This window comes from Symphalangus syndactylus, chromosome 12, assembly GCF_028878055.3.
Source record: "Symphalangus syndactylus isolate Jambi chromosome 12, NHGRI_mSymSyn1-v2.1_pri, whole genome shotgun sequence".
NCBI lineage: Eukaryota > Metazoa > Chordata > Mammalia > Primates > Hylobatidae > Symphalangus > Symphalangus syndactylus.
In genome coordinates this window covers 139,891,048-139,961,029 of record NC_072441.2, presented here as the reverse complement: position 1 = coordinate 139,961,029, position 69,982 = coordinate 139,891,048, and the positions used below count along the sequence as shown (strand labels likewise).

At 49.2% G+C, this 69,982-nt stretch overlaps 2 protein-coding genes and 1 long non-coding RNA gene across 9 annotated transcripts; 2 read left to right on the top strand and 1 right to left on the bottom strand.

The window, feature by feature from the left end:
* Positions 1-4,727: 4,727 nt before the first annotated feature.
* LOC129469031 (uncharacterized) lies at positions 4,728-11,534 on the top strand. Its single transcript, XR_008652894.1, has 3 exons — positions 4,728-4,813; positions 9,074-9,227; positions 11,454-11,534. It is a non-coding gene; the product is annotated as an uncharacterized lncRNA (long non-coding RNA).
* A 29,712-nt stretch (positions 11,535-41,246) lies between these two features.
* AIRIM (AFG2 interacting ribosome maturation factor) lies at positions 41,247-50,242 on the bottom strand. 7 transcript variants are annotated; one of them, XM_055255021.2, is made up of 5 exons: positions 49,887-50,242; positions 49,269-49,546; positions 45,948-46,127; positions 42,983-43,101; positions 41,247-42,824 (listed from the first exon to the last, which is right to left on the bottom strand). In XM_055255021.2, the coding sequence occupies exons 1-5, from the start codon at positions 50,199-50,201 to the stop codon at positions 42,787-42,789; spliced, it is 930 nt and encodes a 309-aa protein (XP_055110996.1). In that variant the 5' UTR covers positions 50,202-50,242; the 3' UTR covers positions 41,247-42,786. The 7 variants fall into 7 exon arrangements, with proteins under 7 accessions (XP_055110996.1, XP_055110993.1, XP_055110994.1 ...); XM_055255018.2 differs by having other exon boundaries at positions 42,983-43,105; positions 49,269-49,549; positions 49,887-50,238; XM_055255019.2 differs by having other exon boundaries at positions 42,983-43,105; positions 49,887-50,237.
* A 158-nt stretch (positions 50,243-50,400) lies between these two features.
* CDCA8 (cell division cycle associated 8) lies at positions 50,401-69,692 on the top strand. The gene is made up of 11 exons (XM_055255261.2): positions 50,401-52,263; positions 52,361-52,469; positions 52,591-52,719; positions 55,613-55,653; positions 58,607-58,679; positions 60,132-60,217; positions 61,763-61,827; positions 63,262-63,357; positions 65,441-65,567; positions 66,967-67,053; positions 68,312-69,692. Exons 2-11 carry the CDS (start codon positions 52,376-52,378, stop codon positions 68,354-68,356), a joined length of 843 nt encoding a protein of 280 aa, XP_055111236.1. The 5' UTR covers positions 50,401-52,263; positions 52,361-52,375; the 3' UTR covers positions 68,357-69,692.
* Positions 69,693-69,982: the final 290 nt, after the last annotated feature.

The window sequence follows — 69,982 nt, the reverse complement described above, 5'->3', positions numbered from 1 at the left end:
ACAGTTCTCACTCTCCCTGCATGATCCACAGCTAAGGTCACCAAAAACCTCCTTATCACCGCATTCTGTGGTTCCTTTGTCTTCCTCCTTCTCTATCCCTCTGCAATTCTTGACACCTCCACCTTCTTGGAATGCTTCTCTCCACTGTCCTGGTTCCTGTTTCCCTATATATCTGTCCACCTCCCCTCCTAGCCCTTAACTGTGGACAAACCCAGGGTGATTCCCGGCCATCTGCCTTTCTTGTCAACCATGAACTAATATAGCTAAAAAGCACAATGGCCAATAGTAAGAAAAGTAAGTGTCAAGTTGGCTAGGCCATGGGAAAAACATTATGCTTTTTGTTTCTCTGCAAGTATTTTTTCAATGGGATTAATACTGAAATCAGTAGACTTTGAGTAAAGCAGATTACCTTCCATAATATGGGTGGGCCTTAGCCAATCAGATGAAGGCCATAAGAGGAAAAGACTGAACTCCTCTGAGCAAGAAGAAATTCTGCCTTTGGACTTGAACTGCAACACCAGCTCTTCCTTGGGTCTCCAACCTGCCAGCCTATCCTTGCAGATTTTGGATTTGCCAGCCTTTACACTCATGCGAGCCAATTCCTTAACATTCAATCTCTCTTTCTCATTGGCTCTGTTTCTCTGGAGAACCCTGACTAATAGAGCAGGTGCTAAATAAATCTTAACGTAAAAAATCCCAAACTCTTTCCTTAGTGAAATCTTTCCCACAGATCCAAGTATGTTGGGTCCGAGAGTCAGGACACCCAAGTTCTAGTTCCAGGTCTGCCACGTGCTGGCTGGATGATCTTATCCAACTCCCCCGAAGTCTGTAAACCTGCTTCTCCCTCAGTCTTTCCCATCTCCATAAACAGCACCTCCAGCCATCCAGATAATCAGATTAAAACCCCAAGAAGTAATTCTTCTAGATTGCTATCTTTCCTTTATTCGCCATGCCTGATCATCAGCAAATTGTTTCACTTCCACCTCCAGAGTGGATCCATGTGTCAGACTCCATCACCTGGTCCAAGCACCACTGTCGCCTGCCTGGGTGATGCCTCAGACTCATTGCTTATCTCCCAGCTTCCCTTTTGCCCCCACAATCATCCACAGCAGCCAGGGTGAATTTTTAGAAATATAGATCAGATCATAGCACTTGTACTGGTTTCCTTTTGCTGCTGTAACAAATTATAACTTAGTGGCTCCGAATAACACAGGCTTATTATTTTACAGTTCTAGAGGCCAGAAGTCTAAAATAGGTTGTTAGGGCTGCATTCCTTCCAGATACCTTGGTAAGATGTTTCCTTGCATTTTCCACCTTCTAGAAGCCACTTGCATTCCCTTGTTCACAGGCCCTTACCTGCATTCCTTTGACCTCCACTTCTATCATCACATCTCCTCTGACTCTGACCCTCTTGCGCCCCTGTTATAAGGACCCTTGTGCTTCCACAGTGCCCACCCAGATAAGCCAAGATATTCCCCCCATCTGAAGCCTTAATAACATCTGCAAATCTCTTTGCCATGTGAGGTAACATATTCACAGGTTTGGGGGATTAGAATGGAGACATCTTTGGAGGGCTGTCTACCACAGCACTCTTAAATCCTTCCAGTGTTTCCTCATTGCTCTTAGAATTAAAGCCAGACATCTCACCTGGCTTATAAAACCCTCAGGAACCTATTCTTGCTACCCCATTCTGCTCACCTTGGCCTCCTTGCTGTTCCTTGAGTGCACCAAACCCAATCCTGCCCAAAAGTCTTTCTTTTGCTTTTCCTTCTGCTCTGAGTGCCCCTCCCAGATCTGCATGTGGCCTGCCTGCTCCTTTTTGTCTTTAGGTCTCAGGTCAAGGGTCACTCCTCAGAGAGGCTTTCTGTTGTTTAAAGTAGCTCTAGTAGATCATTTCATATTGTTTCCTTCATAGCGCCTTATCTCTGCTTGATGTTTTCTTGTTCACTGTAGATTGAGCATCCCTTATCCAGAATGCTTGGGACTAGAAGTGTTCCTGATTTCAGATTTGTATGGATTTTGGAATATTTGCATTTTGCCGGTTCAGAATTCCAAATCCAGAAATTGAAAATCCAAAATGCTCCATTGAGCATTTCCTTTGAACACCATGTCTGTGCTCAAAAAGTTTTGAATTTTGCAGCATTTTGGATTTCAGATTTTTGAATTTGTGATGCTCAACCTAAATTTGTTTATTGTCTGCCTGCTGCATAGGAATGCAGGCATCTTCAAAGCTGGGACCTTTTCTCTCCTGAATCCCCAGCACTGGAACTCAGCCAGTATTTGCTGCTATGTCAATGAGCCCCAGTTTTCTTGTTTTCTCAATGGGTATAATAATACCTTTTTTCTCATCAGGTTTCTTTGAGGAGCAAATGAAATAATAATAGCTACAGTTTTTAGTTGCCAATGATGAGTTAAGCACTGCGCTAGGAATTTTATGCTTAAGATGTGTTGCTCGTGTCTTAGTTCAAGGCCATGTGGTTGCAAGGAACAGAAACCCTCTCAAGCCAGCTCAAGGAAAAGGAGGTGTATTGGGAGGTTATAACAGACAATCTGGTAAACATCCAAGGAGAGGGTAAAATGTGGGAGAGACAGGCTGCTCATCACCTGCATCACTCCTTCCAAGGGCAGCACGGTCCCTTATCACTACTTCTCTCTGTGCAGCTGGGCTTGCTCTCTGAAGACTAGCTGCTTCTGCTTCCACATGGTCACTCATGGCTCAAAATGGCCTCAACTCTCTGTGAGCTTATGGCGTAGCTGCTTCGTAGCTACTATCTCTCAGAGTCCTAAACCCCATTCCAGGGAGAGAGAGTCCAGTTGCCCTGGACTGAACACCTTGTCGACCCCTGGTGCCGTCACCTGTGGACAAGATGACGAGGTCATGAGCCCTGTGTGGCTGTCTGGGCACATGCCCTCAGAAGAGACTGTGGATGGGACACGATCTCAAAGAAAGAACCATGACTGAGCAGGCACCCCAAAACATGCCCGCGGCAGTGCAAAGCACTGAGCACACGCTCCAGCTCTCAACTGACATGAGTTCCGTCTTTTCCAACCACCTTTTCATCTACTAGCTCAGAGTCCTCTGGCTCCCTGATAAGTACATCTCCAGCTTGGTTCTTATCTTCACACCAGTCAATACTTTAAGTTGCCTGTGGCATATTTCCAACACGTGTATCCTGTTATTTCTTCAAATTCAACCCAGGAAAAGCTGGATTACTCTTCCTCCAGAAGCTGGCTCCTCTCTGTCAAGTTCCTGCCTCTGACACAACCTGACTCTTCCAGGCAGCCCCACGCTGAGCCCTCGGATCTGCCATTGGCCATCTCAGGGCCTTGGGAAGAGGTCTTTGCCTCCCTGTCATCTGCCTCCACTGTTGGTCTCCATGTTAACACATGGCACAGCAGAGCAAGACAGCTGAGGTACTTTGGAGTCAGACAAACCTGGGTTTGATCCCAGCTCTGCCTCTTAATCTTGTTTTGTTTTTTTTGTTTGTTTTTGTTTGTTTTGAGACTGGGTCTCACTCTGTCACACAGACTGGAGTTTGGAGTCACCATCATGGCTCACTGCAGCCTTGATTTTCTGGGCTCAAATGATCCTCCCACCTTGGCCTCCCAAGGAGCTGGGTCTACCGACACACGCCACCACATCTGGCTAATTTTTGTATTTTTTTTGTGTGTGTGTGTGAAGACAGGATCTCATATTGCCTAGGCTGGTCTCGAACTCCTGAGCTCAAGCAATCCTCCCTCCTCAGCCTCCCAAAGTGCTATGATTACAGCCTGTGAGACACTGTGCCCTGCTCCTTTTAATTTTGTGATCTTGACAAGTCTGTCTCTTTCTTTCTTTCTTTTTTTTTTTTTTTTATGGAGACAGGGTCTTGCTCTGTAGCCCAGGCTGGGGTACAGTGGCGTGATCTTGGCTCACTGCAACCTCCACCTCCCAGGTTCAAGCGATTCTCCTGCCTCAGCTTCCCGAGTAGCTGGGACTATAGGCATGCACCACCACGCCCGGTTAATTTTTTTGTGTGTATTTTTAGTAGACACAGGGTTTTGCCACATTGGCCAGGCTGTTCTCAAACTCCTGATCTCAGGTTATCCACCTGCCTCGGCCTCCCAAAGTGCTGAGATTATAGGCGTGAGCCACTACGCCTGGCCAAATCTCTTGAACTTGATAAGTTAAGTGTCCTCATATGTCCAATGGTGATAATTATAGTTTCTGCCTTACAGGGTAGTCGTAAAAACTGATAAAATGCACGTAAAGCCTTCAGATCCACATTTTCTCAGTGATTGATTAGTTTCCAGCAATGCGCCAAGAAAACAAAGATAAGTAAGATATGGTCCCTGGTTTTAATAAACCTAAAGTTTCTTGACAAGTCTGTGTCAAACATGGTAATACCTTTCTTACTCCCTGCCTGACGAGGCCCTTCTGACAATCCATTATTAAAATTAATGCTTAATTGTATTATATAACATTAATTATATGTAAGTATATATTATATATAATATGTAAGTGTATATTATATATAATATATAATTATATATAACATGTAAGTGTATATTATATATAATATATAATTATATATAACTAGTCTCCAGTTATAAGAAAATTTGTGATTTTTTAGAAAACGTAGGGGAGGGTTAGAATCATCCTAATGCCTCCATTGTGATAGAATTCATTCCTTCCAGATATGCTGCTTGGCAACAATTATATCACACGTCACGTACGTCTGGATCAAGTGTTACTTCGCAAGTATTCAGCTATGGCATTAAAGATCCTTTCAAGAACCCTTTTGAATGGCTTCTCTAGGTGACACAGCAAATGGTGAGTAGCGACACACATTTATCCTCTCCTCCATTATTAGAGACGTGGGTGGGTTTTTCTCTCAGCGATAAATAATGCAAAATAAACTTTATTATTCCGGGTTCACTTTTTATTTATTTACTTTATTATTATTGTTATTTTAGACAGAGTCTTGCTCTGTCACCCAGGCTGGAGTGCAGTGGCACGATGTCAGCTCACTGCAACCTCCACCTCCCGGGTTCAAGCCATTCTCCTGCCTCAGTCTCCCAAGTAGCTGGAATTTCAGGCGCCCACCACCATACCTGGCTAATTTTTGTATTTTTAGTAGAGACGGAGTTTTACCATGTTGGCCCAGCTGGTCTCAAACTCCTGACCTCAGGTGATCCCCCCCGCCTCAGCCTCCCACAGTGCTGGCATTACAGGCATGAGTCACCACACCTGGCCAAGGATTCACTTTAGTCCTGGTCTTTTATACCTGTTGTTTTACTTTGTGCTCATGACAATGCTGTGAGCATTGGGGTACATTATTATCCCCATTGTACAGACAAGGGGATAGAGGGCTTGGCCAATTAAGCAGCTCCCCTGAGGTGGCCCAGACTCCAGTGGCAGCCTCTGGGTTTGGATCTGTGTGAACTGTTTTTTTTTTTTTTTTGACACGGAGTCTCGCTCCATCTCCCAGGCTGGAGTGCAGTGGCTCGATCTCGGCTAACTGCAAGCTCTGCCTCCCGGGTTCACTCCATTCTCCTGCCTCAGCCTCCAGTAGCTCGGACTACAGGCGCCCGCCACCACGCCCAGCTAATTTTTTGTATTTTTAGTAGAGACGGGGTTTCACCGTGTTAGCCAGGATGGTCTCGATCTCCTGTCCTCGTGATCTGCCTGCCTTGGCCTCCCAAAGTGCTGGGATTACAGGCGTGAGCCACCGTGCCTGGCCTGTGTGAACTGTTAATACCACCCGGCTCAGCCTTGTCCATGGTTAGTGCTGTAAACCCGACTTCTTTTTGCAGTGCTGCTGTGAGTACTTTCAAGACTTTTTGTCCACACTGCAAACATGCTCTGCAGCCTCCGGAACAGTGTCCAGCATGTAGTATGTGCCTGAAAAATATCAAACTAATGACTGAAAACGGTGGCAGTATACGAGCTTGCCTTTTTCACTATGATAGTACCTACACTGGGGATTCTCGATAAAGAAAAAAGACAGAAATGTTACTGTTAATTTGCACTTCCGCTGGGTGTGGTGGCTCACGCCTGTAATCCCAGCACTTTGGGAGGCCAAGGTAGGGGGATCACTTGAGGCCCGAAGTTCAAGACCAGCCTGGCCAACATGGCAAAACTCTGTCTCTACTAAAAATACAAAAGCTGGCCAGGTGTGGTGGTGGGTGCCTGAAATCCCAGCTACTCAGGAGGCTGAGGCAGGAGAATCACTTGAACCTGAGAGGTGGAGGTTGCAGTGAGCCGAGATTGTGCCACTGTACTCCAGCCTGGGCAACAGAGTGAGACTCTGTCTCAATAATAATAATAACAATAATAATAAAATAATTTGCACTTCTTTGATTATCGACGAGATGAAATATGTTTTACAAATACCCACCACTACATATTTATAATTTCTGGCTTATGGATTTTGCTATCCATATTATCTGCCCTCATTGTCTATATCATGAGACCCCATTAATGTACTGGGGTCTCTGCGGGATTTTTACCCCTTAAGTTGTGTAAGATTGTTATATGGCAAGAATATTAACTATTTGCTTGTCATGTTAATTGTAACTATTTCCTCCAACCTGTTGTTTGCTTTTTATCTGAGATTACATTATTCCATCCCACAGGATTCCTGAGTGTGTATCCATTCTCCTGGGTAAACCACAAGTCTCAAAAAGTAGGCAGCAGGCTGGACCTGGTGGCACACTCATGGAATCCCAGCGCTTTGGGAGGCCAAGGCAGGAAGTTGCTTGAGGCCAGGAGTGCAAAACCAACATGGCGAGACTCCATCTGTGTAAGGAATAAAATAAATTATCCAGGTGTGTGGTGTGTACCTGTTGTTCCAGTTACTTGGGAGGCTGAGGTGGGAGGGTCACTTGAACCCAGGAGGTGGAAGATCCACAGCCTGGGTGACAAAGCAAGACCCTGTCTCAAGAAAAAAAAAAAAGTAGGTAGCAACTGTATCTCGGACTTTTCCTCTCTCAGATCTTTGTCAGGGGTCTGACCACAAAGTTGTGTTTTTTTGGTTTTTTGTTTTTTCTTTTTTTTTTTTGAGATGGAGTTTTGCTCTTGTTGCCCAGGCTGGAGTGCAATGGCACAATCTTGGCTCATTGCAACCTCTGCCTCATGGGTTCAAGCAATTCTCCTGCCTCAGCCTCCCGAGTAGCTGGGATTATAAGCATGCGCCACCACGCCCAGCTAATTTTGTATTTTTAGCAGAGACAGGGTTTCACCATGTTGGTTAGGCTGATCTCGAACTCTCGACCTCAGGTGATCCACCCGCCTTGGCCTCCCAAAGTGCTGGGATTACAGGCATGAGCCACCACACCCAGCTGTTTTGTTTTGATTTTTGAGACAGGGTCTCGCTTTGTCGCCAGGCTGGAATGCAGTGGTGTGATCACAGCTCACTGCAGCCTCGACCTTCCAGGCTCAAGCCATCCTCCCACCTCAGCCTCTCAAGTAGCTGGGACTACGGGCTCATAGTCCACCAGACCCGGCTAATTTTACATTTTTTGTAGAGACAGGGTTTTGCCATGTTGCCCAGGCTGGTCTCGAACTCCTGGACTCAAGCAGTCCTCCTGCCTTGGCCTCTCAAAGTTCTGGGACTATGGGCATGAGCCACCGCACCCAGCCACAAAGTAGATTTCTAATAAAGTTTTCTCCAGGCTCACACAACAAAAGTGCACTTGATGGACACTGTCACTTCTTTTGAGCAAAGGCTCCCCAAGATAGAAGGTATCACCATTTCCACTTTGCTGATGAGAAAACAAAGGCACATAGAGGCTAAGTGACTTGCCCGTGAGCACACTGATTGTAGTGGTCAAGCCTGGATTTATATCCTGTGCTTCCTCCATCATGTGGAGTTGCTGGGGGCAAAGCCCAGGTCAGTGACAGGCAGCTGGTACAAGTCCCAAGTCCCTTTTCCTTGCTGGGTTAGACTCATGGCCTTGGCTAAGCTGTTGTTCTGCCCAGTGTCTAAGACAGAGAGAGAGAGAGAATAAGTATGTCTATGTGTTGCATAGGATGAGGGGAAGCAGTTGGACTGAGACTGCATCGTGGAAGGCCTTGGATGCTGAGCCAGAGTCAGACTTCATTCTACAGAATATGTAGAATAAGCATACTCAGATTCTCTACCACATCCCCTCCCCTTCCCAGAAAACAAGAACCAACCCCACCCTGACTGTGGAGCCCATAACTGGGAAACCCGAGGCCCTGAGCACTTGAGGTGGCAGAGCTGGAAGGGCCTTGAGAAACACCTGACCATCAGCTCTCGTCTACCTCACCGAGGAGGGACCCAGGCTCAGTGAGGGGTGGTGACTCAGCCAAGGTCACACTACAACTTAGGGATTAGAACCCCGGTGTCCAATGCCCAGCTGACAAGCCTATCTTCTAATCACCCAGCCCCTCTAAACACAACCAGGGTATCTGTGAGCTAGCGTGAAGCACTTATTCACTCACCCACTTATTTCATTTATTCAATTAATATTTCTTCCTTTTTTATCATCTCTGAGAAGCTGTGGCTGTTCAATCAATATTTATCGAGCACACTAAGGCACAAGAACACATGACAGTTTCTATGTGTGACCATGGGACTTGTGTAGTCAATGAGCCTCCAAGATATGATACTCCCATGCCAGGACAGCTGCACACACACACACACACACACACACACAGAGTAGCTGTGATCTTCTGGGCCTGCTCAAGAGTGCAGTGGTCAGAGCAAGGGCTTTACAACCAGACAGGCCCAGCTCTGCCACTTACTTGGCTGTGTGACGCTGAGCAAGTCACTTAACCTCTCTGAGTCTCAGCTGAAAATCATGTAACATGGTGATAATAATTATACCTGCCTCATAGAGTTATGATGAGAATAACAGGTACAAATTCATTTATTCCGCATATATTTGCTGAGTTCTTACCATGTGCTAGGCACTAAGGTTACAACAGTGAACAAAACAGAATAATCTCTGCCCTCATGGAGTTTATATTCTGGTACATACATGCTAACTTGTGGCCCCGATGCAATGCCTGCCACACAGTAGGTGCTCAATAAATGGTTATTTCTCACCTTTTCCTCCCACCCAGCAGTATGTTGTGGGTGAGAAGCCAGGCGGGAGCCTCCTTCTTCTCTCCCGCTTCCATCTGCCGTTCTCGACTCCAGCCCCAGTACCTTGCAGAAGCCTCTGGCTCCTCCTTCAAGAGTAGGAAGAGGGTGGGCAAACAGCTGAAAACACTGCAGGTGAGCAACAGGTAAAAGCATAGTAGTAGCAATGCTGCCCTTGGCCTTGGGGATTTTATAGGAAAACTGAAGGAGGCTGGTAAAGCAAGAGGGTGGTGTCTGGGATCCTGCCCCTCCTTGTCCAGGCAAGGCTTCCTCTCACTGAGGTGGGGGCCTAAAGGGGAGCGTTTGCCAAAGAAGGGAATTCCTGAGGTGCAGTCTGCCCTGGACTGGGGACAGGTTACCTGGCTCCAGGATCGAGTCAACCAGCCTTCACTGAGCACCTATCACCAGGCCCTTTGGAGGCCATGAGGTAAACGGGTCTTCTCCGTAAAGCCTATACCCTGCCCACTTTGCAGGGGAGCACATCCAAGCTGGGAGGGGCTACATGCTTTGCAGCAAATCCCAGAGCAGGTCAGCAGCTGAGAGGAGCTGAGCCCAAGTCTGTTCTGTCTGACTCTAAGGCCAGCAACGACTCTAAGACAGAGGAGAGAAGGAGGAGGAGGCCCCAGTTGGCCCAAGGCCCCAAGGCCCCAGCAGTGGGAGGGAGGGGGCTGTGGAAGAGGGGAGCCTCCACAAGTGGGTCTCGGATTCAGGCCCCCAACACACAAAAGCTGAGCTGGCTGTGGCGGGGAAGGGGGTTTCCCAGTTGCTCTGGGGCTATTGAAATCTAACACAAGGACAATACTTCCTCCACCTGCTTTGGGGGTCTGGGTTGGGGGAGCAGGGACTATGACTCCCAGACAGCTGGAGGGGCAGCTTGGGGGAAGTGGGAGGACGCACGGTGGACCCCACAGACCCCTCCTCCTGCCTTCTGTTTCTGAGTGTGCCTCAGCCTCCCAGCAGTGCCTCAGCCTCACAGCAGTCCGCTACGATGCCCATACTGGAGGGCCAGGGGGCCTGGTGGAGAGGTCAGTTGAGCCTGCCTGGAAGGCCCCAGGCTGGAGAGGTCCTGGGCTGGTCTGACCAAAGCCACCTGTGGCTGGTGGAACTGGAGGAGGTGGGAGAGCAGTGAGAGAGGTGCTCTTGTTTCCAGGCTCATGGCCCAGATCTGGGGATTGGGGTCATAGACAGGAGGTGTCAATCAATGCACTCTAGATTGAGGAGTCATCACCCTGACCATTCACCCCCCAATTGCCACCCCCCCCAGAACCTCCCCTTCCACCTGCTACTCCACAGTTCCTCCAGAAGTGGGGTGACGAGAGTGCACATGGCAGTGCATTAGGAGAGGGGTTTACCATCGGCGCCTCTCCAGCCCAGGCCCCCAGAGTCGGGGGGCGCTGGTCCGCACTGCAACAATGTACCCGGTCTGCCTAGGAGCCAGGGAGAGGTTGACTTCCTCCCCCAGCCCCAACTCAGCAAGTCCAGCCTGGTCCCCATGAACTCAGGTCTCCCTCCACCCCTCCAATCCCCGGTCCCTCAGCTGGGTGTTCCATGTGCGGAGCTGGGTGTGCATCTGTGAATGAGCTGAGAGGAGCGTGCAAGTGCAAGCGAGTGTATATGTCTGCAAGTGTGCAGGTGAGTGTGTGCGTTAAGGAGTGTCCATGTACATTTGTTTGCCCGCATGCCTGTGTTAGACCAGGTTGCTGAGCACCCACGCATATGCAGCTTGTACATCTGTGTGTGAGGGTCAAGAATCACAGAACCTCAGGGTCCCTGGGACCCTGGAATCTTTCAGTCCCCACTGTAGGTGCAAATACGTATGTGGGTGTGTGTCTGTACATAGGGGAGGGGGAAAATGCCACCAGGAGCCGTGATGGACATTCTCAGAGTGCCAGCTCACTGCCAGGCCAGGCACCTAACACACAAGATTTTAACCAGCACAACAGCCCTGGGAGGTAGGGAAGGTGACAGCCCACTTTATAGTGTCTCAACTGGAATGCAAGACATGGTCCAGGCCCCCCACCATAGGAACCCTCACCATGACCTAGTAATGGGGTGTGAGGCCCCGAGAGGGGACAGGTGTAGGCGTGAGTGTGCACACCAGGCTGCGTGGGGGAAGCGAGGGTGGAGAGTGGGCATAGCAGAGTCTCGGCACACACCTGGGCGCTGTGTGGAGCACGGCATGTGGTTGCAGTGAAAGTGAGTGAGGCTGTGAGTGTGGATGAGGACAGGGGAGCGTGCTGCGAGGGTCTGGGGGAGGGAGAGAGAGCGAGGGGAGGTGCGAGTCTGTGTGCATCTGAGTGAGGGTGTGGGAAACGCATCGAGTTTTTTCCTTTTTTCTTTCTCTTCTCTGCCTTCAACCAGGAACAGATGTCTGAGCAGTCTGACGAATTGGAAACATCTGAAACAACTGTCCGAGCTGAAGTATAATAAATAGACCTTTCATCACATTCCCTAGAAGGGGGTCGTTGGGGACAGGCTCCAGGGGGCATTTAGAGGGGTTGGGGGTTGAGAGTGGCCTGAAGATGGGTGAGTGGAAGGACAGATAGACTGGTCTCCGCTTTCCTGGGAAGGGTAGACTGCCCTGGGAGGAAGGGAAGACAGACCTGCACTCAGCACCCCGTAGCATCCATAGGCCTTCGTTTTCCTATCTGTGTAGTGGGCTTGGTGTTCAGTCTGTGTAGCGGGCCTGGTCTGGGACCTGGCCCCCTAAGGAAGAAGCATTTTTTTCTTTTCTTTTTTTTTTTTTTTTTGAGATGGAATCTCCTTCTGTTGCCCAGGCTGAAGTGCAATGGCATGATCTCAGCTCACTGCAACCTCCACCTCCCAAGTTCAAGCAATTCTCCTGCCTCAGACTCTCGAGTAGCTGGGGCTACAGGTGCGTGCCACCACGCCCGGCTTATTTTTGTATTTTTAGGGATGGGGTTTCACCATGTTGGCCAGGCTGGTCTCGAACTCCTGACTTCAGGAGATCTGCCCGCCTCAGCCCCCCAAAGTGCTGGGATTACAGGCGTGAGCCACCGCGCCAGGCCAGGAAGAAGCATTTTTAACTTGGAAACAGGCTGACAGTTAACCAGACAATGGACCTGAGGGTCAGAAACCAGGCTCTTGCCCCCTGCCCCTGCCTCTCCTTGGGCCTGGGCTCTGCACTACCCGCCCCACCCCACCCCCCACACCTCCCAATGCACACATGCGGCCTCCTAGATCCCCAGAGCTTACGTGCCTTAAACTTTCCAAAGCAAGATGCACTGTTCGCCCCCCTCCCCCAGATGTGTTGGTTTGAAGGGTCTGGTGAGACTATTACAGCTGGTGCTGGTGGAAGCAGGCAGGGGCCTGGGGAAGGGAGCTCAGTAGTGTTGGACAGAGCGTGTTCTGCCAGGCCTCGCTGCCACCCTCATCACGTCCCAGGCCCACATCTGCCACTGCTGCAGAGGCACATTCCTAAGAACTACCCAGGAAGTGGAGGCCCAGAGGCCTTATTCTCACAGGAGCCAGATGCAGTGCCCAGGGACCCCAGAGAGGGAGAGATGGGCAGAGGTGAGCCCAGGGAGCCAGGGTCCCTAGTCCAGGCCCCCAAGAGGCTGGTGTGGGAGGAGGGCAGACCACAGTGCTCAGGCTGGACGAAGGTCTTCCGGAAACTTGGGCTCCAGGGATTTTGATCTCAGAGACCCCAGGGGCTGTGCTTCAAAGGAAAGAGCCTTGGGAGCCTGTACCCAGCCTGCTAGTTCTTGCCTGGGTCTTTTCTGTTCAGTGGTTCTCTATAGTAGCAGCAGAGAAAACATTCCCCTGAACCCCCAAAGCAAGATGAGAGAAGGTAGACGGTCCTGACTTTACTACACATCTAGGAGCTACGTGACCTTGGCCACCTCTGTAAGCTGCTGAGCATCACCTCTGTGAAACTGGTGTACATTAGCTCCCATCTTACCAGGTTGCTACAAAGATGCCACGTGATGAAATGCAGAAGCTGGTAAGCAATTGATGCTCCAGTCAACAAATATTGACCGGTCTGGTATCATGGCTGAGCTTATAATCCCAGCACTGTAGGAGGCTGTGGCGGGAGGATCGCTTGAGCCCAGGAGTTCCACAAGGCCAAAGCCTGTCTCTACCAAAAATACAAAAATTAGCCGGGCGTGGCGGTGTACACCTGCAGCTCCAGTTACTTGGGAGGCTGAGGTGGGAGAATGGTTTCAGCCCGGGAGGCAGAGGTTGCAGTGAGGTGAGATCATGTCATTACACTCCAACCTGGGCAACAGAGCCAGACCCTGTCTCAAAACAAACAAATAAAAACAAAAACAAATATTGACTGACAGTTTGGCATGGCCAGGCCATGGGCTAGACCCTGGATTGATTATGACCTCAAAGCCTTTGTGCACGCTGTGCCTTCTGCCTGGAGCCCCTTCCTCCCCATCCTCACCTGGTTACTTCTACTCATCCCTGCAGGTCTCACCTTGAAAGTTCGTGCCTCAGGAAGCCTTTCCCCAACCCACTGCCTGGGCTAGGACCTCTTGCCTTGTGCTCCCCTAAAAATCCTGCCTTCTCCCATTACAATAGTCATGACACATTATCTTGGCCACTTGGTCAAAGATGTCTCCCCACCCTGTAACCGAGGCCCTAAGACTTTGAGCTTGTTGAGGGCAGCACTGTGTCTACCTTATTCTCTGCCATGTACCCAGTGCCTATCAAATTTTTGGCACAGGGCTGGTTAAGTTTTTAAAGCTAATATATGCGTGGCATTAATTTGGGGCCAGGAGGTGGTTTGTCTTTTTCTTTTTCTTTTTTTTTTTTAGAAACAGGGTCTTGCTCTGTCACCCAGGCTGGAGTGCAGTGCAGTGGCATGATTCTTGGCTCACTGCAGTATTGAACTCCGAGGAACAAGCCACCCTCCCACCTCAGCCTCCTGAGTAGCTGTGACTACAGGTGCACACCACCACGCCAGCTAATTTTAAAATTTTTTTGTAGAAATGGGGTCTCACTATGTTGCCCAGGCTGGTCTCAAATTCCTTGGTTCAATTAATCCTCCTTTGATCTCTCAAAGTGATGGGATTACAGGTGTGAGTCAACTGCACCTGGTGAAGGTGGTATTCTATGAGATTTACACATAATAATTCATTCCATCCTAAAAATCCTATGAGGGGCCGGGTGCAGTGGCTCACGCCTGTAATCCCAGCACTTTGGGAGGCCGAGGCGGGCAGATCACCTGAGGTCAGGAGTTCGAGACCAGCCTGGCCAACATGGTGAAACCCTATCTCTACTAAGAATACAAAAATTAGCCGGGCGTGGTGGCACATGCCTGTAGTCCCAGCTACTCGGGGGGCTGAGGCAGGAGAATCACTTGAACCTGGGAGGTGGAGGTTGCAGCGAGCCGAGATCATGCTGCTGCAACTCTAGCCTGGCGACAAGAGTGAAACTCCTTCTCAAAAAAAAAAAAAAAAAAAAAAGAATCCTATGAAAAAAGTACTATTATCCATATTTCAGAGAAGACGGTTAGGCCTCAGGTTATTTAGCTGATAACGGATGAATGAATGGCATAAAATAAGCTTGCCGCCTAGTGAGGGAGACAGGTAGTTGTTAGAATAGAGATAGACAAGTTGCAGCCCAGCAGCTCTGGGAGCCAGAGGAAGGCTCTAACCTAGGTTGAGTGAGAGGTAGACTAACGGAGACTGAACGGCCTAGAGCTCAGGCCCCAGGCCCCAGCAGCTGGTAGATCCTGTTCTGGCTCCTCCTCAAGGTGCTCCTTCTGGTCCCTCTAGCCAGGAACAGGGTGGGGCCTCTCCTCTTCACATTACCCTGGTTCCTGCCCTCTTTCCTCCCTCAAAACCCAGGACCCCTCCCCGCCACCAACCAAAAGCCATCCTGCCCAGCCTAGGGGGTTCAGATCAGCCTTCCTGGGGCTCAGATTCCCTAAGCTGCCCTGGCCGTGGTCTCTACCCCTGCATCTTCCCTGTCTGCTGAAGACATCATGGGGTCAGAGCGCCTGGGCTTCTTGCTCCTTTTGCTTAAGTAAACAAGTAAACCAAAGGTTCTCAGCTTGGATGGGAGGAGATGTCCTCCCTAATCCAAGCCAATGCTTCTCTTTGGCAAGACCCCTGCCCCCCACCCCTGAGAGTCTTCCTGCCCTCTCACCCCTTCCCAGAGCCCCTTCCCTTTGAGAGTCAGCCTTGGACTCCAGAACCTGAGACTTCAAGTCACCAGAGGTGGTTCCCAAAGGACCAGATCAACAAGATCCATCTGACAAAAGTCAAATGCCATGAGGACTTCTAGAGGTTGGAGCCAGGACTAGGCTAGGTCTCTTCCTGGGTGATGTCGCAGCAGCTGGGGAGGCCTGGAGGGAGGGCCTGCCAGGCAGGGGCTGGGCATGGTGCTCTTTCAAGGTTCCTCCCAGCCGGGAACCTGAGGGCTCTTCACGCTTGAGCATGCACTGAGATTGAGGACGCGCACGAGTGTGTCTGAAGTGGTGTGCCCCAGCCGTGTGGACTGTGAACAGGTGTCAGATTGTGTGTGTGCCAGCTGTGGGTTGACATATACGTGCCTGAGTATGTACCCACGAAAGTGTGCTTGAGTGTGTAAGAGACTCTATTTTTATTTTTTTTGAGGCAGAGACTCACTCTGTCACCCAGTGCAGTGGTGTGATCTCGGCTCACTGCAACCTCCGTCTCCTGGGTTTAAGCAATTCTCCTGCCTCAGCCTTCTGAGTAGCTGGGATTACAGGGGCGCACCGCCACACCTGGCTAATTTTTGTATTTTAAGTAGAGACGGGGTTGCATCATGTTGGCCAGGCTGGTCTCAAACTCCCGACCTCAGACCATCCTCCCACCTCGGCCTCCCCAAAGTGCTGGGATTACAGGCGTGAGCCACCATGCCCGGCTGTAAGAGACTCTGAAGTGCCTCCCTAGGGTGGCTGTCTCATGTGTCCATGTGTGTTGGTACCTGGGGGGCACACGTGTGTGAGTGTGTGTGTGAGTGTGTGTGTGCATGTCAGTAACTGGAGGGAGGGTCTCACGTGGGTCTCTGTGTGCCTACAGGGTTGTGGCGGGGCGTGTTTGTGTGCAGTGAGATGTGACCGGGAGCCCGGCAGCCTGACACTCACACCCTGCCCGTCCCTGGCAGCCCTGCCTTGCAGGGCTCAGACTCTCAGACAGCATTTTGGAAGGTTTGAGAAGGGGCATCCTGGCCCCTTGCAGTCACCCAGACAGACACACTGGGTGGGGAGGAAACCGGAAACCGGAGCCTTTGGAAGCTCCCATGGACCCAACTCGGTTACACGCTCATTACTCAATTTCCCCTCTGTAAGCCCAACGCTGCTGGCACAGGGTGGGGTGCAGCATGCACCCCCTCCACCGCAGCTCTGCAGCCCACCCATGGGGTGTGGGGAAGGCTGAGGGAGGACCCCCAGCCCTCAGGGACCCCAGTGTGAGGGGAGACACGACCCTGCTTTGGGGGAGGCCTAATAAGAAGGGTGGTCCTAGAGGATTCCAGAGGTGGACAGTTAGTCCATCCCGTGAAGCAGATAACGTCAGCATGGCCTCATCTCACTTGTCTCAGCCCCGATCAGCCCCTCGTCTCAAGGAATCCTCTCCCCTCGGGCTGGCACTCGGTGCGGGTGAGGGCACAGCCATCTCCCGTGGCTGAGAGCCACCCAGGAAGCAGGAGAGGCCTGACTGCTCTCCCCCTCCAGGAGTTGTGAGGTGCAGAGATGCGCAGTTCCTCACATCCCCAAACCTTCACCATTAGAGGTCCAGTTTGCAAAACCCAACGCCAGCCTAATGAGAAGCACATTGTCTCCCAGAAGACGCTGGGAGGAGAGGAGAGGGCAGCTCCCGCACCCTGCCATCCCAGGGAGGGCCTCCAAGCTACAGGGAAGAAGGCCAGCTGGCCCTTCTGCCCACTCCTTCTGGCATCCCCCGCCCTCCCTTGCTCTGTCTTCCCTTACCACAGGGTCCCCAGCCTTCGCCTTCCCTCCTGGGGGGTCATTTGGGAGCCAGATGTGGAGTTCCAGCCTCTGGGAGGGAGGAGCACAGAAGGAGAGAGAGGGAGAGTGGCCTTTGGAATCAAACAGATGTAGACATTGGAATGCGGGCTCCACCACTTGCTCACAAACTCTGATCTTGGGCAAGTTTCCGAAACTTTCTGGGCCTTTGTGCCAATACACCCACCTCCAAGGATGGCCTGAGGATGACAGCAGATCCCTAAGGCCACACCTGGGAAGCAGTGCCTGGCACATCAAAGGTGCTCCATGCTTGGAGGTGCTACGGGGATGTCAAGGAGGGAAAAGACATGGGGGAGTTTCCTAGCCAATGCTGAGGAGGAACAGCAAAGGCGAAGGAGCAGGCCGTGTGGGTGGAGGCGAGAGACGGGTGCTGTGTGCAGGAAGCCTGCGGGAATTCCAGCTCTCCCCCTGGTGCTCCCTAGGGCTTGGGGCAGGCAGAGCCAAAAAGAAGCTGCAGGGTGGGGGCCAACTGCCCAGGCTCAGCTCCCAGCTCCTCACTTACTGGGTGTGACCTCGGACAAGACAGTCACAGTCCCCTCTCCAAGCCAGGCTTGCCTCCTTTGCAAAATGGAGAGGATAATAGTACTTACTGCTACCCCAAAGTTGTGGCGTAAGAAGGAAATGGCAATAGTGTGCTTCCATCTGCGCCTGCCTTGCAGCAAGTCTGCAAAGAAATTTCTCCTCTCCTTCTCGCTCCTTAACCCATGTAAGATGACCTATTTACTGACCCAATTACATTACACACAGTTTCCTATTCAACTCTTAAAATACCCTATGAACAAACCAGAGGTCCATCAGTGGGTGAAGAGATAGCACACGGCTATCCGCACTGTGGAATACCAATCTGCAGTGAAAAAGGATGAAGCGGGCCACACTTGGAGGAATCTCAAAGCATTCTGAGAGAAGCCAGACACAAAAGACCATATCCTGCATGATTTATTTTAATGAAATGTCCAGAAAAGACAAATCTATAGAGAAAGAAAATAGGGCTGGGCACGGTGGCTCACACTTGTAATCCCCGCACTTTGGGAGGACAAGACAGGTGGATCACTTGAGGTCAGGAGTTTGAGACCAGCCTGGCCAACATGGTGAAACCCCATCTCTACTAAAAATACAAAAAAAGAAAAAAAAATTAGCCGGGTGTGGTGGCACATGTCTGTAATCCCAGCTACTCGGGAGCCTGAGGCAGGAGAATCGCTTGAACCTGGGAGGCGGAGGTTGCAGTGAGCTGAGATTGCACCATTGCATTCCAGCCTGGGCGCCAGAGTGAGACTCTGTCTCAAAAACAAAAGCAAAAACAAAAAAAGGTAAGTGGTGGCTCAGGATGGAAATGGGGAGTGATTGCAAATGGGCATGGAAGACATTTTGGGGGTGATGGAAAGGTTCTAGAATTGGGTCGTGATGATGGTTGCACAACTGTACACATTTACTGAAGATCATTGAATTGTGCACTTAAAGTGGGTACATTTTACGTGTGAATTTTATACCTGAAGAAAGTTATCTAAGAAAAAAAAGCTATGAGATCAACATATATTAGCCCTTTGCCCTTAAAAACTTCATAGTAGGAGCCGGGCGCGGTGGCTCACGCCTGTAATCCCAGCACTTTGGGAGGCTGAGGCGGGTGGATCACGAGGTCAGGAGATCAAGACCACGGTGAAACCCCATCTCTACTAAAAATACAAAAAAATTAGCCGGGCGTGGTGGCGGGCGCCTGTAGTCCCAGCTACTCGGAGAGGCTGAGGCAGGAGAATGGCGTGAACCCGGGAGGCGGAGCTTGCAGTGAGCCGAGATTGCGCCACTGCACTCCAGCCTGGGTGACAGAGCAAGACTCCGTCTCAAAAAAAAAAAAAAAAAAAAAAAAAAAAAAAAAAAAACTTCATAGTAGGTTTCGGGAATTCAGTGCCATGTTTGTTTGCCTCCAAAGCTCATGGTCAGTTTCTTTAGTTTGAGAGATAAAAGGAAAAACAACAACAACATGAGGTGAACGTTCTTTTTTTTTTTTTTTTTGAGACAGGGTCTCACTCTGTTGCCCAGGCTGGAGTGCAGTGGCACAATCACAGCTCACTGCAGCCTCGACCTCCCGGGCCCAAGCCATCCTCCCACCTCCACCTCAGCCTCTCAAGCAGCTGGGACTACAGACGCACGCCGCCACGCTCGGCTAACTTTAATTTAATTTAATTTTTTGAGACAGAGTCTCACTCTGTCTCCCAAGCTGGAGTGCAGTGGCACAATCTCAACTCACTGCAACTTCTGCCTCCCAGGTTCAAGTGATTCTCCTGCCTCAGTTCCCCGAGTAGCTGGGACCACAGGCGCATGCCACCACACCTGGCTAATTTTTGTATTTTTAGTAGAGACGGAGTTTCACCATGTTGGCCAGGCTGGTTCGAACTCTTGACCTCAAGTGATTTGCCCGCCTCAGCCTCCCAAAGTGCTGGGATTCCAGGCGTGAGCACCTGGTCAAGGTGAACATTCTAGGACTCCAGTTTGTTTTCCACTTAGTAGCCACAAATTGGCTCACAGAAGTGAGGTGATGAATAAGGAAAAGGAGCCTGGACCCCAGAAACAGTCATCTCCAAGGGAGAGGTCCTGCAACTCAGAGTCCTGTTCTGCTCACGGGCAGTGGCGACTTCCCAGGCACCACTGAGCTCTCTCTGTCCCTTCTGCCTTCTGTCTCTCTGTCTCTGCTTCTGATACTACAAAGTAAGGATTATTATTCCATTTTGCAGACGAGAAACTGAGGCTCAAGTAGATGAAGTAGTTTGCCCAAGCCCACATGACTGGGTACCAGGTGTGACTTTAAATGCAGTTGAAAGTCCCCAAACGATAGACTGGATTAAGAAAATGTGGCACATATACACCATGGAATACTATGCAGCCATAAAAAATGATGAGTTCGTGTCCTTTGTAGGGACATGGATGAAACTGGAAAACATCATTCTCAGTAAACTATCGCAAGGACAAAAAACCAAACACCGCATGTTCCCACTCATAAGTGGGAATTGAACAATGAGAACTCATGGACACAGGAAGGGGAACATCACGCTCCGGGGATTGTTGTGGGGTGGGGGGAGGGGGGAGGGACAGCATTAGGAGATACACCTAATGCTAAATGACGAGTTAATGGGTGCAGGAAATCAACATGGCACATGGATACATATGTAACAAACCTGCACATTGTGCACATGTACCCTAAAACCCTAAGGTATAATAAAAAAAAAAAAAAAATTTAAAAAAAAAAAAAAAAAAAAAAGAAAGTCCCCAAACCTGTTTTTCCCACCATGCCAAGCTGCCCTGGGCCTCTCCTCCATTCCTCTCGGCCTCTCTGTGTCTACCTCCTTCTGTATCTGTCTTCCCAGCTCCGTCTTCTATCTGTCTGTCTTTCTTTGTCTCTCTTTGCTTGCCTCTGTCTCTCAGCCTGTCTGTCTCTCCCTCTGTGTCTCTGTCTCTGGCTCATTTATTTTTTAATAACCACAATAATGAGAAAAGCTCCTTCCCGACCCTCCTGGGGAGGGAGACAAAAGGAGGGGAGCCCGGGGAAGAAGGGGAGGGATAACCTCCCCTCTTGCTCCTGAGAAATTTAATAAAGGGCCTGAGAAAGTGCTGGGCTCCACGGCCAGCCAGTACCCTGGGAAAGGGGGCGGCCCCCTCCCCCACCACAGACACCAGCTCCGCACGAGCCTGGGGTCAGGGAGGGAGTGTCTCGGTGCTGGGCCCCCCTTCTTCAGCTCACAGGCTTTATCTCTCCCCTCCCTGCTGGTGGGAGCAGTTCCCCCGGCTAATCCGTCCCTGAATATGGTCCATACCAGACTCCCTCCCCTTGACCCAGACCTGCGGCTTTCCCAGGAGAGCAGCCCAGAGGCTCCGAGGGGAGAATCAATCACAGAATCATAGCCTCTGGACTCACAGGAGGTCAGGCGGTGCAGCCGCCTGCCTCTGCTGTGTCCAGGCCAGCTCCCCATGAGGCCGTGCCCAGCCCCCTACCAACATCAGTAGAGAGGGGGCTGGGCCTTCCCATTCCCATCCTGGCTTTCAAAGGCACCTGATGCCAAAGTGCCCAGTTGGCTTCTGGCCAGAGACAGCCGAGGATCCCAGGAGGAAGAAGGTTACCAAGCCTCCCGCCTCTGCCTCCTTGAGGGCCAGCATTGGCCAAGACTTAGAAAGCAAGTCATAGCATCCTTCAGTCCAGCCCCGGCCTCACCTCTCCCTCCACGGGTCGTTCATTCGGGCAGGGACTTAGCAGGTCAGAGTGGAAGAATGCCCTGGTCCAACCTCTGGGAGAACCAAGGGGATGAAAGCTGCTGGTTGATAGGTGAGAGGGGGGGTTCCCAGGGGGCCGAGAAAGGAGACCTGGCTGCTGCCAGGCTGCTGAAATGGACCCACAGAGAGGAGTCGTAGGGTTGGGAAGATGAGGCCAACTCCGCAGACGAACACTGAGGCCAAGTCCCACGGTGCAGGGAGGCCAGTCCAGCTCTCCACCCAGGAATGCGCTCTGGACTCCTTTCTGCCCAGAGAGACTGTGGGCCCTGGGGCTGCCCAGGCGCAGTCATCCTGCTGTTCCCAGGTGTCCGGACAGCCTTTCCCATGCTGGGAAACCACACTCTGGCAGAGCTGACAGCATCTCCCACCTGGCCCGGAACCAGAGGGAGGGGCTGAGGGCCAGGGCCTGGGACTGGGCATGCATTCACACACTCATTTGCTGTGCACTACACTCTAGCAGGCCGTGCTGAGTTCCCAGGATAGGGAGTAAGAACAACAGCTCATTCCCCGGGGGGCTTACAAGGTGCCAGGGACTGTGCTAATGCATTATCCCACTAGACCCTCACAGCAATGCAATGTGCCATCGGCACTTTAAAGATGAGAAAATTAGAGGTACAGAGAAGTTAGGTCACTTGTTCAAGGTTACAGCCAATCCATTAAGAAAGCCACCGTTCCAATTTGGCATTGAATGGTCACAGCATGTCCAAGGGACAACAAGACACCCTTTCTGTCTCAAGAAGCTTGCGGACAAGAGAAGTGAAGCAAGGTGGAGTTGCAGGGAAGTGGCAGGCAGAAGAGTGGGAGCCAAGGGACAGAGGTTTCCAGAGATGGCCTGAGCTAGGACTTAGTCCCACCTCCTTCGAAATGGGAAGGCAGAGCAGCGACCTCACAGGCACTGCCAACAGATTCCAGCTGCTGACAGGCTCTACGCAGACTAACTGCCTGTCCGCCCAAGTCCCAGGTGCCCAGTGGGCAGCCAGAAGCAGCCCACACTCCTGCACACCTGGGACCCCCTTGCCTGGGGCCACAGGCAGAGGAAGTGAAAAGTAGCCGAGAGCTGGAACCGGAAGACAAACATTTGCAGCTCCCAGCCTGATTCTGCCCTGTGCCAGGGCCTGCACTGGGCATTGTGGGGGTGTTAGCCGAGGTCAGCTGGGCAGCGTCCTGCCCCACCTTGAGGAGCCAGTGATGGAGCATCCTAGAACCTTCTCAGAGGACTGTGGCCATGGGGAGCGGAATGCACTAGGCACCGAAAGGGAGGTAGCCAAACCCAGGGGTCTGAGCTCCCCTTGGGGTGTAGGGCAGTGCAGTGAGGGAAGGCCTGGCTACTTCCTTTACTACATTTGAAGAAGTAGAGGTGGTCAGCAAAGGCCTGAAGAGTAAGACATTTCCCAAGTACCCATCCCCACTGGCAAAGCTCTTGAAGACCCTTCCTTGTCCTCTCAGATAATTTTGATCCTCTAGTCCTTAAGATAGGAGTTATAATCTCCATTTTAAAAGAAACTGAGGCCAGGCATGGTGGCTCATGCCTGTAATCCTAGCACTTTGGGGAGGTTGAGACGGGTGGATCACTTGAGGTCAGGAGTTCGAGACCAGCCTGGCCAACATGGTGAAACCCCCGTCCCTACTAAAAATACAAAAAAAAAAAAAAAAAAACAATTAGCCAGGTATGGTGGTGCACGGCTGTTATTCCAGCTACTTGGGAGGCTGAGGCAGGAGAATCACTTGAACCCAGGAGCTGGAGGTTGCAGTGAGCCAAGATCACAGCACTGCACTCCAGACTGGGCAACAGAGCAAGACTCTGTCTCAAAATAATAAAATACAATAAAATAGAAACCGAGACCCAGAGAGGTAATGAGCTTTGCCAGAAGACACACAGCCAGTGAAGAGCATCACACAGAAGCTGTGTCTCCCAGCTCCTTGCCTGGTTGTATGGAGACCCCTGGTTTATGCTGAAGGTGGCAGAATTTGGGGGGAGCTGAATGGATTCTGACCCCCACCCTCCCCAGTGGGCAGCTGCAGGTGGCCAGGCACAGTTCCTGCCTCGAGTGTAGCACCAGCCCCATGGTGGCTGGTGGGCAAGCGGAGGCTCTTTGGAACACGTGTTTCCACTTTCACTGGAGCTGGGAACTAATAGCAGAAAAACCTGTGAAGCTGCTAATGGGATAATGGAGAAAGTATTTATTTATTTTTCGAAGGAGGCCTGTAAGGATCTGGGGCAGGCCCAGTGTGAGGCCATGGAGGCGGGAGGTCAGCCCACTGTTAACAGGGATTAAGCAGACACCATGGAATGAGGGGGTTTCCGGAGCAGAGGCTGGCAGCAGGGCCTGGTCTGGTATTCTCAATGATTGCTCTCCCTGGGGACAGTAAGGCTGGGCCCGAGGCCTCCCTCCAATCACTTCTAGGTAGGGGGCTCCAGGCTCCGCGCTTTCCTCTGCATCTGCTTCCTGCTATCCCGCCCCAGGTGCAGGCGCCTGTGGGGGGTCATCACATGGGTCTCCTGTCCCCAGGCAGTGTGACCCCGGCAGCTTGCTGAGGGATGTCTGGATAGCTGCCTCCCACCATGCGCAGCTCCCGGAGGGAGGTGGTTCATATTGCACCTTCGGCTGGAGCCGCAACCATCCCCGGGAAGCTAGTTCTCCTTGAGAAATGTCTTCATAAGCAGGGCACAATGGGTCTGCCCTCCCCTGTCGTCACTAGTGAGCCAGTTGTCATCTCTCCAGCAGATAGCACTGCCCTTGGACCTCCCAGCCCTAGCCCACCTGGAAGCCCCTATTAAGCTTGAGGACAAGAAGTCCCTTAGCTGTCCTGCAGTGCCATGGCTCTCAGGCTGTGGGTGTGAGAGGGGCGCTCAGAGGCTGAGTAGGCAGGACCCCAGGCTCCCCTGCTCCAGCCAGAGCAGTCCTGCTTTGTTTTACATATTGACATTCCTCACATTTCTCTCCACAATACTAAGGTTTCTACTTCTTTAAAAGATAAAAAAAAATAGGCCAGGCGTGGTGGCTCATGCCTGTAATCCCAACACTTTGGGAGGCCGAGGTGGGTGGATCACCTGAGGTCAGGAGTTCAAGACCAGCCTGGCCAACATGGTAAAACCCTGCCTCTACTAAAAATACAAAAATTAGCTGAGCATGGTGGCAGTTGCCTGTAATCCCGGCTACTTGGGAACCTGAGGCAGGAGCATCGCTTGAACCTGCGGTGGAGGTTGCAGTGAGCCAAGATCGCATCACTGCACTCCAGCTGGGCGACAAGAGCGAAACTCTATCTCAAAAAAAATAACAAAAATAAAAAGCACTTAAAAATCTTTGCTCTTTGCCACTCTATGGAGGTGAAATAACTCAGGACTGAGAGACGGGACTTGTGAAGGTCACACAGAGCTGGAACTTGACTGCAAGTCACTGGCCTCCTGGCCCAGAGGTGGTCCCACCACCCTCTGCTTAGAGTAACCAGTGAGACTTCAGGGAAACCAGAGAGAGGCTAGAAATGGTCCTTTAGGGAGTGGAGAGCTGGGAAGAAGGGTCTAGTTGTGTTCCCAGAGCCGCTGGAAAGTTGTTTCATCTCTCTGGGCCCGGCACAAGGCCTGCATGGGAGACGTGGCATTGAACATTTGGGGTGAGGGCAGTGAGGTTGGCAGGGACCTGGGTGCAGTTGGGCTAGAGGGCTCCTGCCTTTGAGGCTGACCCAGACTGCAGATGAGGTCCTTCCTTCCTGCAGGGCAGCCCTGCTGGAGGCCCCTTGCCTGTCCAATAGTGAGTAGTCCTGGCCCAGGCTACATGGTCCTTTGTTTGTCCAGGCCAGCCTGGGTGTCTTCTCTCAACCCAGCCCAGGAAGGCTAAGGGTCTGGAAACTCCCACCCTGTCTGCTTCTTCCACAGTGCCTGGTAGGTATTCCAAGATTCCCGGCGCACCTGCCACGCTCGAGGGATACATGGCTGCTCATGACTTGAGAGCTCACCCTTCTCGGTGGCCAGCGCCTCTCCACTAGGAAAGCTCTTGAGTTTCAGATCAGATGCAGGCCCTCTTTGCCAAGCCCTGTTCACTACAATTACATGGTATTTCCTTGGGAACATGCACTCGACATCTGTCAGTTCAGTTTCCAACCTGTCCCCCATCCTCCTCACCCTGCTGTGCTGGTTCCTCGTGCATTCTTTTCCTTGAGGAAGCAAGGGGGGGCATGTGGGCATGTGGGGAGGACACCCCTCTGCCTCCATGATGCTTGGCCCTAGGACAATTGGCCGAAGTTATTCCTGGAGACTTAGGTAGACATTGGGAAGAACTTCCTGACCAACGGGCTTAGAAACTGAAACAGGAGTGGGAGGAAGATGGTGAATTCGTTGGCCCTGGAGACATTCTATGGGGCCTGGGTGTGTGGGGAGGCTTAAGGGGCTGTTTTAGACAGAGGTAGGTCACCTCTCAGGGGCCCTAGTCCTAAGCCCAGCTGCAGCCCTCAAGTCCATGCTCATCCCTTTGTTTGACAAATATTGGTCGAGCATCTGCTCAGTGCTGGGCATGCACTGGATTCTGGAGAGCAGGGAACAAGAGACACAGTGCCTGTCCATCCCTAGTCAGGAACAAGTGACCAGAAAACTTCAAGAGAGTGCATTGTCAGTGCTGTGATAGATGAAGAATCGGGTCCAGACACCTCACCTGGTCTACAGGGGATGGGGGAAGACTTCTTGGAAGAGGAGAGGTCTCTGCTCAGGCTGGAAAAAGGGGGGGATGGTGAACAGAGCAAGAGCTGGGCTCTAAAATCTCGGGACCTGTGTGCTACCGAGGTACACCCCGAAGCTCAGCTGGGGCAGCATCAGTGAGCCTTTCATTTATTTATTTATTTATTTATAAGTGGATAGCCCAATGAAGAGAAAAGTAAAATCAGCAGATCACGTGAATATCCAGTAGCCAGGTAGACATCCCTGTCAATTCGACATATTTAGCCCAGTGCTTGGCACACAGTAGGACCTCCACAAACCTTTGTTAGAGGAACAAGACACTTGGCCGGTCTGGAACTCAGTATTCTCACTGGCCCTCTTTCTCCTCCAAACCTGCAACCTGTCTCCGCTTAGAACCCTGACGGGAGAGGATCAGCTGCCAAACCATCCCAAGTCATGTATTTACCGGACCTCACTCCAAAGCTATGTCCTACAAAGAAGTAAAAACAGTGACAGCAATGTGCACTGAGGGATTCCCATGGCAGGCACCGTTCTCATCGCCTTACCTGCGTTGCCCCACTTAATCCTCACAAATGCCATATGAGATGGGCACTGCCATGATGTCATTTTACAGGTGAGGAAATGGGAGCACAGAGAAGTTATGTGCCTCACCCGAGGTCGCACAGCTGGTACATGGTTGATGGAAAAAAATCACATTCTGTGTAGCTACAGGGTGTCAGGCATCATTGGGCCTTTAATTCTTAGAATAAGAGAAGCAGGTATCAATCTTCCCCTTTTACAAATGAAAAAAACCAAAGCTCAGAGAGTTAAGTATTAATAATTTGTCCAGCCTGGAAGCTGCTCCTCTGGAATTTGGCTCCCAAAACAGTGCTCTCCTCCCCCATGCACCCCATCAGCACCCCAGAACCTTTCCTGAACTGGGTTGCAAACAGCTGCACCCTGGCGAGCTCCGGGAGGGAACCAGCTCCAGGAGGCGAGCTGGCCCGGTGACTTGCCAGCAGGATTTACGTCGTGTCCAAGGAGGACAGTTGGCTGCTGTATGAAAGGCTGAGCAGAGCTCGAAGATGGAACTGATTTCCATTAAATGATCGCAAATGTCAGGCAGCACGGCCTGGGAGCTCCTTGTGCACGCACCCAAGCGGCTGGAGGCCAGGCCGCCTATAACAAGCATGCCCGCTGACCTCATGGTTACTCCTAATGCAATTAGAGCCCACTAAGAGACAGAAGGTTCCAACACGAGCCTGTGCAGCATGCTCTCCAGGGCACGCAGCAGCCCCTCCCGCCTGAGAGACGGCACTGGGACAGAGGGTGTTGTTCTAATGAACTGAATGAGATCCATTCCAGTGCAGATGGATGGAGAAATTACCTGCAGATGTGACTATGCACAACCATTGTGACTGCCCAGGCTGTCACGCAGGCTCGGAGAGTCAGGGCCTCATGGAGCAGGGTTCCTCCCATGCAGCCGCCTGCCTCTGGGCAAGGCAGACTTGTGCCAGTCTGGGCTGATGAGTGACTGCTGTCTTGCTTAGGCCTCCCGGCCATCAGTGCCTCTCCGGCCTGTGTTGTCCGGAGGCTCAGCTGGTAGAATGTGACTCCCCAGGGGTCCTGGCTAATGGCCTCAGGAGGGCTTCTGCAGGGGAACCCGGGAAGCTGCCAGTGGTCCTCTGTGCACACTCCGGCGGGGCTGAGTCCTCCTCCATCTGCACTGCAAAGCCCTTTCCTTGGGTCTTTGAGTCCCTGTGCATTTTTGGATTGTATAAAACCAGATAACACATTTTTTTAAAGACAGCGATACAAAAGCTTCCCACATTGAAGACACAGGATCCATGAGAACATTGATTGATTGATTGATTCTTTCATTCATTCCAGCACCCACAAGCCTCCAAACTGCTCCTGGCTGGGACAGAAAAGAGGAGCAAACCTGGCCCCTGTCCTGGAGGAGTCCAGGGAAAGGAGATGGAAGTATAAATAGCCAGTTACCTGAAAGTGGGATGGGCTATTATGCTGGAGTGTATGATACAGTAAGTCCTTACTTAAGATCGTCAATTTGTTCTTGGAAACTGACATTAAGCAAAACAACATAAAACAAAACCAATATTTTCCTCATGGACATTGAATGAAACAAAATGCTGTTATTTGAGGACCTGCTGTATGTTGTTTCCCTTAAAGTCACAGTTTCCAAGAACCTACAAACAACGTTAAGTGAGGATTTACTGTACTCTGGGGACTCGGATGAGGGAGGTGACTTGACCTGGTGGTCAAGGAAGACTTCATAGAGGAGGTGATGTTTAAACTGAAGGGTGAATGGAACCTCCCCAGATGGATGAAGGGAGAAGGCATCCCCAGCGAGAGATCCCCCGTGACAAAGGCATGGGGCAGAGGAGGGCATATTGCAGAGCACGGGAAGACGAGGGGCTCAGGGGCTCACGAGGGGCCTTGGACACCAGGCTGAAGACCCAGGGAACCTCTGAAGGTCTTCTGGGGCAAGAGGACAACATGGCTTGATTTCCATGTTAGAGTGATCCTCTTGGCAGAGGGTGTGCTGGAGGGAGAGAGGTTGGAGGCAGAGGCCAGCAATTGTCCAGGCAGGGAGAAGGGAGAGGAAAGGGCAGATTCATGAGAGGTTTGGACAGTACCACCATCTTGGGGACTTCTATGCTGGGGTGGGATGTAGCGGGGAGTGGTGAGGAGGCAAAAAAGAAGAAAGAGTCAGGAACCATGAGGCTGGTGGGTGAGAGGAAGCCCACGTGGGGATGGGCAAAATGATCCTGCTCCAGGCATGGCTGCCCAGTGGTTAGGATTCAGGGAGCCAGGACATCCATGTTACAATCCCGGCTGCTTCTCGAAGCATTGTGAGAGCTCCTCTTCTCCACTGGGCACCTGTTTCCCCACACCAGGTCAGAAAGCTCATTCCCACCCCTCTTCTATCCATCTCCTCCCAGCATGGAGAAGATAACTGGGAAACATTTGGGGAAGATGTGAGGAGCTCTTTGGATTTTCTGAGCCCACCAGGTTCATGATGGGTGAGGGACAGAAAGTCCCAAACCCAGGCTTGCTGTTGAGCCCAGCAGCTTCCTCATCCAGCATCCTTAGGGGCCTTTCCATACCTTCCCTGCCCCGGAGCCTCCACGCCACCCTGGTATCCCTCGGCAAATGACCTTGCCTCTTAACTGCCACCCCAAAGGCACTCCCACCCTTTGAACTCACTGTCAGGTTTCCGTTCTTCCCTGCCCTGGTCCCGAGCCAGCCTCTCCAGCTGTGCTTGGGCACTCTGTGCCATCAACCATCCCTTCTCATGCTGCTGTCTTCTGCACCTCAGCCGACAGACCAGGGTCCTGTCTCCTCCATTCCAAATTGCCCCCTGCATCTGCTTCAAGCTACTGCCTTCTTCCTTTCCCTCTTAAAGGGCTTCCTACATGCATCACTTCCATATCCTCATCTCTTTCACCCTTCAACCCACTGCAAACTAGCTGCTGTGCCCCCACTTCCAAGAAACTCTTTTTACAGAGGCCACAGCCTGTTTGGACCTGTCCTCATCCTACATGTCCTCTCTGCACCCTTATCACCTCAAACCCTTCCTTCCTTCCTTCCTTCCTTTCCTTCTTTTCTTCCTTCCTCCCTCCCCGCCTCCCTTTCTTCCTTCCTCTGTCTCTTTTCTTGGCTCCTGCCCCCCAGTACCTGCTGGTTCTCCTCTCACCCTCTCTGCCATCTCCTTGGGCAACGTCATGCTGGTTGGGCTTCCCCAGCAAAGCCCCTCGGAAGCCTCTCCTCTGCACACATTCTCCCGAAGCTTGATTCTCACTCCAGCCCTGACTTCTCTAGTGACCTCCAAACCCATCTAAGAAGCCAGCAGATGTCCTCCACCCCATGTCTCATATTCTGTCTCCCCCACCTGTCCCCTGCCTTGCTCAACAGCCAACAAACTAGAGCCATCCGCCTTTACTCTCCCTACATCCAATGTATCACCAGGTCCTGCCGATTCAACCTTCCAGATATCTCTGGGATTGACTTCTGTCCATCTCCACTGTCATCACCGTAGCCTAGTCTGGTATCTCACATCTGGACAGCCTCCCAGTCTCTCTGCCTGAAATCCTCCTCCTCTAGGTCCCTGCAGAGCTGGTCTCTGCCTTCCCCTCTGACCTCATCTGCTTCCATCCCCTTTCTCTCTTCATTCTAGTCCCCCTGCCTTCCTGCACTTTCCTGAATACACCAAACTGGTCCCCACCACTGGACTCCCTGGAAGGCTCTCCTGCCAGATCAGCAGTTCTCAAACTTTTTGGTCCCATGACTCTATCACACTCTTAAGAACTAAGGGGCTGGGCATGGTGACTCACACCTATAATCCCAGCACTTTGGGAGGCCGAGGTGGGTGAATGGCTTGAGTTCAGGAGTTCGAGACCAGCCTGGGAAACATGGCAAAACCCCATCTTTACAAAAACTACAAAAATTAACCACATGTGGTGGTGTGCACCTGTAGTCTCAGCTACTTAGGAGGGCCTATAGTCCCAGCTACGCAGGAGGCTGAGATGGGAAAATCACTTGAGCCTGGGAGGTCAAAAAGAAAAAAGAATTGAGGACTCCAGGCCAGGAGTGGTGGCTCATGCCTATAGTCCCAGCACTTTGGGAGGCGGGGGTGGGAGGGTTGCCTGAGGCCAGAAGTTCAAGATCAGCCTGGGCAACATAGCAAGACCCCATCTCTACTAAAAAGAAAATCAGCCAGGTGTGGTGGTGTGCACCTGTGGTCTCAGTCAGGAGGCTGAGGTGGGAGAACCACCTGAGCCTGGGAAGTTGAGGCTGCAGTGAGCTATGATTGTGCCACTATACTCCAGCCTGGTCAACAGGGTGAGACCCTGTTTCCAAAAAATTTTTTTAAAAAATTGATGACTCCAAAGAGTGTCTGTTGGTGTTTATATGGGTTATAGCCATCACTATTTACCAACATAGAAATTAAATTTGAGAATTTTTAAAAACAGAATATAAGCCAGGCTCAGTGGGGTGCGCCTGTAGTTCCAGCTACCTGGGAGGCTGAGGAAGTAGGATTGCTTGATCCCCGGAGTTCTAAACTAGCCTGGTCAACATAGTGAGACTCGGTCTCAAAAAACAAACAAACAAACAAAAAATCCAAACATGAGAATACTCAAGAACGAATCCCATTAGCTGTCAGAGCAATGACATCATCATACATCACAGGGCACCTGAAAACTTCTTGCAGACTGGTGAGAGAATGAAAGTAACAAACAGCATCTTAGTATCATAAAAAGTTTCACCTGCAAAACCCCTGAGAGGGTCTTGGAGTGCCCAGATGGCACTGAGCACAGCTGCACCAGATCCACACGTCCCCCTCATTCACTTCATTTAGGTCTAAGCACAAAAGTCACCTCCTCAGAAAGCTTCTCTGCCCCCTCACCCTCTCCTCAAGTCATTCGATCCCATTACTACTTGCATGTTTGTCTCTCTCTCTCTCCCCCCCCCTCTCTCTCTCTCTCTCTGGAAACAGGGTCTTGCTCTTTCACCTAGGCTGGAATGCAGTGGTATAACCACAGTTCACTGCAGCCTCGACCTCCCAGGCTCAAGTGATCCTCCCACCCCAGCCTCCCGCATTGCTGGAACCATAGGTGTGTGCCACCAAGTCTGGCTAATTTTTTTTTTTTTTTTTACTTTTTATAGAGACAAGGATCTCCCTATGTTTCTCAGGCTGGTCTTGAACTCCTGGGCTCAACCGATTCTTCCACCTTGGCATCCCAAAGTGCTGGGATTACTGGTGTGAGCTGCGTGCCTGGCTTGCATAGTCTTTATAGAACTTATTACCATCTGAAATTGTTTTCTTATTATTTTGTTCCTCCCCACTAGAATGCAAGCTCCATGAGGACAAAACCCAGATTCTTTTGTTTACCTTGGAGCCCAGCATAGTGCCTGACACACAGTGTCAAAGATCTTTAAATGAATGAATTGTATCAAAGCAGCTGTTCTCAGCCATTGCTGCCTATTAGAATCACTTGTGAAGGAGGGGATTTTTAAATTCCTGCATCCCAGCCAATTAAATCAGAATCTCAGGGGGTGAACCTGAGTCTACCCAGGCATCAGTGTTTTATAAAGTTCCCCAAATGATTTCAATATGCAGCCGAGGAAAGAACCACTGGTCTAGATTCTTAAATCCTCACTGATGGAGAGACTGTTTATTCCTCACTGGACCAGAGTTGCACAGGATATAAATAAGGACAACTCTGTCTTGCTGGACCAGGCAGCCAGGCCCAAGGGCAACTGGATGGAGGAAGCTATTCAGCTCTCTGTGGGTGAGAACTACCCTCCTTGGTCCCGGGCTGTGGATCAAAGAGATGGGATCGGCCGCTTGCACAGATGGCGCTGGTTATTCTCTCAAACACGTCTGCACGGCTTGCTGCACTGGGAGCATTTTCCCCCTTGCTGTGATGCAGGATTCTGGTGCTTTGGAGACTCGCAGGGAACAATGATGATTTCAGTGGACAGAGATAGAAATGATGCAGGTCCCCAGATTCCCCTAGGCAAGGAGGAGGCTCACATTGCTGGCCTGGGTGCTGAAGTGTAGCCTGGAATTGACACGCCTACGCTCCCACCTGGGCAATGCTTCCTGCACTGAGCGATCACCAGAACTCCCCCAGAAAGGCTGGAGTCAGCCACCGTCCAACCCAAAGCAACTCTTAAGGCTAAGATACCTGATTCCAAGCAAGAAAAGAAAATTCGCCCAGCATTGTGCCAGGTGCTTTTCACACACGGGTTCATTTCATCACAGTGGTTCTCAGGGGAATAATGGTGTCCATTGCACAGGAGAAGAAACTGAGGCACAGAGGCGGTAGGTGATTTGCCTAGAGTCCGATCAGAGTCCAATCTCAGATTGGCTATGTGACCTTTGAGAAGTCATTTGACCCCCACGCCCCCCAAATCAGCATCCTTGTCTGTAAAACAGGGGAAATAGCACCTACCTCACAGGGTTGTTTAATGGATGTCAAAGCGCTAGGAGTAAGCATGAAGTTGAGAAACTTCCAGAAGTGGCAATTATAGTGTTATTCTTATTGGCTCCCAAATGCTTTTGCTTCTCAGAGGAAAATCGCTTCTATTTCTATGATATGGTTTCAAGTTCTTTAAAAAAAAAAAAAAAAAAAAAAACAGGGTCTTGCTCTATCACCCAAGCTGGAGTGCAGTGGGCAATCATGGCTCACTGCAGCCTTGACCTCCCGGGCTCAAGTGATCCTCCCACCTCAGCCTCCCAAGTAGCTGGGACTACAGGTGTACGCCACCACACCCAGCTTATTTTTTATTTTTATTTTTTGTAGAGACAGGGTCTTGATATGTTGCCCAGGTTGGTCTTGAACTCCTGGGCTCAAGCAATCCTCCCGCCTCAGCCTCCCAAAGTTCTAGGATTACAGACGTGAGCCACTGCACCCAGCCCCGATTTCAAGCTCTTTTACATGCATTAGCCCATTTCATTTTTGCAGCAGCTCTATGTCGAAACCTTTGCCTACCCACCCTCCTTGTTTGACGAAGACCCTGGGGTCTAGAGAGGTCAAGTCACATGCTCAGGTCCCACCGGAGTGGCAGAGCTGAGTCAGGAACTCTGATGTCCTGACTCCCTGCCCAGGACCTTCACCACACAGCAGCAGCCACAGAGGGCTGTGGCTTACCTTGGCCTCAAGGAGAGGTTACACCCTGGGTTCTCTGGGAAGGAGGGAGGCGGGGAAGCCTGAGGTGGGAGGGGATGCTGAGAGGAGGGTGGAGCCGTGTCCTTGATGTGGTGGCTGGGCCTCCGTCAGGGCTGTCGCCACAGTCCTAGGGTTTGGCTCGGACGGTAACCACTATTTCCGCCAGTGTGGCAATGCCGGGTGGATCTGGATCCGCCAGCCTTGCCAGGGAACCCAAGCCAGGCGGGCTGGGAAAGGGAGGATGCTCTGCCCAGCCTGGCCTGTGAGTCTTTGCTGCTGGGATGGGGTCATCTTCTGCCTTGTTTCACTTCCATCAGCCAGCCTAGCTCTTAGGTGGCCAGTGACTACACCCTTAGCCCAGCTGGCACCTGACAGAGGAGGAAATGGGCCTCAGCCCCAAGTCCTCCTCCAGGGGGAGGATAAAACCTATAATTAATTAAGAACCTACTGGGTGCTGGGCTTCATCCTCTGTGGTTTGAATGAATTAGTTCATTTCATTTTCAAAATAGCTTAGTGAGGCGGGTCTTCTTACCCTCATCTTACAGGTAAGAGCGGCAAAACACAAGGCCCACATCCTAGGTGGGTGGAGCCAGGATTTTGCTGAAGCTCACAATCTTTCTAGGATACCGCGGCTTTACAGGCGGCCGTGGCTACCAGCAGCCAGCCAGCTCTGCCAGAGACCACTGCCACCCCTTGCACCATCCCACTGGGTAGAGCAGGGCCCACCTTCTCCACGCCAGGCAGCTGCAAAGGCCCCTGCACCATTTCTATCACTTGGGTCAATTCCCAAATGGGGCTGAGCCCCTTGCTGAGCTGGTAGGGATATAAGAATGGATAAGAAAAAAATAAAATCCTGCAGGAGCTGGATTTAAATTAAAAAAAAAAAAAATAGGCCGAGTATGGTGGCTCACGCCTATAATTCCAGAGTTTTGGGAGGCCAAGTTAGGCAGATTTCTTTTATTAATTAATTAATTAATTTATTTATTTATTTATTTATGTTGCCCTGGCTGGTCTCAAACTCCTGGGCTTAAGCGATCTGCCCGCCTCGGTCTACCAAAGTGCTGGGATTACAGGTGTGAGCCACCGCACCAAGCCCAGCTCAGGTGGATCTCCTGAGCCCAGGAGTTCAAGACCAGCCTGGACAACATGGTGAAACCCTGATTCTACTTTTGTAAAAAAATTAAAAATTAAGTGTTAAAGAGAAGTACAAGTACTATGCTGAGGAAGGAAGGGTTATTTTCATCTAGAATAAGAAGAGATAACACAGAGGAGAGGGTGTGTGAGTGGGGCTTGGAAAAATAAGAAAGTGGGTCTCTTTCCCGTAGCAGGAAACAATGTCTTGCCTTTGAGGTGGAGGTGGCAGTTAGGGGATGTTTTCTCTAGCAAAGACCCCAGCTCCTCCATAAGAGCAGGCAGCTTCTTCCAAGCAGAGTGCATTGACTAGAAATCTTTTCTGGAAAATGATAAGAAGGGGCCAGGAGCAGCTGCAGATGACTTAGGGAGTTGGGATTGACAGGCACCTCTTTAGGGCCTGTAGAGATACTGTCACGTAATAGGGATTGGCTGTAGCCAGAAGAGTGGATAACAGGGAGCCTTTGGGAGGAGGACAAGGCCAGAGGCCTCAATGACAGGCAACTAACCTGCTCTGCAAAGGCTCAGACTTAAACTTGGAGAAGAAAGGGTCTGTCCACAGTGCTGGGGCAGCTACAAGCAGTAGGACCAGAGAGAAGCTGGGCAGAACTGGCAACATAATTTGCAGGGCCCAGTGCAAAAGGAAAATCATTCGAAAACTGTTTAGAATTTCGAGAGTGACAACAGAGCACGAAACCAACCTTGGGAACCCTTGTCAGCGTGGGTCACAGGCACATGAAGCCAGCCCTGAAGTGTGGGCTAGGGAAAGCAAGCAAGGGATAAGGCCACAGGAAGAGCAGCCACAGGAGCCTTCTGACCTAATGGTCTGATCAAAATGAAGAGAACCCATAAACACAGGTGGGTAATCCTGAGACACAGCCAGGGCCACGCTCGACCATTCCTAGATGCACCACTGAGGCCCTTTTAGCTCTCCCAACGACCCAGTCCACCCCAGCCAAACGGCATTCTCCAAGAGTCCAGGTCTCGCCCTATCTGGAGGACAGAGGACATTTAAATTTCATCTCTCTGTGTTGGGGGAGCTCTAAATGCTGGGAAAAGATGTCATGCCTGGAGGCCATCTGGGGAAAAGGCCTCCGGAGCTGTTTCTTTAATTTACAGAACTGACAACTGAGGGTAGGGGCCTTTGGCAAGTACAAAGGGTGATGGCCCAGAAAAGAACCAAAGTATTAATAACGGGCTCGGCTGGCACTGGCCTCCTGTCCCCCGCCCTGGGGTTCATGTGGCTGGGAAGCCTGATGTCTCTGTTTCAACAGTGGGATCAAAACTGGCTTTCAGAGCAACATAAGCCAGGGGTAATTTTTAGCACGGACGTAACTTTCTAGTTCCTTTTTCCTACCCCTCATTTTTCAGTTGCCTTTAAAGAGGCCGCAGAGAACTGAAAAACAAATCCAAGTTTAAAGAGACAAGTGCAAAAATGCAAACTGGGCAAGGGGACAGAGCCGCCAGCTGGACAAAATGTGCCTGGAAAACAGCGTCCCCTGCTTGGCAGGTGCCAGGAATTTATGGTTGAGTTTTGCAGACGTTTCATCACGTTACGAGCCAGCTCAGGAGACCCTCATAAAACTCTGCTTATATGAAAGAACAAACTAGCTGATAAAAGTCAGCTGTTGCCTATAAACGCACTGTGGGAATTGCAATTGAGTAGCGGATTTATTAGTCTGGGCTCTCTGTGCAAATTAAGAACTGCTCCACACCTTTCAATCAGAAGAGATGAGCCAGAGCAGAGAGGATTGCTTCCCTGCTCACATGATGGCCAACAGGCCACACTGACCCCCACCCCCATCACTTACTCTACTAGAGACCAGAGGGAAGACTCTCACTGAAATTAAGTCACAGAGGAGCTAGTCTCACATTCCCCTATCTCGCCTCCCACAAAAACCCACAAAAACAATCAGTCACTCTCTCCATCCACTGCATTCCCCACACATCCTTCACAATAGCACTTCTCACGAAGGGCTTGCAGATCTGCCTGGCCTACTAAATCATGGACTTCTTTGATTTACCTCTGTATTGCTAATGATGAGTTCTGTGCTGGGCACACAGGGAGGCCTCAGAATGAATGGATATGGATGCGACAGACTCTAAAGCCCCATATACATAAGTTATGACTATCCCACCCCAAACAGCATGGAGGGGCCGGGGGAGCAATGCCAAGGTACCCGTTGGACTTGAGCACTGGCAACAAAAAGGGGAAAAGAGGTGCAGTGAGGGAGTTATGAAGGCGTTTCTTCCCCAGAGTAGGGCGGTCTTTGTGGCTACTCTACCCAGCCATCAATCTCTGTGCTAACTGCTGCTTTTTCTCAGGATGAAGGCTCTTTCTTAAGGAATGACTCTGCAACTGAACGAAGGGTGCTTATTAAGGATGCAGATATCTAGCCCCTCCCCGCACATACTAGACCAGAATCTCTGGGCTGGGGCCCTATAGTCTCGGAAAAATGACTTTCCTTTGCTCTACGTGGAAACCAAGAGGGAGCCTTCCAGGAAGGATGGGGAGGAGGATAGTGCCTGGAAGGGTTACCCCTGTCATTCCTTCAGAATCACTGGCTTTCTCCTCCCAGGCCCTGGCATCAAGGGCAAAATTGTAGGACTCTGGTAGACCGTGCCAGGATTTGCTCCAACCCTCTTGGCTATGGGGTCAGAAGGGAGGGTAACTGACAAGGTTGCGGCTGTCCTGGAAGAGGCTTGGATACTTGATGTGCCACAGCCAAGTCGGATGGAGGTAGTTCTGCACTGCAGGATCCATGTCTTGTGCAGGGCTGGGTATCAGAAAACCTCCCCTTGTTACAGCTGAGTAGACGTTAGGCATGCTCCTGCCTTCTGTGGCAGAGAGGGAACAGTGATGTGGGGGAAAGCACCTTTCACCGGAACCAAGCAAGCCCTGGTGCAAATTCTGGCAACATTACTGACAAGCTGTGGGCATTTAGAAAGCTTACCAGGTCTCTCTCGGTCTCCTCATCTACCTAATGGAAGTCAGCATACTTGTTTCAATACTTGTTGAGGGTTTAGAAAGATATTAAAGAGCCTAGCACAGAGCTATACACTTAGTGAGTGACTAATACAGCTTAAGTGAATTTCAACCCCTTAAATGCTCACAAATGTACCCAAAGCCATCATTATCTCCTCTCTCTTAAACCTTACAACCCTGTAAGGACATATCATCACTTCCACTATACAGATGAGGAAAGAGACTTAGAGGAAATTACTTGCCCACAATCACATAGCTGGCTAAAGGCTGAGCCTGAGACTTGAACCCACGTCTAGGTTCCTTCCTTCCCCTCATCCCCAAACCCGCTCCCTGAAATGTGCCCTCTTCCTCCCTTCTCATAGGGAAATGGAATTATAAAATATCCAGTGTTTGAGCAGGTTGGGAAGGTACCTGGCTTTTTGTCGCAATTAAAGTCTGGTGTAATACAGTCCCCATAAAGCCCGGGCTCTCCTTGGGCAGGCAGGAGACCTTCCCTTTAGGGCCCAGGCACCCCAGCACCTTGAGACAACTCTTACTCTCAGAGAAGAATCTGAAGGTCAGTTTCTAGATGTGGATGGGGAGGGACAGGATAGAGGGAAACCAAAATTCTTCATTTCATCCCAAGACTCTTACACTGACAGAGAAAGGGGTTCTGACCCAGCTGAGGGAAAACAGAACTCACACTGGTGTCTTCATCCATAAGCCAGTGGCATACATAAAGGAGGAGCACCAGAAGTATTCCCATTGTGGTGACTCTCCCTGAATTCGTTTATCAATTTAGTGATTCCAGTAAAAAATACTGACAATTTATTTTTTGTTGTTGTTGGAAGGTGGTGGGATTAGCTAAATGGAAAATTCCAGATGGTAGAGGGGAGGCCTAATGAACAAGAGTGGGAGTACAGGGGGATTGCTACTATAAAAACCAATAGGTATTAAGACTTTGGAAACAAATGTCCACCTTAAGGGGCTATTTTAAATAAATTATGGTTTACCCACACAACAGAAATCAATGCAACTGTTTAAAACAATGTAAGGAAGCTCTTTATACAGAATGAACTCCAAGATACAGTAAGAAAGAACAAGGTGCAAAAGTGGGTATATGGTATGTTAGCAGTCATATAAAAATGAAGGGAGGTTTTTTTGTTGTAGTGATTATCTATTGCTGTGGAACAAATGGCCCCCAAACTTAGTGATTTAAAACATTTATTATCCCAGTTTACATGGATCAGGAATCTGGGCACCGCTTGGCTGGCTGCCTTTGGCTCGGGTCTTCAAGAGGCTGTAGTCAAGCTGTCAGCAGGGGCTGTGGACCCATCAGAAGGTTCAACTGTGGGAGGGAGGATCTGTTTCCAAGTTCAGTCACATGGTTGTTGGCAGGCATTGGTCTCTCACATGAGCCTCTCCACAGGGCTGCCTCACAGCATTGCAGCTGCCTTTCCCCAGGGTGGGTGATCGCAGAGAGAGAGAGAGAGCACCCAAGATGGAAAGCTGCAGTCTTTTTTTACCTATTTCAGAAGTGACATCCTACCACTTGTGTAGTATTTTATTCATCAGAAGTATATCTGTGGCCAGGCACGGTGGCTCACGCCTGTAATCCAGCACTTTGGGAGACCAAGGGGGGCAGATCACAAGGTCAAGAGATCGAGACCATCTTGGCCAACATGGCGAAACCCTGTCTCTAATAAAAATATGAAAATTAGCTGGGCGTGGTGGCGCATGTCTATAGTCCCAGCTACTCAGGAGGCTGAGGCAGGAGAATCACTTGAACCTGGAAGGTGGAGGTTGCAGTGAGCCAAGATCGCGCCACTGCACTCCAGCCTGGTGACAGAGCAAGACTCTGTCTCTGTCTCAAAGAAAAAAAAAAAGTATATCTGTCAGTGCAGCCCATCTGGAAGGGGAGGGGAGTACACAAGGGCATGAATACCGGGGGTGGAAGCACTGGGGGCTGTCTTTGAGGATACCTACCCACCACACTCACACAGGCATAGTATTTTTGGAAAGATACACTAGAAACATTCAATATTGGTTGCCTTCAGGGAAGGGCATTGGGAAACTCCCACCTCAGCCTCCCAAATAGCTAGTACTACAGGCACACACCACCACACCTGGCTCTTTTTTTGTAAAGACAGGGTTGCCCGGCTAGTCTAAACTCCTGACCTCAAGCCATCCTCCCACCTTGGCCTCCCAAAGTGCTGGTACAGGCAAGAGCCATTGTGCCCGGCCTAAATACGCTCTTGCATATCTGTTTTACAATATTGATGTATCACTTAAAAAATAAATCAGGCTTGGTGTGGTGGCTCACGCCTGTAATCCCAGCACTTTGGGAGGCCAAGGCAGGCAGATCACTTGAGGTCAGGAGTTTGAGACCAGCCTGGCCCACATGGTGAGACCTCGTCTCTATTAAAAATACAAAAATCAGCCGGGTGTGGTGGTAAGCACCTGTAATCCCAGCTACTCGGGAGGCTGAGGCAGGAGAATCACTTGAACCTGGGAGGCAGAGGTTGCAGTGAGCTGAGATCGTGCCTCTGCACTCCAGCCTGGGTGACAATGAGACTCTGTCTCAAAAAAATAAATAAAATTTATTTTCAATTTAAAAAGAACAATGAAAAATATGGCATTTTAACAGACAAAAAGCTAAGAGGGAACAAAATAAAAACAACAATTATACTTAAATACTATATGGTTATTACTGAGCACCATAAACATGCTTGTTTCTACTTAGCCATTACTTGCTTCTATGAGGGAGGTTTAAAAACCTCTTTATTACATATGCATACACATAAGCGAGCATCTCCCATTTGTAGAGCAAAATACAAACGCTTGAGCTGGGATTCACAATCCTCTTCACGACTTGGTTCCAGTCCACCCTTACTGACCCACTTCCTGCCATCCTTCCATCCATCTGTGAACTCGTTATTTGCGATACTGAACTATTATCTGCCAGCTGTGGAGGGTAAAGGCAACTAAGCACAATGCCTGGCACACAGCAAGCTTTCGTCAAGTGTTGGCTTCCATCCTGCCTCAAACACGGCCTTTGTTTAGACTGTCCCCTGTGCGTGGAATGCCCCGCACCCCTCTCCCAGCCCCAAGTAAAATTCCCTTCAAGGCCTACCTCAAATGTCACTGTCATCAAGAAAGAGTCCCATAGGCAATTAGTTATCACCTCTATTCTCCCACAGCACCTGTTTTTACCTTAACTGTAACACTTTTATTATTGTATTACAACTTAAATCTCTGCAATCCAAAGTCTGGTCCTTGGACCATTAGCTGGGACTTCGTTTGAAATGCAGAATCTGGGCCCCATCCCAGACCTACAGAATCAGAATCCAAATGTTAACAAGATATCAGTGACTTATTTGCACATGAATCTTTCCCTGGTGGAACTGTGAGCCCTTCTAGGGCTCTCATTTATTTCTGTCCCTAAAACCCAACATAAGACTTGACACTCAAATGCTTTTCAAGTTTTATTTGCAATACTTGTATGATAGATTTTTTTTAATTCCTGGAAAAATACACATTATTAATAATAGTTATCTGGTAGATGGATAATGGCACATTTCTATGTAACATTTTCATTTTTCGTAATCAGAATGTATTACCTTTACAGATAGGAAAACACAAAGATTTGGGAAAATGCATGTAAAATGTAAGAAAAAAGGTAAATTGTAGATATAATACATTCACAAAAGGAATGTAACTGTGTTGAGCTATATTTACAGATATAAAAAGATGAACAAATTACATTAGGATTTTAAAAAAAGACAACCTAAGAGTATGTATCGATGATACCACGTTTGTTCTTTAAAAAAACTTGTGAATTGGCCAGGAGCAGTGGCTCACGCCTGTATTCCCAACATTTTGGGAGGCTGAGGTGGGAGGATCCCTTAAGCTCAGGAGTTTGAGCTGGGCAATATAGTGAGACCCTATCTATGTTAAAAGAAAAAATTTGTAAATAGACACTGAAAAGATACATATCAAAATATCTCTAATGAAGTTTGTTTTACAATTTTCCACATTTTACATTTTTTTCTAGTTTTCCTATGACCTTTATAAAAGCTTATCACTTATAAGAAAAAAAGTTATCTTCATTTTTGAAAAATATCTATACCCTTTACTAAGCCCCTTTACATTCAATGACCAAGATTTCTACAACACCCTGGGAAGCTGAAAGTTCTGAAAGTTACACAGCCATTACACAGATGAAGGCAGCAGGCCTTGGAAATGTAACCCCGATAGACTGACTCTGGGCTGGCATTCTCCCACCCCTGCAGCTACTCCAGACTCAGAGGAATGTGGCAAGTCAGATGCCAGCTTTGGCCAAAAAAAGTCCTGTCATTTTAGGAGTCTCACCATGCCCAGTTACTTCCTCTGAGATGGTAACAGCAACAGGGGAACACTTCAAAGACAAAGCATTCAGAATAATTCATGCTGCACCACCTCCCCCTGGTGGCAGGCTCTGGAAATTGGCTTGAGGATAACTATTGCAATTGGTCAAAATTTTTAAAATATATTTTCTGTCAAAATCACCCTTATTTCTTTAAATCATCAAAACCACTTTTTCTTTTGTCAAGGATTCAGGTATTGACAAAAGACACAAAATCAGGACCTGGTGTCAACCAGACAACGCTTTGGATGATGCCAAGGGCAGTGTGGCTCTTTGCCTCCTGCCCTTGCTTCCCCACCTCTTCGGGTCCGCAATGGAGGAAAGACACTGTGTTCTTCAGCACCGTCTTTCCTGCTGTCTCTCTATCTCCATCCACTTCCCTGAGCCTCAGGCATGACTCACATACTCTCAGCCATGGCCTGGCATGCCGCAGCTCCAACATCAAACATCTAGGCGCTAATCCTCCCCAAGACCCAGTCCTCAGGTTCAAGGCACTGATATTTCACATATGTCAGACTGAAATACTGACGTTTCTTTAGAAACATCAGGGTTCAGAATGTCAGTCTTCAACTGTGGTGCCCGTGGTCTCCAGATACGCACAGCTTACTTACTCTTCCAGGAAGAAGGAAACATTCAACAGGATATCTGAAATAGGAAGAGAGAAAAAATGGCATTATCACCTCTCCTGAGAACATAAAACACACAGAGGCACAGCAAGGGCACCTTCCTAATGCTTCCAAAGAGGTGAGCCACAGGGAGAGAACGGAGGAGAGGAGACACAAAGGAAGAACACAAACCAGTACCTTGTATAAGATCTTGGTGTTCGTCTTTTGAAATTCGGTCCCAGGCCTTGGGCAAAGCTTGTATGTTTGCCAAGTCTCCCCACTGGATAGAGGAAAGAAGATACTTTCTCTTCAGGTACCTTTCTGGAAGTTAAGGACTGCTCAAAAGAAAATGAAGTATGCTGAAGTTAAAAAAACACCCTGGTTAGAACCAGAGGGAGCTATAAAAGTGAAAGTGCAGATATCCTTACATTTTACCAGGTGGGCCTGATTCACCTATGCTACAAATATTTCCTGAGCAACTGTTTACTAATATGGCTTTGTGCTACAGGGAAAGAGGAATGAAACCATCCCTGAAATCTGGGATCTCAACATGGTGAGGACAAAACCAGATCCTGAAAAGAAAGAACAAAAGTGACATGAGAGGTAAAGCTAGCAGAGGTTCAGAGGATAAATACATCCATTTCAGAGGAAGCAGGGACACCCCAGCTGGTAGGAAACATGAACAAAGGCACAGAAGTAGAGATGCATAGAACAAATTCAGGGAAAGCAAATCTTCCAGTCTGCTCAGCAGGGACGCCACATGAAGAGCAGTCAGAAAGGCTGAAAGGTGGGCTGAGCCAGAACAGAAAGAACACCCGGTACCAAGGCAGGGCTCTGAACTTTATCCCATTAGCAACAGGAGCTATTCCTATACAGCACAGTACAATTCTGATCCTAAATAGCAGGATCAGAACCAGACTTCCTGCAGATATAGAGGTCATTAATTGGAGTCAGCTTAGAAGAAACTAGACAGAGAAACCCGTCAAGAGGCAGTTAAGAGTCCAAGTGAGAGGTAAGAAGCCATGTAAGCAGCAGAGGGGATGGGGACGGAGAAGGAAAATCAAAGAAGCACCAGGGAAACAGAAGGAAAGGACTTGACGAGTGACCGTGCAAACATTCTAGCACATGGCAAGTGCTTAGCAACATCAGCCGCAGCTCTTGCTCCTTCTGCCCATGCTCCTGTTGCTGTTATTACTGCTGCTACCAATGCATTTAAAAGGGAAAATAAGCCGGGCGCGGTGGCTCAAGCCTGTAATCTCAGCACTGTGGGAGGCCGAGGCGGTAGGATCACCTGAGGTCAGGAGTTTGAGACCAGCCTAGCCAACACGGTAAAGCCACCTCTCTACTAAAAATACAAAAATTAGCCAGGCGTGGTGGCGGGTGCCTGTAATCGCAGCTACCTGGGAGGCTGAGGCAGGAGAATTGCTTGAACTCGGGAGGTGGAGGTTGCAGTGAGCCAAGATCGCACCATTGCACCCCAGTCTGGGCAACAAGAGCAAAACTCTGTCTCAAAAAATAAATAAATAAAAGAGAAAACAGGGTGGGTTCTACAACTCAAGGAAAAGGGGGCTGAATTTGAGGGCTAGATTGAGGAGTTCAATTTTAAACTTGAGTTTGCAGTTCTAAGAACAATCCAGTTGGAGGCGTCTGCAGGAAACCAAAAGTCAAGACTAGAGACAAGAAAAGTTGGGGTTTGGGAATTATTCACATGAAGGCAGAAACCTAAGCTAGAGGCTAAAATCAGGTGTCAGACAAGAATTGAGAGAAGACCAGGCATGGTGGCTCACAGCCACTCTTAGCACTTTGGGAAGCCAAGGTGGTAGGATCATTGAGTCCAGGAGTTCAAGACCAGCCTGGTCAACACAGCAAGACCCCATCTCCTAGGCAAAAAAAAAAATTTTTTTTGAGAGAAAAATGTTAGAGCTTCAACTAACTGGTCTTTCTGCTTTTACCCTTGCCCCCACTACCCCAAATCTTACCCTAGAACGAAGCCAGAATGATACTGTTAAAAACATAGCTCTTATCCTGTTACTCCTTAATCAAAAGTTTGTAAGAGGTTTTTCTGCCACTCAAATGCTTTTTTTGGGGGGGGCAGGGGGCGTGGTTTGAGACAGGGTCTTGCTCTGTCACCTAGGCTGGTGATCACACCCAGGCTGGTGATCAAGGCTCACTGCAGCCTTGACCTCCCAGGCTCAAGCAACCCTCTCACCTCAGCCTCCTGAGTAGCTGGGACTATAGCTGCACACCATCATGCCTGGCCCAAAATTCTTTTTTGTTGTTGTTTTTTGGAGACAGAGTTTCACTTTATCACCCAGGCTGGAGTGCAGTGGCACAATCTCAGCTCACTGCAGCCTCGACCTCCCCCAGTTCAAGCAATCCTCCAGCTTCACCCTCCCGAGTAGCTGGGATTATAGACTACAGGCACATACCACCATGCCTGGCTAATTTTTGTGTTTTTTGTAGAGACAGGGTTTCACCATGTTGTCCAGGCTGGTCTCAAACTCCCGGGCTCAAGCAATCCTCCCACCTCAGCCTCCCAAAGGGCTGCGATTACAGGCATCAGCCATCGCGCCCAGACTCCAAATTCTTTCAAAGACCTTCAAGGCCCTAGAAAGTCGAGCCCCCTGTCTTTCTACCCTCACCTGCTATTAGGCTCCTCCTCATGCTCCAGTCTAGCCTCCTTACTATTTCCTGAACACACCAGGAATGTTCTTACCGCAAGGCCTTTGCATTTGATGTTTCCTCTGCCTAGTAACTTTCTCTCCCCAAATAGCCACATAGCTCTTTCCCTTACCCTCTTCAGATCTTTGCTCAAATATCACTTTCTCATGAAGCCTGCTCTGACCACCCTATTTTAAATCACAACCTCACCCTCACTCCTCACTTTCCCTGCATTATTTTTCTCCATAGTACTTATCGCCATCCGGCATTCTACTTTCCTTTTTCAATGCCTGTCTCTTTGCATCAAGAACAGTGCCTGACAGGTAGTAGCTACTCGATAAATTATTAGAGGAAGGATTATACAAAGGAATGCAGGAAGAATTCAAGTTCAGGAACCAAAGAGAACTGACTCAAACTATATAGTTTTCCGATCTTGTGAAAACTGAAATTTGAAAGACTTAGAACAGCTCTGGCCATGACCTGAAATGTGTGCAAAGGATACGACTTTCGATAATGTCTCTCGATGTCCTGCAACCATTCCAACATGTCAGCCACAGAGGGGCTCACTGCTGAAGGCTGCAGGACAGCATCAATGCCAACTGTGTCTGCGTGTTGCTCATAGATCTGAAACACTCGCTCCACATGGCTGCTGACCATGTCTCGCACCTTGAGGAGGATGGCTCTGCAAGAAAGAGTCTGACATTAGGCAATATCATGAGACAGGTATAAAGGAAGGTTTCTCAATTTTGGCACTACTGATATTTTGGACTACATGATTCTCTGCTGTGAAGGGCTGCCCTGTACACTGTAGGACGTTTAGGAGCATGCCTGGCCCCTACCCACTAAACGACAGGAGTAAACTATACCTATACCCTCCATAAGCCATAACAACCAATAATGCCTCTAGATGATGCCAAATGTCACCTCATAGAAAAACCATCTCCAATCGAGACCACTGGTCTAAGGAGATTAGTGACAGTGTCTCAGAGGTAGGGGTGGCTCAAGAATCAAGAAAGGGGCTGGGTGCAGAGGCTTGTTGCCTATAATCCCAGCACTTTGGGAGGCTGAGGTGGGTGGATCACCTGAGGTCAGGAGTTTGAGACCAGCCAATGTCCCAAAACCCTGTCTCTACTAAATATACAAAAATTAGCCAGGTGTGGTGGTGCACACCTGTAGACCCAGCTACTCAGGAGGCGCGAGAATCACTTGAACCCAGAGGCAGAGGTTGCAGTAAGCCAAGTTCGCGTCACTGCACTTCTGCCTGGGTGACAGAGCGAGACTCCGTCTCAAAAGTAAATGTATATGTATATATATATATATATATATATATATATTTTTTTTTTTTTTTTTGAGATGGAGTTTTGTTCTTGTCGCCCAGGCTGGAGTGCAATGGTGCAATCTTGGCTCACCACAACCTCTGCTTCCTGGGTTCAAGTGATTCTCCTGCCTCAGCCTCCTGAGTAGCTGGGATTACAGGCATGAGCCATCACACTTGGCTAATTTTGTATTTTTTTTTTTTAGTAGAGACGGGGTTTCTCCATGTTGGTCAGGCTGGTCTCGAACTCCCGACCTCAGGTGATCCGCCCACCTTGGCCTCCCAAAGTGTTAGGATTACAGGCGTGAGCCACTGCGCCTGGCCAATATAATTTTTTTTTAATTAAAACATTAAAAAAAAAAAAAAAAAACCAGGTGCAGTGGCATGCCTGTAATCCAAGCAGTTTGGGAGGCCAAGGCCAGAGGACAGCTTGAAGCCAGGAATTTGAGACCAGCCTGGGCAATACGGCAAGACCATCTCTACAAAAAATTTTAAAAATTAGCTAGGTATGGTGGCATGCTCCTGGAATCCCAGCTACTCAGGAGGCTGACAGGAGGAGTTAGAGGCTACAGTAAGCTATGATCATACCGCTGCATTTCAGCCTGGGGGCAACAGGGTGAGACTGTCTCTAAAAATAAAATAAAAATAAATAAAAGACAAAATATTCAGTAAAGCACTCATAGGTACTCATAGCACTCCTGGGTTCAAATGATCCTCTTGTCCTTAGCCTCTCAAAGTGCTGGGATTACAGGTGTGAAGCACCATACCCGGCCTCATCTTTTTTTTGTTTTGCTTTCCTTTTTGTGGAGAATGGGATCTCACTATGTTGCCCAGGCTGGTCTCAAACTTCTAGGCTCAAGCAATCCTCCTGCTTCAGCCTCCCTAAGTGATGGGATTACAGGCTGAGCTGCCATACCCAGCTGATCTCATCTCTTACCAGGCCTCTGCTCCTGTCATACTTTTCTCTCTTTTTTTGAGACAGAGTCTTGCTCTGTCACCCAGGCTGGAGTGCAGTGGGACAGTCTTGGCTCACTGCAACCTCTGCCTCCCAGGTCCAAGAGATTCTCCTGCCTCAGCCTCCCCTTTAGCTGGGACTACAGGCGTGCACCACGACACCCAGTTAACTTTATTTATTTTTAGCAGAGACGGGGGTTTCACCATGTTGGCCAGGCTGGTCTCGAACTCCTGACCTCAAGTGATCTGCCTCCCAAAGTGCTGGGATTACAGCCATGAGCCACCGTGCTGGGCCAGTCATACTATTCTCTATGCACCCTACTCATACCCGCGTCTTGACTCTGTTTACACCTTTTCAACCATTAGGTTTTTAATATCACTTCCTCCCCAGAAGCTTCCCCGCTCCGCACAAGCTGTACTTATCAATATCTTAGGACATCCCACAATTTAATTCATTGATTGTTTATTTCTTCTACTCAACTAAGAACAGGAACTAAGTCTGGTTCATTGTTATATTCTTGGCACCTTGTGCTTGGCATCCCACAAGGTGCCTAATGAATGTATTTTGTACAAATAAATAAAAGGAAAGTCCTCATCTGTGACAGTTTCCTATTAGTCTATGACACAGACTCTATATACTAGAACTTTCTTTTGTTCCAGTTCAAGGAAAGGCCACACATGCTCTGTCTCTCCTCTGTCCTCAATAACCTGTAACTCTCAGCCTGGGCAACACAGTGAGACCCTATCTCTACAAAAAATTTTAAAATTAGCTGGGCATGGAAGTGCACGCTTGTTGTCCCAGGTACTTGGGGGGCTGAGGTGGGAGGATCGCTTGAACCAAGGAAGTCGAGGCTACGATGGGCTGTGATTGCGCCACTGCACTCCAGCCTGGGTGACAGAGCAAGACTCCGTCTCAAAAAAAAAAAAAAAAAAAAAAATCTGTAACGCAGACACCGGGTCTGACAACAAGCATATCAGAACTTGGAGACGTGCTACTCCTGGGCAGAGACACCAATCTACAGCGGAACAAAGTGGTGATTAAGAGCTCTAGCCTTTGTGTCAGGCAAACTTGGGTTAGAATCCCAGCTCTACCCTTTTCTAGCTGCGTCACCATGGGCAATCTGCTTGAACCTCAGTTTCCTACCTGCATGGAATTAAGTGCAGTTAAGTCACAGATATGTTGAAGAGATTTTATAACGTAATATACATAAAGCCCTTAGCTGTAGCACCTACTAAGTTTACACAGCTCCTCATTGCCTTTTACCAAAGAAAACTATAGGGCAGAGCTAATAGGCTTTCTCTGCTCCTTTTCTCTTCTTTTGTGCCTTCTACTAAGCCCACCACTGCCATGCCTAGTCTCTGACAAGGAAAATGCCAGAAAATGGCTTTCTGACAGAGGTCCCACTGCCCCAGATGGTACGTAAGGAAGGTTGAGATACCTCCACCTGCCACGCTTTCAAGGAGAAAAACACCTTCTGGACTGATACTAGCTACATATAAAACACCTCGTTTTAAAATCCTTCCACCAAGAAAGAGCACTACGGAGCTGCTTACAGCCTTTCCCCTAGCTTGTCCAGGACGATGTCACCAGCCGCCAGCTGCTTGCGCCTCAGCCGCTCTTTTAAGTCAGGGAAGGCCCGAAGCGCCGGCACATCCTCAAACCGCAGGTTCTGTGCGGCCTGCAGCTGCTCCGCCAGGTTGCTGAGGGAGGACAGGAGGGGCTGGCAGTCCCGCAGGGCACTCTGCCACAGGCCCTGCTGCTCCTCCACTACGGGGAAGCACTTCTTCAGGGCCTCCTGCACGGCAAGCAGAGGCCGGTCTTGAGTCATCTTCTGCTGAAAAAGATAAAAACAGAAAATAACCACGTTGGGGGTGCCAAGTCAGTCGGGGAGGCACTGGGTCGAGGGTGGGCGTCATCTACCGTCATCGTGTTCAGACAGGAGTTGTCTCACCTCCAGAAGCGGGTTTTCTTTTTTTTTTTTTTTTTTTTTCCGAGACGGAGTCTCACTGTCGCCCAGGCTGGAGTGCAGTGGCGCTATCTCGGCTCACTGCAACCTCCGCATCCCGGGTTCAAGCAATTCTCCTGCCTCAGCATCCCGAGTAGCTGGGAATACAGGTGCCCGCCACCACGCCCGGCTAATTTTTGTATTTTTAGTAGACGGGGTTCCTGACCTCAGGTGATCCGCCCGCCTCGGTCTCCCAAAGTGCTGGGATGACAGGCGTGAGCCACCGCGCCCGGCCTGCCCCAGCTTTCTGAAGGAGACCCTGGCTTCCCCTCGGGAAGGGTAACCTGGATAGGGCAGTCTCCTGCTTCAGAGGATTCCTGGAGTCCAAGCGCTGTCTCTTCTCTGACCTACAGTCCTGTCTCCCCTGCCCGAGGCTGCCGGTCGCGTTCCTGAAACCAGCGGAAAAACTTAAAAGTCCACACAGCCAAAGCGTGAGAACCCTCCAGGGACTGCACCGCGAGCCCACAGTCTCTCTGCGCATGCTCACACGCGACCCCCCTCCCCCCCCCCCCCCCACACAAAGCTACTCCGCAGGCCTGCCTGGCTACTGAGTCGCGAAAATATATCGTCGTGCCGCAATGACTTCTGGGTACTGTAGTCCAACATGTGGATTGGCCACTCGGCTTGAAGCTTCCTTGGGATTGGATGTTGGGACCGTCCAAACACGGCGACTTCTCATTTGTCAGCCTGCAGCAGTTTAAATTGGGTGGCGGTGGTGGCATGTCCTGTTAGCTGTGGAGTCTTTTCCTCTTATCTTGCGCCTCCGGTTGTGCCTTAATGACACTTTTGACATTGTGTGTCACAACCAACTGGCAAAAACTAGTAAATCACGGGCTCCAGACGTGGCAGCTCTGGCTAAGATGCAGGTGGACGTCCTAGGTGCCCAAGGAGGTCGGGCGCATTGGGGAGTCGGGTGAAGGAAACCCTGAAACCGAGAGGCTGGAAGCCCGACTTGCGCAGCATAAAAACACCTTCTGGGGGAAAGCCTACATGAGGTAGGGGTTGTCATCCCCTCTCATCTTGGCCATCTGACTGATGGAGATTCTCAGGCACCCAGCAGACTGGGGTGTCACCCCCACCACCCACTGCCCAGGGCTGACCTCGGGCGGAAGAGCGACACTCAAATATTTGTTGCATATGGAGCAACAGACCAGGGTGGAAGAGAGAGAAAGGACTTTCCAGGAAGGGCCAGGCTTGCCAGGGCTTCTATGCTTGGACTGCTCTGTCCCCAAGCTCGCTGGTGCCCATCAGGAACCTGCTTGGCACCTTTGCTTATTTCTTCGACTGTCCCTCAACTCAGAGGGGAGAGGCAAGATTATCACTCCCATAGCCTATAACATGCACGCTTAAACACAACCCCTCTGACATGGCTTCAGACCGCATCTACAGGTGAAAAGTACCAAATCCAAACAATCAGGCCACAAACCCGTCAAGAGCTGGCCGGTCTGGCCGTCCAGTCGCCGCCTGCCTTGAGACTCAGCCTGAGATATAGCTTCGAAACTAGTCTCTAGCCTTGCTGGGTCTCAGCACAACTCTTGAGCAATCCAACCCTGTGGCCGTGGGTAGATGCCAAGATGCACAGTTAGCACCTCCGACAGGACCGCGGCTCGGCGGGGCTCGCCGTCTACACGCCCATTCCCAGGCCCACGGCCACGACACCCAGAGCTGCCTCGTGCGCTGGGCTCCCCGGAGTCTGGTGGCCGCCGCTCATGCTGCAGTCACCGTGTGGCCAGCTGCCAAGCGCCACTACTTGCACCTGAAGTCGCAGCCCCGCGCTGCGCACCCAGTCGAGGCGCCAAGACGCGACCTGGGCGGGAGTGGCCGGCCCTCGGGGGAGCGAGAAACGAGAGGGTTCCCCCGACTCGCTGCCCAGACTGGCCGCGGGCTGGCGCAGCCACCCCAAAGCCTGCACCCCTGCTTCGCTCCTGTATCATTCCGTCCCCCTTGCTCCGTCAAACCCTGCCGGGGCTGCTCTGTCTCTGCCGACCCGCCACTTGCCCGAAGTTCGGCCTGGGGAGCTTGGGGCCCTGAGGAGCGCCGACGTAGGCAGCCAGCCAGTCAGTCAGAGGGTCACGGCGGCCCCTCGGCTACTCAGTGGCAGCCAAGCCAGAAAGAAGCAGCCGCCGGCCCTGGAGCTGAATCCTACAGCCGACCTGACCTAGTAGGCCCCCAGCCCTCCAGAGCTTGGGGTAGTGCAGAGCCGCCGCAAGGCCTGCCGGGAGTAGTAGTTTGTATCGTTTGCAGCCGGCCAGGGCGGAGCCGGGTGGGTTGGTGCGGAGGGCGGGGAAACAAGCCTGGACCACAACTCCCAGGAGCACCCGCGACGGCGGCGGCCTCGCTGACGCACTCAGGCTATAGGGGGCGCATTGGGCGGAAGACCCTGGGCCGGCAGGAACTTGCTTGTGATTGGATGTTGTGGGACGGCGGCTTCTCATTCGTCAGCCTGTGGCTGTGGAGTTTGAATTGGGTGGCGGTTGACTGTAGAGCCGCTCTCTCTCACTGGCACAGCGAGGTTTTGCTCAGCCCTTGTCTCGGGACCGCAGGTACGTGCCTGGCGACTTCTTCGGGTGGTCCCCGTCCGCCCTCCTCGTCCCTACCCGGTTCCTTGCCTCCCTGCCCCATCTTCGCCGCTCCCCACAGCCTCCGCCGAGCGCCATGGCTCCTAGGAAGGGCAGTAGTCGGGTGGCCAAGACCAACTCCTTACGGAGGCGGAAGCTCGCCTCCTTTCTGAAAGACTTCGACCGTGAAGGTAAGGGGCCAGGCCGTCGCGGCCTCCTGGGGCAGTCGCGGGATGCTGGCGGGTGGGGACACGAGCTGCACAGATTCACCCGCCCCGTGACCCGTGTCCTGTCGGCTCTGCCCTCCCGCAGTGGAAATACGAATCAAGCAAATTGAGTCAGATAGGCAGAACCTCCTCAAGGAGGTGGATAACCTCTACAACATCGAGATCCTGCGGCTCCCCAAGGCTCTGCGCGAGATGAACTGGCTTGACTACTTCGGTAAGAGCTGGAGAGCTTCCCTGGGCGGAGGCCGGGAGCCCCTTGGGGTTAGGTGACACCCTTCAGAAAGGGCTCGCTCAGATGTCACCTTTTAATGAGACCTGACATGACCACTTATGGAAAATTGCAGACCCTTTCACTCTCTGTCTCACTTCCCTACTTCATTTTTTTCTATGAAAAATGCGGGGGGTGGGGGGCCGTGGGGGCGGTGGGCGGGGCGGTCTCTGTCGGGCAACTCAGCTCTGCTGTTACAGGTCTAAAACAGCTGTACTGAATGGGCATGGATGGGCTGTATTCCAATAAAATTTTAGTTATGGATACACTGAAATGTGAATTTCACATAATTTTCACACATCAGGAAATTTTTTTTATTTTTTTGAAACAGAGTTTCACTCTGTCACCCAGGCTGGGGTGCAGTGCAGTGCAGTGGTGCGATCTCTGCTCACTGCAGCCTCCACCTTCTGGGTTCAAGTGATTCTCCTTCCTCAGCCTCTGGAGTAGCTGGGATTACGGTCGCCTGCCACCATGCCCCGCTGATTTTTATATTTTCAGTAGAGACGGGGTTTCACCATGTTGGCCAGGCTGGTCTCGAACTCCTGACCTCAAGTGATCCACCTACCTAGGCCTCCCAAAGTGCTGGGATTACAGGAGTCAGCCACTGTGCCCGGCCAAAAAATAGTATTTTTAAAAATATATGTATATTTTACCCAACCCATTTAAAAATGAATGAATAAATGACATGGTTAGTTAACCAGAGCTCAGATGGAAGAATAACCCGAAGCAGCTCCTTCTGCAGCTTATGGAAATTGCTAACTTAAAAATGGGCACATCAGGCTGGGCGTGGTGGCTCACGCCTGTAATCCCAGTACTTTGGGAGGCTGAGGCGGGCAGATCACCTGAGGTCAGGAGTTTGAGACCAGCCTGACCAACATGGAGAAACCCTGTCTCTACTAAAAATACAAAAAAGTTAGCTGGGCGTGGTGGCGCATACCTCTAATCCCAGCTACTCGGGAGACTGAGGCAGGACAATCGCTTGAACCTGGGAGGCAGAGGTTGCGGTGAGCTGAGAGCACGGCATTGCACTCCAGCCTGGGCAACAAGAGCGAAACTCTGTCTCAAAAAAAAAAAAAAAAAGCACATCAGTTTTCCTGGCCAGAGAAAAATCCCAGCCTGTTTCCGCACTCCCTTATTAAATGTCCAGAGAAATGCAGGAGGCTGTACTTTTCTGCTGGGTTGCCTTTTTCTGTTTTCCTTCTTATTAATTAACCAGCATGTAGTCTCCTTCCTGGATAGAAATGCATGTTCTGCTCACATATTAGACATTGAATGGTCCTTTTGACTTGCCTTTTTATTTATTAATATTAAGCCATTCATTTGCTTATTTCTACAAATACTGAGCATGTGTCAGTCACAGTGCTAGGTGCTAAAGATGCACCGGGGAATAAAACAGACATTGTCTCTGCCTTCAGGAACACACAGGTTAGTAGAAAAGAGCTATTAGAAAAATGTACATACAATTATGTAATTAAAAGTATAGGTACTACAAAGGACATAGAATAGAGTCGTGGTCAGTGAGCATATTGTGCTTTCTATGCTGGTTGGGCATTGTACCAAGTGTTTTACGTACATTAACTAATTTTTCTTCATAACTAATAATATCCCTATTTTTCCAAATGACAAGATTAAGACACAGAGAAATTGGACACTTTGCTCAAGGCCTCATAAACTAGTTACTGGGATAGTCTGTTTGAACCCAGGTATTCTGGTTTCATAGCTTGAGATCTTAATGGTTTTACAAGATACTATGAGGGTTTCTAGCAGGAGGTTCTAACCTAACTTTTTATTCTACATGTAAATCTCACAAAGACCCTTTTATTCAACACATGTTTACTGTACATCTATTGACTACTAGATTTTTGCCAGAAGCAAAGGATGTCATCTCTGGAATTCAGTCCAAGGCAGGGATGGACATTTAAACAGCTTTGAGTAGTTATTGGGTATAATGAGGGTGAGCAACTAACTCCACACTTTGCAGCAACCTGCTGAGATAGAAAAATAAGCAGGCTGGGCACAGTGGCTCACCTGGAATCCCAGCACTTTGGGAGGCCAAGGCAGGTGGATTGCTTGAGCCCAGGAATTTGAGACCAGCCTGGGTAACATAACAAGACCATATCTTTAAACTTTAAAAAAAAATTAAAATAAAAATAAATTTTTTTAAAAAAGAAAAATAAGCAGAGGGCAGGGCATGGGGTGGGGATTCATGCCTATAATCCTAGCACTTTGGGAGGCCAAGGCAGGAGTATCACTTAAGCCCAGGAGTTCAAGACCAGCCTGGGCAACATAGCAGGAGACCACATCTCTATTTTAAAAAAAAAAGACAACCTGGACAACTTGGTGAAACCTTATATCTACAAAAAAACACAAAAATTAGCCGAATGTGGTGGTGCATACCTGTAGTCCCAGCTACTTGGGAGGCCAAGGTGGGAGGATCAGTTGAGCCCAGGAGACAGCCAAGGTGGCGCCACTCCACTCCAGCTTAGGTGACAGAGCAAGACTCTATCTCAAAAATAAATAAAATTTAAAATATATTTTTTAAAAAGAAAAATAAGCAGAATTTTTGGGGTGATGTTTGAGCTGAGTTTTGAAGGGTGAGTTAGAAATTTGTTAAGTACGGAGGGGAATTTCAGGCAGAGGAAATACAAAGTACCTTGGCAACAAGTCATGAGAGTCAGTGGCACATTTGGGATATAACTTGGAGAAAGAATAGATTAGATGGTGAAGGTCCTTGAATGTTAGACCAAGGGCTGGACCCGTTTTAGAAGGATAAATGGTACTATTAGGCAAGATGATTTATTGTTAAAATCTAATAGTAACTACAACGTTCTTTTTAAAGCCCTTGGAGGAAACAAACAGGCCCTGGAAGAGGCGGCAACAGTAAGTGACCTGTCCTATTTTCCAGCCAGTGGTTACTTAAGTCTAGTCCAGTCCCCAGATCCAACTAATAGATGCTTACTGTGGAAGAGGTTTCATAAAGGGACATTATCTGTTTGTGTCAACTGAAAAATTAGAGTTGGACCAGACACTGTGTACATGAGACCTAGATAGTTCTGAGCCCTACAGAAGGTGGCAGTTCTATTTTTGACCAATTTCTTGAAGTCCTTTGTCCTGAACTCCACAGCGGAAGTAGAAAGCCTCAAGCCCAAGTTCCTTTAAGCACCTGAGTCATTACACTATGCACTGGCCTGCTAGATGACGAGGCTGTTTCATCATGTCGTACTGTAGAAGCAGTGCTCTTGCTTGGGATGCTCAGTGCTCCCCAGCCCCTCGCATCTCCTTCCTCCCAGCATCAGTGCCAGGATTGAAGGCAGTAAGATGGGGATGCAAAATAGAGCATTGAAAGCTGCACTGTCCAGTATAGTAGCCACTGGGCATATGTAGCTATTTCAGTTAATTACAATTAATAAAATTAAAGAATTCATTTCCTCAGACATACTAGCCACATTTTACATGTTCAATAGCTACATGTGACTAGTAGCTACTCCATCAGAGAGCACAGAAATAGAACATTGCTACTCTTGCAGAAAGTTTTATGAGACAGCATTAGGAACTAGTCCATACATGGGCTTCACAGAGTCCCTAGGCACTCTAAAATCATACACAAACAATGTGTGTGTGTGCACGCATTTGTGTATCTTTCTGTTAGTTTATTGTAGCCTTGATCAGATTTACAAAGTAAACCCCAAAATTACATCTTTTGTTGAGTTGATCAGAATCATTTGGAATCTCAGGGTTTGAAGGAGTCTGACCACCAAGGGCACATAGCAGATCTCCACCAGCTTCATTCAGAAGGTAAAGGTAATGAGGAGCCAATTATCAATTTGGAAAAAATTGGAGCATTTGGGAGAGAGGTGGGGATTATTCACCCCCGTACACACACTGAGCTCTAATGTTTTAAAAGAGTTACCTCTGAGATGAATTATGCTTACTGGCTAATGCAGTTCTCTCTTTTTAAATTAGACATACAGAACTGCAAATGAGAACTTCTAATGTAATATGAGAGAGCCATTGTTACCACACCAAGTTGAGAGAATTCTAGCCTTGACTAATATGATTTAAAACTCAAGAAAGGAATGATAGAAAATCTATAAAAGCTCTTAGTTGGGAAGTGTGTTGGGGCTCCCAAGACCACCTCCAGGTTTGGTGATTCACTAGGAGGATTCATGGGGCTGAGCATACAGTCACACCCATGGCGATGATTTATTACAGTAAAAGTAAACAAAGCATTAATCAACAAAGGGGAGAAGTGCATAGGACAAAGTCCAGAGGAAACCAGGCTTCTACGAGTCCACTCCCTGTGGAGTCACACAGAACATGCTTAATTCAACACATGAAATGCTGTCTACCAGAAAAGCTGATTAGAGAGTCAATGTCCAGAATTTTAACTGGGGGCTGCTCACATAGGCATCCTCTGCCTAGCACATGTCAAAATCCTAGACTTTCAGGAGGGAAGTAGGTGTTCAGCATGAGCCATATTGTTTGCCTAAAGTTTAGGCACAGTGAGGCATTTTTGTTAAGGAAAGGTGGGAACCTTTCTGAAACCAAGTTCCCAGATGCCAACCAAGGCCAGGCTTGCAAACAGGCCTTTCTATGTGTATCAGTCTCAGGCCTGCTCTGTTAACTGTCCTGCACAGTAGATGACCAGTGGCCTGCCACCACTGATGACTCCATAAAATGCCAGTTGCTTCTAGAGATGGCAGAAGGTTGGCAGGAATGCCCCTACTTTCTGTTACATCAAGCCTGGCAAACATCAGTAACTTATTATAGTGCTATTTCTTGCTAAGCCTAAGACAGCCTCAGAATCCTTCTCTGAGTACGTCAAGCAGTCCCTACCGGAAGTGAAACCTGTGCCATTCCAAACCTGTAATAATTATTCTGATATTTACATGTGTTCTATAAGGAAAAGACCGTGAATCATGACTGCTCTTTGTAGTGCCCGTACTTATTACCATATGAAAAAAAACTGAATTTGAATGGTGACTGGAAGCCTTTTTGAAGGACCCAGGATCATCATAGAAAACCTTATTGAGACCCTGTAGATTTATCGAGAAAATGGTAAGCCTGACCCACCACCAAGTGTTGTAGAGGATGTGGATCATTAGGAACTTGTATTGTTTGCAAATGGGCTGTAGTCAAGGGTAACCACTTTGGGAAACAATCTGGCATAATGCGAAGGCCGAATATTTATGTAACGTATAATCCGTGTCATGTCCTATCCAAAGGATAGAGCCAAGGGGAAACTTGGACATGTACCTCAGACATATGTAAGACAGTTCAAGGTAGCAGTGTTTATAATAGCAGGAAACTATTGATGGAAGATGGACAGATCCATTGTGGTATATTCACACAGTGGGATATGATACAGCAATGAAAACAAATTAACTACAACCACAAAGAGTGGTGAAAACAGCCAAAACCAAACAAAATGCTTAAGTACACACTTGTGAAAAAGCACATCTGTGTGTGCACACACGTATACACACATATGCATGTATCCGCGAGCACATACACATATACCTTTCGATTAAACAAGTGGAATGATATGCTTACCTCTGGGGAATGAAGGATTAGGAGACTCATCACCTTTGGGAGAAGAGATAAGAAAATGGAACAAGGAATGAATACAGAGCCAGAAGCAAGTTATTGGCAATGTTTTAGGTCTTGGGTTGTGTGGTGGGTTTATGGGAGTTTGCTATGTTGTATATTGTGTCACTAACATTTAACAGTCTTATGTATCAAATAATAGTTTTAAAAAATTTTTTATCTTGAAATACTGTTCCTTGTATTTTGGTGGAATAAGCCTGGTGCCTTTTGGCTACGTTTGTCGTAGGCTGACCTGGATATCACTGAAATAAACAAACTAACAGCAGAAGCTATTCAGACACCCCTGAAATCTGCCAAAAGTGAGTACCTTTCAAAACTGCTTGTTGTACAGAAAGAACTGAGGCTCAGGTTGCATGGTTGGCTGCTCAGGCAGGGCCTTGTTGGTAGAGGCTCTTCCCTTTAATGTCTGGTTCTTCATCTTGTAAATCCAAAAACTTGCTTTTGTATGGTGCATTTAGTTAATTTTTTATCCCCCTGAACAGCAGTTCAAACCAGAAATTTAGTTAATTGTATGCAGGACTGCTACTAACCAAACTCAAGACCCGTGTGTGAGCTAAAGTGAAGGTGAAAAAAGGGGGGGGAAAAGCTGTGCTAGAAACCAAACATTGTTGCCTGCTTACTTTCTCCTGGGTTAAATAGATGGCAAGATTTAGGTAAGTGTTAAAAGACTGGTAACACCAACTGAGACGCTCCCTGATGTAATCAGCAAAGTTGAAAGAGAATTGAAAAAGGAATGAGTTTCTTTGCATATAATCCAAAGTTACTCAATTCAGGCCAGGTGCAGTGGCTCACACCTGTAATCGCAGCATGTTGGGAGGCCAAGCCGTGAGGATTACTTGAGCCCAGGAGTTCAAGACCAGCCTGGGCAATGTAGTAAGACCTTGTCTCTGAAAAAAAAAAAAAAAAAAAAGAAAGGAAAGGAAAAAAAAAAGTTACTCAGCTGGGCACGGTGGCTCACTTTGGGAGCCACCCAGCTCCCAGCACTTTGGGAGGCCAAGGCAGGCGGATCACGAGGTCAGGAGTTCGAGACCATCCTGGCTAACACGGTGAAAGCCGTCTCTACTAAAAATACAAAAAATTAGCCAGGTGTGGTGGCGGGCACCTGTAGTCCCACCTACTTGGGAGGCTGAGGCAGGAGAATGGTGTGAACCCGGGAGGTGGAGCTGCCAATGAGCTGAGATCACACCACTGCACTCTAGCCTGGGCGACAGAGCGAGACTCCGTCTCAAAAAAAAAAAAAAAAAAAAAAGTTACTCAATTCCATGATCTATCCACATAAAATCATCTTACATACATGTCCCGCACTCTGAGAAACACTGTTTTACAGGAAAAGTTGTATGGAAAACCAGGTTGTGACTAGTGGGCAAGGAATCGAATCAGGATGAATTGTGACATGGACTTAATGTCACTGTCATTAAGCTATGATACTTTGATGCATCCAATTCTTAAAAGAACATCCTGACCCATGGCCAGGATTTCAGGGCTACGCACCAGGGCACCCTCTACATTAGGCAGGGCAAGCTCAATTATTCAGAATGCTGGGCTGTCTCTACAAAGCATCATATGGAGTCTCTTAACACTCTGATTAGTTTCCTTTGTCTAAACCCTCTTTCTTAAAAAGTCTTCTTTATTTTTAGTCCATTTCTTCATTGCAGCTTAAGATTGCATACGTTTTATTCCTATAAGAAATGTGAATGCACAAAACTTTATTCTCATCAGAAATACCACCCTGTTGAAACTGTTTCTTGCAGCACGAAAGGTAATACAAGTAGATGAAATGATAGTGGAAGAGGAAGAAGAAGAAGAAAATGAACATAAGAATCTTCAAACTGCAAGAGTAAGTGGACACTGAGGTCGGAGGCTGAGGGTTATCACAAGACAGGCAAATACAAATGCATAAAATACACTGTTGTATACCAGAGCTCACAGTTTAGTAGAGATGATCCTACTTTACATGGCAATGACAAAAGTGATAACTGACTGGTGTGCAAAGTGTGTAGAACACAGAAGAGGAAGCTAGCAAGTCTTCCCTGCCCCACTAGGACATAGGCAGGCCTTTCAAGGTGAGTGAGAGTCTACTAGCTGGAGAAGAAAGGGAAGAGGAACAGTATTCAGGATAAATGGGGGAGGGGGAAAACTGAAGATGAGGAAACCAGTTGGAAGCCTATGAATTCTTTTTTTTTTTTTTTTTTTTTTTTTGAGACGGAGTCTCGCTCTGTCGCCCAGGCTGGAGTGCAGTGGCGCGATCTCGGCTCACTGCAAGCTCCGCCTCCCGGGTTCACGCCATTCTCCTGCCTCAGCCTCTCCAAGTAGCTGGGACTACAGGCGCCCGCCACCACGCCCGGCTAATTTTTTGTATTTTTAGTAGAGACGGGGTTTCACCGTGGTCTCGATCTCCTGACCTCGTGATCCGCCCGCCTCGGCCTCCCAAAGTGCTGGGATTACAAGCGTGAGCCACCGCGCCCGGCCGCCTATGAATTCTTGAACTGACATGCTGATACTATAGAATGAAGGGATGGTTTTGAGATAGGTTTTAGAAAGAAGTGGCATGGTTGGTGGAGAAAAGGAGGAATCAGAGACGACTGCATGGTTTCTAGCTAAGGCAACTGCTATCCAGTGAGGTGTGGGATCCAGGCAGCAGAGTGGTGCTGGACTGGGGGTAGGGGGAGCACATGCCAATTGCATGACATGTTGACCATTCACTACTTTTCCAGGACATCTAGGCTAGACAGAAATTTCAGCCTGGAGCTCAGGGAGAAGAGGGAGATTGAGAGATACACTGCCTCCCAGATCTCTAGGTGTTTGCCCCAGTGTGGGAATGGAGATGGTTGTGCAGGGAAAGCAGGAAGTGAGGGGGTCAGGGTGGACACTAGAGGGAAGGTAGAGAGAGGAGCTCCTAAGGCAGACTGCCAAGGAAGCTAGAGAAGCAGGAAAGACAGATCCATCACGGAGGACAAGGGAGGAGAGAATATATGGAAGATAAGGAGTGATTCTTGCCAGGGACCTCTCAGGCCCCAGGAAGGGAGCACTGCAGGGTTTGCCTTTGATTGGGCACCTGGGACGCCCTGAGTGACCTTCACAGCAGCCCTTTATATAAAGTAGTGGGGTACAAGCCAGGCTGTAATCACTTCAAAAGAGATTTACCTTTAATCTTGGCCAAAATCCTGTATTTTGAAAACCCAGCCAGTGGAAGTCTTTATTAAATTAGTTATGTTCTGAACTTTTTAAGTCATTGAATTCTGAGATACACCTTATTATATTTAGTATTAACTCTCCAAAGCTTGTTCTTAACGCTTTAAAAAAAAAAAAAAAAAATACCCTTCTTACCTTTCCTCTTTGCTGGGTTTTTTGTAACCTTAGTCTCATTTGATTGTGACTGCAGGTCAAAAGGTGTCCTCCATCCAAGAAGAGAACTCAGTCCATACAAGGAAAAGGCAAAAGGAAAAGGTAGTGGATTTTCTAAAGTTGTGGTGTTTGGGTTTTATTGGAGAGCCATATATATCACGGCAGAAAGTGAGGGGCAGTGAAAAGGCTCTGGTGGCTAGTGTTTGAAAGCAGCTTAAAATCACTGAATCCTTGAGTGTCCAAGCTGGAGGGGTCTCTAGAAATGACCTAAACCAAAACCATCTCCAGTACTTTAATGTACATTCTCTATCCTTCTCCACTTTTTTTTTTTTTTTTTTTTTTTTGAGACGGAGTTTCACTCTCGTTGGCCAGGCTGGAGTGCAATGGTGCAATCTTGGCTCACTGCAACCTCTGCCTCGCGGGTTCAAATGATTCTCCTGCCTCAGCCTCCCGAGTAGCTGGGATTACAGGCATGTGCCACCACGCCCGGCTAATTTTGTATTTTTAGTAGAGACAGGGTTTCTCCATGTTGGTCAGGCTGATCTCGAACTCCCGACTTCAGGTGATCCGCCCACCTCGGCCCCCACTTTTTTTTTTTTTAAGTATAGCAAGAACTGCCTGTTATGTTTCAGTTCCTGACAGTCCATATGTAGAGCTACCCCACAGCTCGTCATAGAGTGGCTGTCACTTAACCTATAACTGGTTTCTTGAAATGTTTTGTCTAGTCCTGCAAAGTGAAGAACCTCTATGGGCTTGAGTTGATTATGCTGGACTCTACCATAAGCCATGTGGGGGAAGGTAAAGCAGCTTAGGAGAGTAGTCACCAGGATGCATGTCTGTGGAGGAGCGAACTCATTTCTCTTGAGCAGTGCAGCAGCTGCCTGGCACGAGGACAGAATTCCAGCTGGGGGAGCCTTCGCATGAAGAAGCTGTCTCCTTGATTAAAAAGTCAGATTCTGAGGCTGGGTGCGGTGGTTCACGCCTGTAATCCCAGCACTTTGGGAGGCCAAGGTGGGTGGATCACTTGAGGTCAGGAGTTTGAGACCCGCCTGGCCAACATGGTGAAACCCTGTCTCTACTAAAAATACAAAAATTAGCCGGGTGTGGTGGTGCATGCCTGTAGTTCCAGCTACTCGGGAGGCTGAAGCAGGAGAATCGCTTCAACCCGGGAGGTGGAGGTTGCGATGAGTCAAGATTGCGCCATTGCACTCCAGCCTGGGCAACAGAGCAAGACTCTGTCTCAAAAAAAAAAGTCAGATTCTGGAGGCAGACTGCTTCGGTTCAAAGTTTTGGCTCCATCCTAATTGGATATGTGATCTTGGGCAAGTTTTTAAAACTCGATGCACCTGAGTTTCTGCATCTGTGTATGAGGATGGCAGCAGTGCTGGCCTCCTGTGTTAGAAGGGTCACATGAGTCGATGTGTGCGAGGCACCCTGAGCAGTATCTCACAGTCAGCTCTCCACGTGTCACTCCTCTGCTGCTGCCTTCGTGGAACCTGAGAGTTGGCATACCTGATGGCCATTTCTTACCTGTAGGTCAAGCCGTGCTAACACCGTTACCCCAGCCGTGGGCCGATTGGAGGTGTCCATGGTCAAACCAACTCCAGGCCTGACACCCAGGTTTGACTCAAGGTGAGTATTGAGGGAAACACTTGGATTTGATGGGACTCCAACACTGAGCACTACCCAGAGAAGGAGTGTCTAAGAAAATACTCCTAGGCCAGGCACAGTAGCTCACGCCTGTAATCCCAGCACTTTAAGAGGCCGAGGCAGGTGGATCACTTGAGGTCAGGAGTTCAAGACCAGCCTGGCCAAGATGAAGAAACCCCACGTCTACTAAAAATACGAAAATTAGTTGGGTGTGGTGGTGCACACCTGTAATCCCAGCTACTTGGGAGGGTGAGACGGGAGAATTGCTTGAACCCAGCAGGTGGAGGTTGCAGTGAGCTGAGATTGCACCACTGCACTCCAGCCTGGGCAACAGAGTGAGACTCTGTCTTCAGAAAAGAAAATAGTCCTAAGTCCTTGACCTGGAATGCCTTGTCAGAGGACAGTGGCCACCTGGGTTTCCTGGTGTATGCCTCTCCCTTAAGTGTAGTTTCACCCATCTTCAGTGGCAAAATGATTCTTTAATGGGAGGGAGGTGAATATTCTGCCTGTGATGACTAGGAGGCCTCTAGGTGACGTTTTTGGCCTTTTCTGATTCAAATCAGAAGGTTTTTATTTTATTTTTAAAATATTTATTTTGAGGCAGGGTCTTACTCCAGTGCCCAGGCTGGAGAGCAGTGGCACAATCACGGCTCACTGCAACCTTGACTTCCTGGGCTCAGGTGATTCTCCCACCTTAGCCTCCCAAGCATGCCACCATGCCTGGCTAATTTTTTTTTTTTGTAGCGATGGGGTTTCACCAGGTTGCCCAGGCTGGTCTCGAACTCCTGGGCTCAAGCTATCCGCCCACCTTGGCCTTCCAATGTGCTGAGATTACAAGCACGAGCCATCACACCCAGCCTCAAATCAGTTTTTTAAAGATGAGTAGGCACTCTCCCGTACTCTTGGTAGAAGTAAAAATTGATACTGCTTTTTTGGAGGCTGGCATAAGCAAGGATATTCTTGCAGCATAAGTTAATACCTTCCAAAGAACCTAGTTGACTAAATAGGAGATGCTATATAGCCATTAAAAAAGACTGGATCTGTGTGTGCTGATAGGGAAAGAGCGCCATGATCACAGAGCATCTCTGAGCAGGTTGCTGAACACTGTGCTGTATGATCCCATTTGGTTTTATATACATAGAAAGTTTCTGGAAGGATAGATAAGGAATTCAGAGTGGTTACCCCTGGGGAGGAGAGCAAGAAGTGGTTATCTCTGGTGTGGGGAAGTGTTGAAGATTTATTTTCTACTTTTAATTGCCACTTTTTTTTTTTTTTTTTTTTTTTTTTTTTGAGATGGAGTCTCGCTCTGTCATCCAGGCTGGAGTGCAATGACGCAATCTCGGCTCACTGCAACCTCCACCTCTCAGGTTCAAGTGATTCTCCTACCTCAGCCTCCTGAGTAGCTGAGATTACAGGCGCATGCCACCATGCTCGGCTAAGTTTTGTATTTTTAATAGAGACAGGATTTTGCCTTGTTGGCCAGGCTGGTCTCAAACTCCTGACCTCAGGTGATCTACCCGCCTCAGCCTCCCAAAGTGCTGGGATTACAGGTATGAGCCACTGCACTCAGCCAGTTCCCACTTTTCTTTACTGTTGGTTTTTTCACATGAATATGTAACAAAAGGCATTTAGGGAAAACTAGGTAGCAGTATTTTAACTGTCTTGAGAAATTAGTATAATGATGTAATCTCTAAATCATCCTCCTTTGCCTCTGACAAATTCCTCTTGATGGAAGCAGCCACGCCTGGAAACAATTAACCAGCTTATTTCGGGCTTTGTGGATGGATAGATGACTGGCACCCATATGGAGCTTTGGACCTAAACTTTATGTGGATAAGAGTTGACTTTTTGCAAGATGTATGTTCAATAATTACAACCTTCTTTCTCCAGCTGTGTTTAGTCATTACTGCTTTAAAACATTTTTTTTTCTAAATTTAGAACGTGCTTTCTTAGGAATGTGTGACTTAAAAACTGCAGCTTGAGGCCAGAGTGAGGTTAAAATGGCCTATAGAGTCTGGTGTCATCCAATTACCAAGCTGTCTTCACAGAGATTTTCCCATTCTAGGGTCTTCAAGACCCCTGGCCTGCGCACTCCGGCAGCAGGAGAGCGGATTTACAACATCTCGGGGAATGGCAGCCCTCTTGCCGACAGCAAAGAGATCTTCCTCACTGTGCCAGTGGGCGGCGGAGAGGTGAAGTATTTCCAAGGGAAGCCAGGCCACAGTGTGCTGCTTAGTCAAGCATTTCTTTTCCCTGGGCCCTCACCCACGCTTCACCCTCAGAGTCCTTTCAGTGCGTGGGTCCTGATCTCCACACTTCTGCAGGACTCAGAACCCAGTTTTCTCTCCCAGGTTAGAGGCCCAGACTGCAAAGATCGTTGCTCAACTCTGGGTTCTGTTTTTCTGTTTTTTGCTTTTTGGTTTTGTTTTTTTTTTTAGCTGGAGTCTCGCTCTGTCACCAGGCCAGAGTGCAGTGGTGCAATCTCGGCTCACTGCAACCTCCGCCTCCCGGGTTCAAGCGATTCTCCTGCCACAGCCTCCTGAGTAGCTGGGACTACAGGCGCCTGCCACCATGCCCGGCTAATTTTTGTATTTTTGGTAGAGATGGGGGTTTCACCACATTGGCCAGGATGGTCTCTATCACTTAACCTCGTGATCCGCCCTCCTGGGCCTCCCAAAGTGCTGGGATTACAGGCATGAGCCACCGTGCCACCTTTTTACCTTTTTTTTTTTTTTTTGAGGTGGAGTCTCACTCTGTCACCCAGCCTGGAGTGCAGTAGCACGATCTCGGCTCACTGCAACCTCCGCCTCCCAGGTTCAAGTGATTCTCCTGCCTCAGCCTCCTGAGTAACTGGGACTACAGGCACAAGCCACCACGTCCGGCTAATTTTTGTATTTTTAGTAGAGATGGTGTTTCACCATATTGGTCAAGCTGGTCTCGAACCCTTGACCTCAGGTGATCCACCCGCCTCGGCTTCCCGAAGTGCTGGGATTACAGGTGCAAGCCACCATGCCCAGCCTCCACCTGTTCATCAACTAACATTTGCCCACCCGATTGTAGCAGGCCCAAGAAGCAGACATGGGGCGTGCCCTTGAGAAGCAGCTCAGTGGTCAAGATGGGTTTGCAATCATGATATCTGTGATATGCGTAATAATAGAGATGTTAAAGGGTGGTGCAGAGGAGGGCACCACCAAGGTAAGCGCTTAGTCTAGAACCCAGAGCATGAGCTGTGCCTTCAGCTTTGTATAACTTTAAGGGATTCTGAAGCAGGCTGAGCTCAGTGTCTCTGGGCTGCATGGAGCGAGTTGCTGACCTCAGCTCCTGTGAGGGGAGGACGGTTTGTTTCAGACATCCTCTGCAGGGCATCTCTGAGATAATGTGCATGCCTCTTGTGCCCAGGTAATCCAGCCTCCACCCTAGTGACAGTGCTGATGAAGTCATTGTCTCCTTAGGGCTAATATCCTTCCTGCCTGTCTTGCCACTTCTCCATCCCAGCCATTCCCCACCACTAAGTGCAGGATATCAGGGGGATCCTAGGGGTTCCTGCCCTAAGGGCCATGGCCAGTTTAACCCACTCCCCTCTCTATACAGAGCCTGCGATTATTGGCCAGTGACTTGCAGAGGCACAGTATTGCCCAGCTGGACCCAGAGGCCTTGGGAAACATTAAGAAGCTCTCCGTAAGTCTCATATTCATCTCCACACATAGGATGTCTCCAGTAGCTTTCTTGGGCTACCTTTATTTAGGATTCTTTTGGGGCTGGGCTAATACTTTCTACTTAAATTTGTGTTGTCTTCCTTCCCCCAAGACATTTTGACTGTTACCCTACTTCGATAGCAGCAGTTCTGTTCCTCAGTTGATGTTGAGTTTTGTTCCATCCCAGGGTGCCTGCCACGGAAGTTCCACTGCAAAATCAAAATTCTGCCTCATTCAGGCAGTTAGTGCTAGGGGTATGTTAGGTCACTATTGGCCACCAGAAACTGAAACCTAGAATAGCTCAAGAATGAGGGTCGGGGCTTGTTATCAGGAATGTTACAGAATCAAAGAGTGAGCTGAACGGCCAAGCCTCTGGAGCGGTGGGGCCCATCAGCTGGGGCCTGTGCGCTCATTTCTCTCACACATCTTCATTCCTCCCTCAGCAGATAACCTTCTCCACAGGCTCCAGGTTCTGTGCTTACTTAACATTGTTTTTGCATGTGGCTTTGAGTAACCACACCTCCAGCGCCAACTTTATTGCTCCATTGCCCAACTGTTCAATTTCTTGTCTTGGTTTAAATTCTCAAGAGGGCCAGGCGCAGTGGCGCACACCTGTAATCCCTGCAGCTCAGGAGGCTCAGGTGAGAGAAATTGTTTGAGCCCATGAGTTCAAGGCTGCAGTGACCCATGATCATGCTGCTGCACTCCAGCCTGGGTGACAGAGAGAGACCTCAGCTCTAAAAGTAAATTATCAATTTAATTTAATTGAAGAATATAATGGCTCAGCCAGGGATGAACCTCCTTGGTCAGTCAGCCATCATCTTGGGTGATGGATGGAGCACTTAGTGTAAACATGGCAACCTTACCCTCACCCTTCTGTGGGGTCTGAAGGGTACATCCAAGGAGGGGGACAAGGCGGGGCTGGTTTCCTAAACCTGTCTTTCTGAACGTAGGCCCAGTGCTGAGATCCCACACACACCTAGCCACCCAAATCTTGTGACTGTCATCTTCTAGCTAGATCTATTGCAATGTTCTTCTCAAATAATCTCCTATGATACATTTACTGTCTCACTTGAGTTGTTATTTTGCTCCCTTGTTCAGATGAGAAACCGAGGTTCAGAAAGGTGAATTCATGTGTGTTACAGATAGAGAATGGAGGGGCTCAGGCTGACTGTGGGAGGCCAAGGGGCAAGCCTGCCAAGTGACATCTTCTACAATGACCTCTCTCCTTTTCTTTTTAGAACCGTCTCGCCCAAATCTGCAGCAGCATACGGACCCACAAATGAGACACCAAAGTTGACAGGATGGACTTTTACTGGGCACTTCTGGGACCCTGAAGAGACTTCTTCCCTTCAGGCTTATTGTTTGAGTGTGAAGTTCCAGAGCAAGGAGCCATGTTCCTCTAGGGGAATTCAGGAATTCAGACGTGCTATTCCCACACAGTTAGGTAGAGCTGTCTGTTCACCCTCCCATCCCAGCTGATCCCAGTCACTGCTTGCTGGGGCCATGCCATGGAAGCTTCCCATCATCAGTCTCCCAGCTGAATCCTCCCTGCCCTCTGAGCTGCTGCCTTCTGCCTCCTGCAAATCTACATCCTCTTCGCCCTGCCCTGCCTGCAGTTGAGGGGGCGAAGAACCACCCTGTGTTCTCAGGAAGACTGCCTCCACCACCGCTACCCAGAGAACCTCTGAATCTGGCATTTCTGCTCTCTGTGCTTGAGACTGGGAGGTTTAGGCTCAGATAAGTGAGCTCTGGGCCATGAGAGGGTAGGTCCAGAAGGTGCAGGGAACTGTGCAGATCAGCAGAGCAGGACAGTTGGCAGCAGTGACCTCAGTAGGGAACATGTCCGTCTCCCCTCTCGCACTCATCACACCTCCCCCTACCAGCCCTCCTCTTCCTCTTCCTCCTTCTGTGGGAGGTGCTAAATGGGACTCTGGGATCTTTCCCCTGCTGTGCCCAGCAGTTCTGAAGCCTGCCTGTGGAGCGGTGTTTTATGTTTATCCCTGTTTACTGAAGACCAAATGCTGGTTTGGAGACAACTTCCATGTCTTGCTCTTCTACCTCCCTAGTTAGTGGAAATTTGGATGAGGGAATCGTAGGGCCCAGATTCTGGAGGTTTGATGTCATTGGCCACAGAATAACTGTCTCTAAGCTATCCATGGTCCAGTGGTCCCTGCCAAGTCTGTAGACTCTCTTATGGGGCTCATGGGGACAGGCGCAGGTGTGACTTGCTTGGTGGCCTCATTCCATGTGTGCCTGTGCCTGGGGCATGGACTTTGTTAAGCAGAGTCAGCAGTGAGGTCCTCGTTCTCCAGCCAGCCTCTCTGCCCTGGAGAATCATGCGCTGTGTTCTAAGAATTTGAGAACTAGCGTCCCCATCCCCAGGCTTGAGGGCACACGGCTTCCTCACGTAGGGCTCTCTGGTATTTGTCATTATTTTGCAGCAAGACCATTTTAGTAACACAGTCCTGTTCAAGTTGTATTCTTTTAAGTTCTTTTTATTCTCCTTTCCCTGAGATTTTCGTATATATTGTTCTGAGTAATAGTATCTTTGAGCTGATTGTTCTAATCAGAGCTGGTACCTACTTTCAATAAATTCTGGTTTTGTGTTTTCTTTTGTAATCACTGTTCATCCTGCCTGTCCTCTCCAAGCTGTGCTCTGTGGACTAGGGAGACAGCAATTGTGTGGGAGTCTTTGCACATCTGCTTCTCTCAGAAGATGTGAAAACTTTTGCTTCGGACAGATTCATTCTGATATCTGAAAGAGGGGCTTACAACAAGATCCAGAGCATCGGTACCTTCAACCCCCAGCAGAGCGCCCCCAACACCTTCATTCCATGAGCTAGAAATTTGTATCTGGGAGGACAACACCTAGGGTCTCTAATTTCCCAGTATAGTGGACTTTTGTTGGA

Coding starts and splice junctions, on each gene's coding strand:
- CDCA8 (XM_055255261.2), top strand. CDS start 52,376: ATGGCTCCTAGGAAGGGCAGTAGTCGGGTGGCCAAGACCAACTCCTTA. Junction 55,654..58,606: donor CCCTGGAAGAGGCGGCAACA/GTAAGTGACCTG, acceptor CGTTTGTCGTAG/GCTGACCTGGATATCACTGA. Junction 63,358..65,440: donor ACACCCAGGTTTGACTCAAG/GTGAGTATTGAG, acceptor TTCCCATTCTAG/GGTCTTCAAGACCCCTGGCC.
- AIRIM (XM_055255018.2), bottom strand. CDS start 50,201: ATGCGCAGAGAGACTGTGGGCTCGCGGTGCAGTCCCTGGAGGGTTCTC. Junction 43,106..45,947: donor GAGAGACATTATCGAAAGTC/GTATCCTTTGCA, acceptor CTTAACTTCCAG/AAAGGTACCTGAAGAGAAAG. Junction 42,825..42,982: donor ACACCAAGATCTTATACAAG/GTACTGGTTTGT, acceptor TTCCTATTTCAG/ATATCCTGTTGAATGTTTCC.